Below are 60,948 nucleotides of genomic sequence, written 5' to 3' on the forward strand. Positions count from 1 at the left end.
TACCTCTGCTCCATTTGTCACATTTTTCAGATATATTCATTCCACTGCTCCGAAAACCATAGGACTATTTATTTTGCTTACAATGATAGAGAACAAGGATGTTGGATATGGGTCATTTACAAAAAACTTTTTTATTATTATTATTATTTTATTCAATTCAATTTTAACATTTTAGATTAACATTTGTATGTAAATAAATGTTTTCGAGAAAGAGTATATTTTATGTGCTCTAACTGGTATTTCTTTAAGTTTTTCTTAATTTTATTCACTTTTTAGCTTTTTGCAATTTACTTTACTCACCCTGTGTTCCAAAGCCATATGACTTCCTTTCTTCTTTGGAACACAAAAGAAGATATTAGTTGGAGTGACTCATTCACCACTACTTTCACTGTATGGAAAAAACTATGTGAAGTGTGTTCCACTGAAGAAAGTCATATGGGTTTGGAACGACGTGAGGGTGAGTACTGTAAATCATGACAGAATTAAAATTTTTAGGTGGACTATCCATTTAAATAGTCCTACATCGATAATTTTTTTTAAAGCACAAATATTCCATGTAGCTTCTCAATTAATATGAGGTCAAAAATTGCTCAATTATTATCAAAAGAAAATGTTTATTTAAAGTCGTTTTTAATGAAGTAGGCTATTACATGTCACACTGCTGTCACAGCTTGAATCCGACTACCTGTAGCTATTTCACTTGTTAATTTGTAATAACCTTCTAAGTGGTAATTGTGAGCACATAACTGTATCCATGTGGAAGGCAATTCTCTTCACATTTTCCAAATTTTTACTTGTATAAAATACTTCTGAATTGACAGTTGCATACAAAGCTGACAGTGAATCTTTTGAAAACTTTAATCACTTACTGTGTATTTTACAACCATAACCAGTGAGGAGGAAATTTGGCATATATAAGTATAGTATATTGATATACTGCTGAAAAGAAGTTTCTTAGACACCCATTAAAGCAGAATGCCATATATACCTGCCATATATGAGATTTAAAATAGAAAATGGAATAAAGCCCTTGTTGTTGCTCACTGCAGTTATGGCAATATGGCAATTTTCAGAGTTCTCTGAGCCAAAGTAAGCTGTGGGGAACCCAAGCTTGTGTGTTTTTTAAAGTATCATATAACAAAATGTTCAGAAGTGGAAATGATATGGTCTTATTTCCACTCTAATATGATTTTTTCTCCTCTTAATACTGAGTGAGGAAAAAGCCAAGTGTATCATGCATAAAATGTTATAAAATATATTTTTTCATCCTTGAAAAAGCTGCATGAACAAAAAGTGAAGATTAGCATCCCCTGAGTAGAATTTGAGGGGCTGTATCATAGAAAAATATTTCACACTAAAAGCCTTGCTGGTGCTAAGATGGCATCCTGCCTCCTCCCCTTTCCTCTGCACTTTGAAAACAGCTGAATGATGCATAAGATCCAGTCAAATATAACCTAAGAATAAATCCAATCACAATCCAGTTCTCTGAAAAACAGCAGTTGAACAGAGGAAACACTGAAGCCCAGTACCGCCCCTCCATCCTTTATCCAGCACTAAATAATGGATTGTGGGTAGGTAAACGTGGGCAAATTCCACAGTCTTTCAGGCGGCAGACAGAGAGGTCATTGCACATGCCCATCAGGGTTTAAATTGGAGAAAGATTTTCAGGATGCGCTCTGCCCTTTACATCCACCTCACTCTCTTTTCCCTCCTCCATGCCTGTGCAATTCATGGCGAAGAGTGAGGAGACATCAATATTATGGATTTACAGATCATACGACACTGATATTGATCAGTTCGCTTTGAATCATTCTATTCAGTTCTGTATGGGAAACATGTAATCAGTATGTCACTACAAACTGTGACATAATATGTGACCAAGTATAAGATTGTTTACATAAAGGTAAAGGACATTCAAAGGACATATAAAAGTTCAGGGACCGTTTAGTCTCCGCCTTAGACAACACATCCATTAACATGGCAAAAATGTCAAAAGCTGGCTGAAGTCAACAGTTCCAGTCTGATTGGCTGGCTTCAACACAACTTCCAGGTCAGGTTAAACAGATTATTTTTAGTCTGCTGGTGAACAAAAGCTAAATTTCTAAAGACTGCTTCATACACACTGATCGTGGATAGCTTACTTGGCAACATTTATCACAAAGACTAAATGTTTAAAGGATATACAGAGAATGTTGTTTCAGACACTTTGTAGCAAGTAACCAAGACATTCTTTAGCACATCAGTATATTTAAAAAACCTTTGAAGTCAAAATTGGAGTGTGGCTTTTAGTCTATGCCTGCTAGCTTTGAAGCCATCTGTGCTGGTATACTCCTAAAAAATAGACAAAATAAACTTTTAGCAGATATACTTCATAGCAGATTAGTCAGCCATAGATACTGATGACTCATCTTGCACTACACCAGTATTTTGTCCAAAGAAATGCTCTCTAGAATGAGAATGTCCCTTCATACCACCTGTCACCATCGAGCAAGTAGCAAATCATGGTTCTTGGCTGTGACAAAATAAATGCTAGCTATTTAAAAAAAAAGGGATGAACCCTAAGATATGTCCCGGAAAAATGATCTGAATCAATACGAAATACAACAACACAGGAAAGAAAACAGTGCTCATTAAGCAATTTCACATGGTCTTGACAAAGGTGACCAATTCAAAATGTTCACATAAAAGTAGAGGACACTGAAAGGACATTTAAAGCTGCAGGAAACTTTTAGTCTCAACTTTAGACAACACATCCATGAACATGGCAAGAGCTTGCTAAAAAATAAATCAACAGATAAAGTCTGATTGGCTGGCTTCAACACAGTTTCCAGGTCAGGGTGCACAGACTTTTATTAGTCTGCTGGTTAAAAAACATTTATGTTAAACTATCTATTGGTCATGGCTTATTTTTCAATTATTATTATTTACAATTGTATTTAGTATCTAATTGGTATTGGTATTTTTCCACGTGTTGTCGTAGAGTGATTTTTAAGTTACTGCAAAAGGAGCAAGTGAAAGAAGTTGGAGAGGGTAAAAGGTTTGGATTGGGTGAGATTTTTTTTTACCACTGTTATTTTGATTATATTTTCATTTTGTTTGAAGTGTAATTTGAATGTAGAAAATGTTTTGTGTTTCAGTAAATTATTTAATTTTTCAAAATCAAAATCAACCAGTAGAAGTGAAGTGCATGCCGATACTATCACTGTTAATACTAACCATGATTTGTGTCAGTAGATGAAAATTATGAATAATACTTACATTCTCTAGAATTTAATGGAAAATGCATCCAAATCCTGAGGAGGATCACATTTTCTGAGCATATTAAAGGAGCGTGTCACTGTCATATAAGTATTTCTATTCTTCTAATTTATTGCATACTGTCCATTTACACCACCAAATTCTTATGAAAGGGCTGCTGTCTTTTTATATCGATGGTGCTTGACAGGGAATGGGCTATATAATAGGATGCTGATGGTGCAATAACCGGAGATCAACCTCAGAATAAAATTGCACTTGACCCAGCCCAGTAGGGTGTTGCGTGTGAAATTTCGCCAAACCCATTTGCGTTTGCTTTCATGAAAATACCAAAACTTCATGGCCGTGCTCACTGACTTTGTACTTATGACTTAAAGCCAGTGTTGTATAAAGTATCCATTTGTCAGACTTGAGTAAAAGTAAAGATACCTTCATGGAAATTGACTCAAGTAAAAGTTTAAGTAGCTCATGAGAAAATGACTTAAGTAGAAGTATTAAAGTAACTGATTTTAAATGTACTTAAGTATCAAAAGTACAAGTAAATTGCATAAATTACGGAACAGTTCATTAAACCCATGGCAACTTATTTGATTGGTGGTGTTCATCATTTACTCACCCTCATGCCATCCCAGATGTGTATTCTGTGATTTTAGAAGTACATTTAAACTCTATAGGTCAATACAATGCAGGTGAATGGTGACCAGACATTTCAAGCTACAAAAAGCACATTAAGGGAGCATAATGTTATCCATACTACTACAGTGGTTAAATCCATGTCTTCTTAAGCGATTCAGTCGGTTTTGGGTGAGAACAAACCAAATTGTAGCTCATTTTCACTGTATATTTTGCCATTGCAATCTCTAGGCACGATCATGATTTCAAACTCGATTTCACTTTCTAGTGCTTGACGCGTGCGCAGAGCCCTAGGTGGCGCAATAGGAAGTGTAATCAAGCTTGAAATCCTGATCGCCAAGGAGACTGCTACTGTCAAAATTTGTAGTCGAAAAAGGAGTTATATTTTGGTCTATTTTCACTCAAAACCAATTGGATCCATTAAGAAGACGTTTATGAAACAACTGGAGTCTTATGGATTACTCTTATGTTGCATTTATGTGCTTTTTGGAGATTTAAAGGTCTGGCCACTATTCACTTACATTGAACTGACCTACATAACAGCAATATTCTTCTGAAAAACTTTTTTTGTTTATGTTCTGCAGGAAAATAAATGAAAGTCACACAAATCTAAGATCGAATGAGGGTGAGAAAATTATAAGAGAATTTTGATTTTTAAACGAACTATTCCTTTAATGGCACATTCAAGTCACATCAGAATGATCATATTTATCGGATGAGAGTAATTGAACACCACAGTCCATAAAAATTGGAACACTGAAGGAGAGAGTTGAGTCATATTAGTGACCAGAACAGAGACTTGTGGGGATGGGCTCTTTTCATTTGGACCAATAAACAACTTGACAACCACCTAGAACACCCTGGCAACTGCACAGCAATGTGCTAAAAACACAGAAAACAACTTAGCAACAGCACAGTAACAACCTGGCAACCACATACTGTAGCAATGCACCAAAACACACAGCAGAGATCACCTTGACAACTGCATAGCATGCCCTAGCAACCATCCAGAAAACCCTAGTAAGCACATACTGTAGCATAAATGTGCTCCAAAGCAAATATAACACTTTAGCAACTACCCGTAAACTAGTTTTGCTTAGGCAAAGACTATTCATCCATTTTCATAAAATATAAAAATAAATATTGTTGGACATTTTCATGAGTGCTGATAATTATTCATACACATCATACCTTGTCAAATGTGAACGCATGTGTTTGATTTTTATATGAACAGGTCTCTTAGAAAGGCGGGATACTGATCACACATAACTTCATTATTTCACAGCATTCATAATGTTTATGCCTAAACTTATCAAATTAATCAGTCAAAAAACTAATTTAAACTTACATGAGCAGTTTCTTGTCTTCCCCAAAGGAGACAGACGACGGAACACGAAATCTGGCGCATGCTTCGCTTGTGAATTTGATTCAGATTCATGATTCGCAAAACAAATCAATGAGACCACTTTTTGAATCTTTTTGTTTAGTTCAAAAGAATCAAAATTATAAGATCTGACTCAAATGATTCTTTAAACGAATCACACATCACTATGGCCAATCTGTGAGCATTTTTGCAGGTACAGCTGTTTTTTTTTATATTTTTCGGTGTTATATCGCAAAAGTAACAAAAGGGTCTGGAGAAATGTATCGGAGTAAAAGTATAAATTTTCTCTTCAAAATATCATGAAGTGAAAGTAAAAGTCCAAAGAAATATTTATACTTAAGTACAGTAACAAAGTATTTGTACTTCGTTACTATACACCTCTGCTTAAAGCATAGCACTATTATAGGGCCCCAAATGTTTAAAGAATATTAAAGAATTTAGTCTGAGACACTTAGTAGCAAGTAACAAAGATACTGTACTGTTGAGCACATTTTAAAAACATATTTAAAACCTCTTGAAGTCAAAATTGGAGTGTGGATTTTAGTCCATGTCCATTGGATCTGAAGCCATATGTGCTAGAATAGTCCTAAAAGTTAACAAAATTAACTTTTACCAGATATACTTTATAGCAGATTAGTCAACCATAAACAGTGATAACTCATCTTGCACTACACAGATTTTTGTCCAATCAAATGCTCTCTAGTATGAGAATGTCCCTCCATACCACCTGCCACCGACGAGCAAGTAGCAAATCATGGTTCTTGGCTGTGACATAAAATAAATGCTATTAGCTTTTTAAAAAGGGATGAGCCCTTAGATATGTCCTGGCCCAAGTTTTGTTGTCAATAGAGGTACATCAACACTGCTGTGAAAACTGACAAAACAGTTGGTCACTTAATGGTCATTCGGGTCGTCCTTGTCTAAGTGGCCAGTTCCTCTTCAGAATATGCTGCAATGTGGCCAGACTTTGTAGCACATTCTCAAAACTATTGATTACAGAAATAATGTTTTCATAACATGCCAATATGTCCCTATCATCTCATACATCTGAGAGGTACTGCATACTGGACTGGTTAATAGTGGTTTGAGGCGAATTAAATTTAAACTAGGGGAGATATTCGCTTCCAATGACATAAAGGGCTTAAAGAAAAGGCTTTACCACACACAAAAACATATGCTCAGACACCAGCTCTCTCACAGGATAAATCCTATCTACACAAAGGTTGTGTAGGAGCAAAGGAAAGACTCTCAGGTGGGCTCCTGAGATAAGTGGGATGTAGCCGGTCATTTGGAGCATGTTGGAGCTCAGTTGGCGAAGCATCTGCAAGCTCCCTCAGGAGACACCCACGGTATATTAATGTACCAGTTAAGCTGGAAAAGAGTTTGCTCTGTTTACTGCAGAATCAATGCCCTTACAGCTTAACCTGGTGAGAGATGCGGGGGTCATACTGAGAGGAGGAAATTATGAAACAAGAAAGAAAGAGAGGGAGGGAGAGAGAGAGAAACAAAGTGAAAAAACATTTATATTACATTAATCTCTTTAGATAACCATGTGAACAGGAAAGAAATGCTTTTTTTTTCTGAAAGGGATACATAGTTTCTGATGATGCATTAATGTGATTTCTTTAAAAGGTGCACTCTGCACATTAAAAGGTTTTACTCCTAAAGAAATGAATAGTGCTTTTGAAAAATATGTTTAAAAGAATGTAAAGATGAAGAATACAATAATATCAGTAGCTTAATAAAAGTAGTTGTATTTTACATGGAGCTGAGCTGCCTCGTGGTGACCAACATGTAAAGATCGCACGACCAGCCAAATACTACTTTTTGGTAACCCTCAACAAAGAATACAAAATTAGCTATTTTATGTCTATTACTTAAAAATGCACTTTGCAGCATGAAATGTATCTTAATTATTCAGTGGCTTGAAAATTGAATTTGAGTGGTGGAATGTTGTTTCTTTTTCATATTGTTTAAATAATATATGTGTCAAAAGGTTTTGTACACATCCAACATTCCCTATGATTAAAATGCTACCAATGGAAATGTTTTGTGTGTGTGTGTGTTTTATCCTTTAAACTGGATTGGCCCCAAGCATTAAATAATGTCAAAACAGTCTAGTGTAATAAGCCCCATATCTGCGGATGAAATATTTAATATGTTCCCCCTTGGGCATCTCATCTTTAATAAAAGAAAGCAGTTTTTGTGTCTGTATTTACATAAAGACAAAGAGAGAATATCTAATCTGTATCAGAATTACAATAAAGCAGAACTTAATTATTCCTCTCACATTGTAAGACTGCTTTTTGAACACTTGCTAGCTATGATTACAATTCAGTTGGAACTTATTACTGGAGAGCAATAATCCTGAAATCTTGAGCAAAAAGTTGATTGTGGAAAATGAGAAAAATATATGTAGGGCTTTACTGGTTGTTTAGATCAGTGTTACTATCAGAAATAATTATTACTTTTTTCTTTAGTTATTAATTAATATTTCAATTAATTAATTGAGTCTAACTCATTAAAACCTCATATGGGGCTCCAGTAAATGTAGTGTGCTACGTTTAGGAGCAAGTTTGGTTATTAGCAATAATTAATAATTATAATTATCAAAAAAATTTATCAGTATAATTTACGACTTGGAATGTGGGGGCTTGAGTTAGGTTTTTACGACTATGTTAGGCCTGCCTTTGGCTTCTATCTGAATACATGAGGCCCAACATATATTATGCATATAATTATGCATGGCATTTGCAATTCATCTATCTGGAATGGTAAAGGAATTAAAATGTATGATAATGTTGTATGTCTCATCTTATGTTTCAAAAATGTTTCATTCATTTAGTGGTACAGGATAAATACATATAGAGGTTGACATTTATTTATACACAAACAAACACGCAAATGCATACACATGTCCCCCTATGCATTGGAGCCCCAAAAAGTATTTGGACTAAATCAAACCATATAGCATTTATTTTATAGGAAGATAGCACACAAGCACACTTTTAAAGCAAAACATTTAACAAAAAAGATGGTTGTTAGGTTAAAATGTATTGTTTGAAATTAAGATAAAAGTATTTGGACACCTTTTCTGGAACTGACCCCTAAAAATTTACTTCACTTTTGGTTAAATGTCACTGCATAAATGGCTAAGAAATATGATGATAATTCTGAGAAAAGGTCCACTATGATTTGTTCGCAAATGCCATGGTTTGATATCCATATATTTTTATACAATAGTGGCCATTTTAAATACACACTCAGACAAAAAATATTCATGCTATTTATTGTGTAAACTCCAAACAGCCAAACAGCATGCTTTACTGTATCTCAGGCTATGCTGATGATCCGAAAAGCCACAAATCACCCTATTAATGTTTGCTGTCCTACACAGCCCAGCAGTGTCATAAACTGATTGTTTTCCCTGCATATCCAGCTGAAGAGAATTAGATTTGATCCCCTTTTCCCACTTTGAATGACTGAGTGTCTGATCCAGAATAAAGTGCCATAAAAGAGCTCAGCAATAAGGGAAACGGTTTTGTGTCCTTTCCAAACTCACAAACGTTAAACACCTTGACATCATCCCACAGTGGGAAGAAATGGGCTGTAAAATGGGAGTGTGACATCCAGACAGATGGTGTCAGAGTCCTGGCACAGGCTGGGGGAGAGGGGATATGGCCACATTTGGACTGGCACAGATAGATCGACTGGCAGAAACAGCACTATTGAGCATGTAGCAGTCAAGAAGAATTTATCACACTACCCACACTGTAAACCCAAATAAGTTAGCAGAACTCAAAACATTTGAGGTAATCAGCTACATCAAATTAAGTTAATAAATTCCAAATTTAAGTAAGTGGAACTGTCAGGTTTTGATTTTGTACTATTTATGTATGCTAATTGCTCTTTGCTTGAAAAATTGAGTAAGCTAAGTCATACATTTTGATGGCACTTAACTTTAAATTTTGAGTAAACCACCAGCTTCTTTTTTTTTTTTTTTTTTTTTTTTGCAACACAAATCAGTTATTTCCATCACCCAAGTAAGTCTAACTAGTGACTTGCTTAATAATGGATAAAGCAGTAAGTAAGATACACACTTGGTATCATCCTCAACCTAAGCTCAAGCTCCACTCTTCACCAAAATGGTAACCCCTAAAACTCCAATATAACAGAAACTCTTCTAAGTGGCAACATAACAAAACATTAAACACTAACAAGTTTCCCCCTTTGCATTCATGTTGCAAAAACACATAAAATAACACTTAATTTTAACATTTACTTTCCCTATCGAGTCCCATACAAAGCATGCTGGAAACATGAAATCCCCTGCCCAATTTGAAGTTACAAAACTAAAAAAAAAAATCAAGTTCATTAAACTCAAAACAATAAAACAGTTCAGGTTCTTAAAAAGGTGTCAGTTTCGTGAACTCAAAAGAAAGAGAAAGTTCTAAATACTCATCAAGATACTTTTTTTTTTAACTGATTTGAATGATACAATTTTTCCCTACTCAATACAATTAATTCCTTTGAGCACTGGGGTTTACAGTGCAGAGTTTCAGAAGACAAAACCTGCTCAAAACCAAATGTGTGTGTGTCCCATTTCTAGGGACATTTTGAGCTAGTCTTAATCCAAGCGTGACAGAAATATAAGGATTTGTGACGCAGTAACAAAGCTAACAGGATCTTCACAAAGTAAATGAGTGTCACTTTTGTCTCCGGAATGTCTGGGAAACGTCTCTACTGATTGCCAGGGATCACCACAAACACACTTACCAATGTGTGACAAGAAGAGCGGAGCCAGGTTTGATTATGCACGCCCAGCCCCCAATCGGGCTAATCAGCCAAGGAGAGGGATAAAGGCAGCCGGTTGCAGCAGTTCGAGAGGGAGAGCCACACGCAGCTGCCGTGTGTACATTTGTGTTTGTGTCTTTTTAAGTTTACATTATAATATTACTTTGACTGTTCAGCCGGTTCCCACCTCCTCCTTGCCCATTTTAAAATTTACATTGGTGCCGAAATCCGGGAAAGAGGAGGGATGTGCTGTCATGGAGTCTTCGCCACTGCCGTCTGCCCAAAGGAGCAGCCACTGAGTAACGGCCGCCCTCCGTGAGGGGACGAGGAGCTTGCTGCTGGCCACCTGCAGCGGTGGAGCCGCTGCCAGAGGCGGAGGGGCTCGCTACCAGCCGCCAGAACATGGAGGGGCATTCCTTTCGCCAGGGGTCAGAGGACTCGCTTCTGTCCGCCCGGGGAGGAGCGGCTGTCGTCTGCCAGAAGGTGGAGGAGTGGTCGAGGACCAGGCGACGGTGTGTCTGGGAACCGGCTGAACAGTTAAAGTAATATTTTAATGTAAACTTAAACAAAAAGACAAACAAAAATGCACATATGGCAGCTGTGTGTGGCTCTCTCTCTCGAACTGCCGCAACCGGCTGCCTTTATCCCTCTCCTCAGCTGATTAGCCCGATTGGGGGCCGGGCGTGTGTAGTCACACAACGCAGAAACTCTGTGATCACACAGCACTGGAGGCTTCAATCTCCAGAGGGTTATCACGAGGACACTTCCGATATGGGTTTTTTAATGGCCGATGCCGATATCCAGAGAGCAGGGTGGCCGATAGGCTGATACAATGCCGATAAATCAAACAATTCAATATAGTAAATAACAAACATAAAATTGCTAAAAAAAAAAAATAAACTCTTATTTAGCACTATAGTTACTCAATTTCACACAAAACTAAAAACATTATATTGTATTTTAAATGGTAAATAGCAGTTTCTTCAGATTTCTGTTTAATCATCACATTTTTGTAATCTATTTGCACATGAAGAAATTGTTCATATATTAGGAAGAAGAAAATAACAGTACACACAGTAGTCCAGCAACCATGGATGGCATGTCCACGTTAGCAATCGCATTTACTCAAAAAATATAGAATCAAACCAATTGTACATACAGTGCATGCATAGTGAATAAGACATTTACTTATAACACATGTGAAGCACTTTTAACTTGGGCTGCATCCAAAAATGGAGGCAGCTGACTTGCTACCTTGCTGCCTGATCAGTTAATGGCCTAACTAACAGCTGTTTTGAATTAATGGAATTCTTAAGGAAACTGGTCTCCAAACAGTTTGAAAAGCACCTTATTTTCATCATACCTCCGTATACAGCCTCCGGAGGCAGTATTTTCCTGGTTTTGGACGCAGCCTTTAAGTTGCACTCATGCACACGTGCGGATCCAGCATGAGCAACAATCTCCTGACAGTTTAAACAAACGAACCTCATGATTTGTGAATGAGAGGAACTTTTGATCCTGATCCTGAAGTTTTTGATTCTGGCTGATAGAATATGCGCTTCAGAGGAAGATATTAGATGAGCGCTCGACGGTAAGAAAACGCTGGATTTTCATGAGGTTCTTGAATAAAATCTTTTTAAACAAGATATCTGCATATTTGCAGATGGTATATAATATACGTTTTATTGATATTTGCCTTTTATCATTAGAAAAGTTACAGGGAACTGTTGAGGAGAGACTGTTAGAATACGTGCTTCAGAGGAAGATTTATGAGTGTTCCACAGGACGCTGGATCTGCTGAAGTTGTGTGAGTTTGGTTTATTACATCTGTTTATACGAGATATCTGCATATTTGCAGATGGTATATGATATTAGTTTTATTGATATTTGCCCTTTTATCATTAGACAAGACTAGTTAAAAGTCACAGAAATTGTTTAGGAGAGAGGGATAATGAAACAGGCAAGCACTTTAACATTATGAGCTCAAACGTGTCTGCCATGGCTCTGATATGCGGACTGTTTAAATGACACTGTGTTCCACACCAGTCTATTATTGTAGTAACACAATGGCACGTAACAACAAAACGGACCATGACTGGTCGTTTACATGTCTCAGATGCTTCACATGCAAACAGGTGATTCTCGGCACCCTCAAGAAAAAAACTGGCCAAACAGGAAAATTTATCGGCCGAAGCCGATAATTAAAGTCAGAATATTGGCCGATTTATCAGCCTCCGTGATATATCGGTCGTCCACTATTGAAGTATCCACAACATAATTTGCTGTGTAGCACAAATTCTTGGAACAACATCCTTGTTGGTCCTGGAATAACATTCCTATCAACCAATCACATTTTAGGGTTAGGTTTAATGTTAGAGTTAAGCTAAGTGGTTTAAATACCATTCCGATTTTAGCCCAGATTTGCAGTCAAGCCAAGCCGGTTCTCGTCTTAAAATTTTGACAGATTTCACAGAAACTCAGCAAGTATATGATGGGGACCAACGCCAATTTTTAACCCTCAGACTACGATTCCATCTAGTCAGAGGCTGATATTATAGAGAACTATATTTTTGACAACTATCCATGATTACAGAAAAATCTTGTAGTGTATGATGCTCCACGACCAAAATCTGTCATACAGTGAGCAGCCAATGGAAATTGAGCACATCTGAACCAAGACCACCTTCTAATGCGTTTGGTCCATGTCTTTCATGATTCGGAACACAGAGTAGCAGCAACAGTTAAAGCAACGCTCTGGAACATGTTTGTTTACAGTTTACATGTTACATGTTTGTTTCCACATGAGTTTCTGAGTTTGTTTTGATCAGATTGACTTGATAGTCAGGTATGTGTATGTGTTCCAAACACTTGAAAGGGCAGTTTTCAATAAAATCTCTGCCTATTTCTCACAGAACAAGCTGCTGGATGACAATCAGTCAGGCTTCAAAAGTGGACACTCCACCGAGACTGCCCTGCTGTCTGTCACTGAGTCGCTGAGACAGGCGAAAGCTGAATCGAGATCATCCGTCCTGATTCTGCTGGACCTTTCTGCAGCCTTTGACACAGTCAACCATCAGATCTTACTCTCTACCCTCTCCTTGCTGGGCATCACAGGAACTGTGCTTGACTGGTTTCATTGCTATCTCTCAGGTAGGTCCTTCAAGGTAGCCTAGAGAGGTGAGGTATCCAAGCCATATCAGCTACTTACTGGGGTACCTCAGGGATCAGTGCTTGGGCCATTTCTCTTCTCTATATACACAACATCACTGGGACCCATCATTCAGGCACATGGTTTCTCTTACCACTGCTACGCTGATGACACACAACTCTACTTGTCTTTCCAGCCCAACGACACCACAGTGACTGATCGAATTTCAGCCTGTCTGGCAGACATCTCGGTCTGGATGAAGGAACACCACCTGCAACTCAACCCAGCCTAGACTGAACTCCTTGTCTTTCCAGTCAACCCTACTGTTGAACACAACATCACTGTGCAGCTGGGTGCAACTACAGTAACGCCTTCCAAAACGGTCATAAATCTAGGGGTAACCATCGACAACAGACTAAATTTCACAGACCACATCTCAAAGACCGCAAGATCATGTAGATTTACACTCTACAATATCAGGAATATAAGACCCTTCCTCTCTGAACATGCAACACAACTGCTTGTCCAGTCACTTGTCATAACTAGACTGGACTACTGTAACGCTCTGATTGCAGGCCTCCCTTCATGTGCAATTAGACCCCTGCAAATGATCTGGAATGCAGCAGCACGTCTGGTCTTTAATGAACCAAAGAGAGCGCATGTTACACCACTCCTTGTCTCTCTCCACTGGCTGCCAGATGATGCACGTATCAAATTCAAGGCTCTGATGCTGGCATACAGAACAGTCACTGGGACTGCTCCAGCATACCTAAAATCATTTATGCAGAGCTACGCGCCCACTAGAAGCCTGCGGTCGGCTAAGGAACATCGTCTTGTTGTACCAACACAAAGAGGCACCAAAACACTTTCCCGGACTTTCAGCTTCATCATACCACGATGGTGGAATGACCTTCCCAACTCCATCCGTGAAGCTGACTCACTCTCTGTCTTCAAAAATGACTAAAAACACATCTTTTCCATGAGCACTTAACCAGTCATTTAAAAAAAAAAAAAAAAAAATTCTTGTTGCACTTTAATATGTTTTGAATACTATTCTGATGCTAGTGAAACTTTTTAATATGGCACTTTTCATACCACTGTCTCCTTAAGATGATTCGCTTTTGTTTTCCTCCTTTGTAAGTCGCTTTGGATAAAAGCGTCTGCCAAATGAATAAATGTAAATGTTATCTTCAGCCTTTTGGTGTGCGATGGGCAGTTTTATCTGTAATTTACAAAGTCGGTAGGTGTGTGATATCTAGCATTTTTAGAATCTGTTCAGATTTTAAAAGCTGTGTTGTGTAATCCAGCCTTTATTTGGCAAAATCATGGTGACCACAGAAGTCTAAAGCCCAAAGTATACATCGATTTTGACGCGAAAGCTCAGTGTCTGCGTACAGGCAAACGAGAGCCTGTCATAGTATACTCTATTTGACAGTGCGTGCGTACACAGGCAGTTGGCGCATGCACGCTACGGCTGAACGAGACACCGGACTACTTCTCTTAAAGCGTTTGACCTAGAAATATGTCTTTATAGTCCTTCAGTTATACTCGAGTTATACAATTACAGGTATCTCCAGACCTCCTCATACACGTGTTCTTGATGTGCACATACACTGTTGACGTTTTTACCTTTGCCTCCTGTTGTTTACCAGAGATTACATCATCTCCTAGCGCATGTTCAGGACAACAACGGGTTGGAGGGTCTGTGCCTTTAAAATGTTGATATTTTATGGTTAAATTGAATTATTTAATATGCTAAATAGTATGATCCTGTTCGAGACCATTTTTGGACAACAGTCTTTTCTCGATCAGCCTTCACACCGTGTTGTTTAGATGGCACCTGCACAACAGTAATTTGGTGCTCATGTAATCATTCAGCGGCTGAAGTCAGCCAGACAAAGGGCAGAGTGTAGGCCCACTGTGAGCAGAGAAATATAGCCCTCTACATCACATTAATTCTCCATGCCAGGTGGAGAGATCAGCAGAGAAGGGCTCCTCAATGGATGAGTGGGGTCCAGATTCCTCCAGGACTACAGTAATGTGTGCTTGAATCCAGATTAGAAGCATCATTGACTCAGCGTGCTTGGCTGTGGACCAGAGCTTTTACCACACAACCATAATGTACTGATGAAGAAAGATCCAGCTTTGATCACTCGCTCCACATTTTCCCATCTCTCTCTCTAGCCTCCTTTTTCTATTTCTGTTGCCCACTTTGACCCTTAATCTTTCCATTTTCATCTCACTCTTTATCTTTCCACCTCATTATATCTTTTTTTCTCTCCCTCTCTTTGAGCAGGGGAATGAAAGACAGGAGATGTGTTGGGTGCCAAACTCACAGAAGGAGAAGCAAATTGCTGTGGAGAGAGAGGCAGACAATGCTGCAGGAGGAATACAAGCACATTAGTTCAAAGCAGACAGTGTTTCACAAGCCCTGCTCCTCTACACTATATCACACAGGCCTACAGGCAAAGCAATGGTAGGAACCCAAACCACTGACAGGAGGTGCAGAATAGATCGGTCTGTCTCTGGTTCCTTCCTCCCTGGAGCACTGCAGCCTTCTGGGTAAAAGCAGACATGTGTGTCCAAACATTGGTGGTTTTGGTTGGCGTGCAGAAAACCAAAGACTCTATCATGACTTGTCATCCATGACCAGCCATCAAAACCAAGAGCGACGCTAATTTTCCCTTCAAAACCAGCACAATGCTCTTCGATAAGTTTGTATATACGAATGAAAGTGAAGCATATCCAGGTCATTTCGAAACGGCTCGAGGTCTATCTGAAATGCTGGTTTCTGGGCACTTGATCAGATTAGATTTTATTGGTAGGTGAGTTTAAGTGGTTGGTGAAAAAATCAGTGTACATGGAGAAAAAAAAAAGTTCGAATTTTCGCTCCCGGTGTGAAGAGGTTCAATAACAGGCATTACGGAACTTCAAAATAAAGGATTATTGTGGTAAAAAAAATTGAGATTTGTGAGAATATGTAGGATTGGGTATCAATCCAAATATGCCGATTCAATTCCAAATCACAATCAATTTTAAATAAATTCTGATTTGATTTTATTCGATTCCAAATTATTTGGCAATATATAAGTTTTAATGTCCATTTTGCTAACATATCAAAGCAATTTGACAATTCTCAATACCAATTTGGATATCACAACAAAATACTAACTAATTTGAGTAAACATTGTTTAAAATTCTCAAGTAATTACATAATATTAACAACATACTAGACTGTAGTCTATTAGGCTGCATGTACACATCAAGTATCCCAGTGAACTGTTCAACGGGGGGTGCCAAAAGCGAGTGAAATGGTGTCGTAATCAGATGAGGTTTTAAATGTGAATGTTTGATAGAGGTTTTAAAGTGCAAAACGCACCTCCCTAACCAAAAAAATTACTTACTCTAAACCAACACCTAAACCCACTGATAGTGTCTTAAAAGGAAATGCGATATATATATATATATATATAAAAAACACACATTTACTGAAGAAACAGCGTTAATTCGTGTCACTTCTATGACACTTTTGTCTCACACGTCAGCTTGTGTGCTTGGCTGGGCTCAAACCGCAGTCTTCCAAGTTCCAAGTCCAACAAAGGTGAGCTACCACACAAGCTAATCACATTGGAATAAGTGAGTAAATGTAGTTTTTCAAATGATGCGTTAGAGTAGAAGTACTTCGATATCATAGCATTGTGTGAGAAATAGAGTGAAAAATAACTGTTTACAAAGTCATAATCAGCCATTGTACTCGTGAATTCTGTGAAAGGGAATAAAACGCACAGCTGTTGTAGCACCCCAGCGTTGATTTCACCAGAAAACTGTGGCAAAACTTAGAACACGGTATGTAAAGTTTGCAAAAATGTACTTATGGTAATGTTCATTCCATGAGCCTAGGTTGGAAATGTTTATAGAAATCCACTTTTTGACCCATTGTTTACATTCACTTCAGACATAAATGACTGTGTGTACATTAATGGACCTTATTCACAAAGGCATCTGTAATTTCGGATGGGAATGGCAACGAGGCTGTGAGGGATAGACTCAATAGACTTATGGTCTCTTCAGTGAGTTTTACTGTTGTTTAAACATTTTTGAGTCTTTCTGCTGATGAAACACTGAATAAGACATCTTTACAAGAAATGTTAGTTGACAAAAAAAAAAAAGAAAAACTCCAGAAAACAAGAATTCAGGAAAATAAATGTAATGGAGCTTTATACAGCTTTTACAATGTATGTAATTTAAGAGACGGTAAGTCTATCCCTGAAAGCCTCATTTTCATTCAAAAATAAAATAAAGCGCTACTGAGAATAAGGTCTATACCTCACCAAGACTGAAATTTTCACAGAATTCTGAAGTGAAACAGCCAGATTTTAAAGAGTGAATGCTTTGCTGCTTGTGTGACACAGGATGTGGTGACTGTTTGATATGCCTTACTTCCCTTACAAGGTGACATGAGATTTTTAGAGAAAAAATAAGATAAATGCTGAATATTTTAGTGCAAAAAAGTACACTGTAAAAACTGTAAAAGACTGTAAAAATGCTAAAGTAAAAAAAAAGTTAATTGGTTAACAGGTAGTTACCTTAAAATATATGGTAACATTTTTTAATATATTTAAAAAGACAATACATGTAGTTTTACGGTAAAATATATATATATTTTATGTAAAAAGTATGATTTTCTGTATAATTAACAAAAAAAATGTATATTATGTTTAACAAGAGAGTACATGCACTTTTTACTGTAAATTATTGTTAAAATTATGGTAAAAAAACAATAATCAGGCTTTCCCAGAATTCCCTGTGTGACCTATTGCATTTCATTATATTTTATGGGAATAGTTATGTTTCTTCTTATTTTTAATATCACTTATCTACATTGGGGTGTTCTGTGTTATATTTGATGTAGTTTAGTTAATGTTAATTACATTATTTTAATTTCACATGTGTTACCCTGACGGCGTTTAGTGTTTGTGTGAGTTAACTGAGCACTGTCTCTACATATTTGGTCATTGCTCTAGGAAGGGCCTCTATTGACGACTTCATGTCATCATATGCCCTTTTGTAATTACTATGGTGATTAACATACCTTATAAAGTGAAAAGCAGATTTTTACAGTTTCAGAAGGTCAATATATCAAGTAATTATTTAATAATATAAACGACGGTAATGCACAGTATAATATACAGGCATCAAAATTACATCCCGTAAAGCCTGAAACGTGGTTATGTTATGATCATTTTACACTGCACAAATACACAACCATATGTACAAACAGGCCAAAGTGTGGAAAACTCACAAAATTTAACCTGACTGTAACCTTGAAATCTGTCGATCCTAAAAGCTACGTGCTCAGAAACAGTATTTCAATCTATTTGTGATATTATTTTCAATGGCCATGAAAGTATTATTACTGTAAGAATTAATCTTACGTTCCGATCAACTCATCACTTGCGGAAGACTTTAGACCTAAATATTGATTATTTTAATATTCCCCAAATCAATCGTTATTTCCCTTATTGAGTTAAATTCCTTGTATTAATGGTTGAAAAATGATGCAGGCATAAGCTTAAAGCCATAAGCTAACCATTATGCAAATTCCGAACATATAATTGATGGAGGAACACAATTCCAAAACTATATATATGGCAAGTCCCTGCATATAATGGTGGATTGAATGCTGGTAGATTCCGAAAACAAATTATTTATTTGTTTTATCCTACACAGTCTTGTATTTTTAAGGCTGAATGTATGTGTAATGTCTTTCAGGTGCCCTGTATGAAGTAAATGCCCTCAAGCTCTTTAAGCAGCATAAACTATTCATCCACTCGTCTCCCACACAGCTCTAATGACAGATTCTCCAATGGCTTGTCAGGTATCACACAAAACACATTTGTGGTTTGATTAAACTGGTATTATGACAAGCTCTGAAATTGTTAGATCTCTATTGAGAATAAAGTCCACAAATAGTGAAGAATCTTAAATATTTCTTGTTTATTTTATATCATTGTTTCTTAAAAATGTTTTCACAAACATAAAATTACAAATTCCAGGTTTAAATTAGATTTTCAACCCTAGATTTTCAATGTGGAGGTTTAAACCCCAATGTCTATCATGAAGGCTTTGTGCAAACAAACATATGCAGGAGCTTTCAGATAAGTTCAACAGCCAAGGTCAAAAAGGTTGTATGAGCTTTATTTTGCAACATCTTAAAACATCCAATCAATGTTCTGTGATATGAACTATATTTAAAGGGAATAAAAGTGCTAAATAATTACAAATTTATTGTTTAGGTAGGTCTATGAATTACTGCAACTCTGAAGGACAAAGTATACTTTGTGCATCCGTGTTGCTGATCACTCCTCGCACAGTATGCATGTAATGCTTCCTTCCAGTTAGGTAAGTCCCTGCACCTAAACTCTCTGGCAGAAGGAGCATCAGGTTCTTTTAGTTTTAGCCTCTCGACTAGCACCTTCTAATAATCCCGATTACAGAATTATTAATTCCCCAGACACATGCACATAAACCCAAATGTATAATAAACAATTATATGTATTTACATAAAATAAATTAACTAAAATAATAAACAGTCTAAATAAAAAAACATATATTTATCTTACCCTTTAAATGTAATAATACCAATTACACAATTCAAATATCCCTTTTTTTTCACAAATCCAAATAAAATGTCACTCAATTCACCCTTTGTTCAAAATCAAATAACCTTAAATACCCTTTTTTGGTATTTTAATCCTTTAGGCATTCCATACACTCACAGGAACATACACTTAACCAAAAATAACCTCTTTTGGCATCAGTATTAAATTTAAACCCTTACTTCCTCACTAAACTTAACCTTAATTCCTTTGAACTATATCATAAACATCAATAAAATTTACACACAGTGGGCCACACACACACTGTTGCAGGCCTGTGTCATAGCTAACGGGCGGAGTGGCCTTCAGAACTGTAAATTGGCCTCTTCACTCTTAGAGCAAACAGAAGCAAATCATGAGTACCTGAATCTCCTCGATGTCAGATAATCGAGCTCTCACTTGATTTCAGCTATCACACGGGCTCATAATCACGCACCGAAATGATTCATTCTCTCGGTCTCTTCTCATCGTCCGAATCCCTCGTAGCCAGAGGACCTTTGAGTATGTCTGGTGACTCAAAGAGCTATCTGGATTCTTCCACAGTGTCCAAATAAATCCCTCGATGACTAAAACACACTCGTTCTTAGTATACAGGCTCTCTCTGTGTCCATATGCAAACTCTCTGTATGATCGCTGTCAGTGAATGATCACACCCAAAATCTTCCAGATCTTTAATATCAAGTTCACTCAACAAAACAAAATGCTCTTCCGTGTTACCTCTTCTCAATATAACACAAAGATACACTTCTGAAACAAACAATACTGTAACTTGCATATTAATCATTTCTGTTTGCAACCATTTGTCTCTGTTCTTAACACATATATTCTCGTCTCTCTCCATAAATCATGCTCTCCCGAACAATCACCTTGCATCAGAGGCGGCGTACATGAACAATGAATTAGCCTATCACATTATGATGCACATACAAACTGATAGCTGCCACGTGTTCGCATCAGTACGTTTCACACAAACTATATACATTTTTTAGGTCTCCCACAATGAGCCTTCATGAGCTCTCGGTTCTTTTACCGTAAATATCTTATTTAACTGTATTTACCATAAAGTGCAACCTCAAAATACAATTTATATCACACAGTTATTAGTCACAGATATTTTCAATAGCAAACCCTCTTTATATTATACACATGATAATAAATCACTTTAACATGAGTGTACCTTCCTTTACTATTACTATTATTTTGAATGGCCATGGAAAATGAAGCAATGTGATAACAATTTTACCTGGTCGCAAAAGTAGTCCGTTAATTTACCTGATGAACTTTCACCTTTTGCTGACCCTTTATGCTTCACAGAGCTAATGTGTGCTCCTAAATCACTTACACCTTTATTAGCAACTGACACATAAGTGCCAGCTTTACATGTCATACATTCTGCTTCCCACGGATCTCGACCTGGACGAAAGCATGGGAATTTTTTGTGCAAATCTTCTTTAAATTTGCACTTTCGTTTGGGTATTGTTTCCACTCAGCTGTCATTTGCTGCTACTGTCAAGCAACTGTTTGATGCGGAACACGACAGCGCTTCGCGCGTTCGCGGAGAGATTGACAGGCAGGAATTTGGACAATAGTTGCTGCAAGCCTTTTATAATCGACCAATTGGTGTGCGAGAAGGCGGGACTTACAAAGAGGGGTTAAAGCGATGCAAATATGCGAGTGCACTCAATGAAGTATTTGACTAGATGCACATCATAATGCAACTAAAGCCGAATCCCGGACGCTTTTTTAAGGTCCGAAAAAGGGGACATGTCCGGGAAAAAGAGGACGTATGGTCACCCTAATTTTATTGTAGTGTGTGTAAAGAGCTCAAGGGGCTGCATCTGTAACTGATGGCAGGCTACTGGGGATGGAGAGGGGCGTGACCGAACCGCGACACGGGATTGTAGCTGTTTGTATCGCGATTTCGGTTGCGGTTCGCGTAGCGTTACAGCCCTACTAAAAGAGTATCACAAAGAAGTTGTAGTGGGCATGCGTTAAACATGTTATTTAGGGCTCTTTGACCTAATAAGGGTAGATTTGACCATAATGACACAGGGCAGAATATAATCTGAAAAGTAACACACAAATTCATAAGTGCAACACTCTGCAAAACTATTTTGTGTGACAGTTTAAAGGTATTAATAATGTATTCCACTGATGGCCATTCTGCTGTTTAAAACTGTTTATATACCATTGCATATACCTGGTATATGTAATAAAAAACTAGTCTGAAGAAATAAAGTGGATTCTTTGATGTCCTCTTTTTTTCAGGTTCAGTATTCAGTTTATATACAGTGCATTCAGAAAGTATTCAGACCCCTTCATTTTTTTCACATTTTGTTATGTTGCAGCCTTATGCTAAAATGCTTTAAATTATTATTTTTTTTCACATCAGTCTACACTCCACACCCCATAATGACAAAAACAGATTTTTCATAACTGCAAATTTATTAAAATGAAAAAAAAAAAAAAATGAAATCACACTGACATGACGATGAAATAACGACTGCTATGTTGATCGGAACTGCACCCAAGAATTTCACACACCATTGCACTTGTGTATATGGCTGTGTGACAGTAAAGTGATTTGATTTGATTTGATTTGACATAAGTATTCAGACCCTTTGATATGACACTTGAAATTTAGCTCAGGTGCATCCCATTTCTCTGGATAATTTTTTAGATGATTTTGAGTCCACCAAACTTAAAATATAAGTTTCAAAATGTCACTACAGCTTTCACCAAGATGATATCATGATTTTAAATGTTCATTTTCCCCTAATGCCTTGCATAGAACAGCTATTTACCATAAAACTAGTCACTTCACAGTGAAACTGCTCTTGATCTCCCAGAATGCAACATTTTTAACAGCAAACTACTGTATTTAAGAATCACAGTAGATTGCTGTAGGAATTTGGCCATAAATTGACAACAATTTTTTACAGTCAGTGCCGGCAGAATCATAAAATTCCTTAGGATACCCAACCCAGTGGAAGCCTCTCCTCAGTGCAAGACACATGAATGCCTGCTTGGAATTTACAGAAAAGCACCTAAAGGACTCTCAGACTGTGGGAAACAAGATTCTCTGATCTGTTTGGCCTCAATTCCAAGTGTCATGTCTGAAGGAAACCAGGCACCACTCATCACCTGCACAATACCATCCCAAAGGTGAAGCATGGTGGTGGTAGCATCATGCTGTGGGGGTTGTTTTCAGTGGCAGGAACTGGGGAACTGGTCAGGGTTGAAGGAACGCTGAACACAGCAAAATACAGAGATATCTTCAATGAAAACCTGGCCCAGAGCGCTCAGGACCTCAGACTGGGCCAAAGGTTCCCCTCCCAACAGGACAATGACCCTAAGCACACAGCCAAGACAGCACAAGAGTGGCTTAGGGACAACTTTGTGAATGTCCTTGAGTGGCCCAGCCAGAGCCCAGACTTGAACCCAATCGAACACCTCTGGAGAGACCTGAAATTTGCTGTCCACCAATGGTCCCCATATAACCAGACAGTACTTGACAGGATCTGCAGAGAAGAATCCCCAAATCCAGGTGTGCAAAGCTTGTCGCATCATACCCAAATAGACTTGAGGGTGTAATCGCTGCCAAAGGTGCTTCAACTAAGTACTGAGTTAAAGGTCTGAATACTTATGTCAATGTGACATTTCAATCTTTTTCTTTTTAATCATTTTGCAAAGTTATGAAAAATATGGTTTTGCTTTGTCATTATGGGGTATGGAGTGTAGCTTGATGTGGGGAAAAAATAATTTAAAGCATTTTAGCATAAGGCCGCAACATAACAAAATGTGAAAAAAAGGGGGTCTGAATACTTTCTAATTGCACTGCATGTATGGCAGAAGCAGGTGATGCTTAGCAGGGGACAATTCTCCCTCCCTCTCCCTCTATCTTTCTCTGTATCTGTCTGTGCCTGAGGGGTAAAAGATGACAGCACAGCCCATTTTTCCCGTTATAGTATGAAAGTCTACCTAAGCAAAAGCTCTTGGGAGCCCTTAATTTCCGAAGTAAGCAATCCCACACTCTTGCACACTGACACACACTAACACGCAGACACAAGCGAGCCCTTCATCTCAGGAGTTCGATGTCAAACTGAGTCTTTTATTGCTGTGCTAAATTTATATAAAGAGGCTGAGGGTGCTCTATGCAATGGGGATTTACAGGAGGTAAACAGACAAATGACAAATTCAGTTTTTGTTTCTTTTCGTTTGAGGAAGTGGCTAACACTTAGCACAGATAGTGCTAAATACTCGAAGGCTTGAAAGTGAAGTTGACTAATTAATTAGCTGTTTGCATCTAAGAAAACTTGCTGATAAACTTCCCTCTAGTGGGAACGAACGTCCTGTTACAAGTTGAAAATATCTGGCTTTCTGTTCTTTCAACACCTTGTTAAATAGAAGTGCTTGTCAGTGTGGTGTTGGTCTACTATATTTGGCCTCCTGCCTTTTTGATGGGATTATTCATATAATAATACACACAACTGCAGTTACTCTGCAGTCAGGCACTTACAATGGAAGTAAATGTGGCCAGTCTATAAACGCTAATTTCACACCATTTCAAAAGTATAGCCACAAGAAGTAAACATTTTATATTTTAACATGATTTTAGTGTGATAAAATCGCTTGCTGACCATATCTGTGTAAAGTTATATCCAATATTAAAAACTTTTTATCATGACAACAAATCCCTATAATTGTGGAATGGATATAGCTTAACTGTACACAGATCAAATTAAGCGATTTGATCACTAAAATCATGCTAACATGAATAATGTTTATGTATTGTTGCTATACTTCTTATAGTATGTGTATTTTAATGTTTATGAACTGGACATCTTCACTTCCATTGGAAGTACCTTATTGGAACTGCTTTTTTTTTTCATTAACAAGTGCGAGATTAAATTATTTTCATATTACCCCACATTATACCACAAATGCTGTTGATTATTGAATTCGGAACATTCCTTTAAGTACATGCAACATCAAATAGTGACAACAGCTCTGCCATCTTACCAGCCAAATCCTCCATTAAAGGGGCTGTTTTAATGTAAGTACACTCAAACACACTCACAAAGGGTCTGTTCCAAAACTTAGTGAGCTGCCTCGCTGTCTCCTGCCTAGAAAGGCAGCTGTCTTCTATGGCAGCTTCCTTACTGAAATGATGCCTCATAAAATGGCACTTAGGCGGCAGCTCCTCGAATCATTCAAATAGCGCTCCTCACGAGCAGTGCACGAGGCTTGACTCACAACTGATTTCAATACAGGTGATGTGAGAGAAACTACGCAATCTAGTGATGGGTCGTTCATGAAAGATTCATTCATTTTGAACAAATCTTTTATGTGACTCAGAAAAACGAGTAGTCTCAGAGAGTGATTCGTTCATTTTGTGTTAGCCGCATTGCGCAACCTCCATTCGTTTGTTACGTGAAAACCTCATAGGCGCTGTACAGGAAACAGAAATGATTAGTTCACCTTTCAACTCTTTTGGTCCGAGTCCTTCGTTCTTTTGTCACGTGACAGCTGTATACGCTATGCATTGCACACACAGGAAACAGAAATGATTAGTTCACCTCTCGAGTCTCGTGACAAAAGAACGAATGATTCGGACAAGAAGATACCAGAGGTGAACTAATAATTTCTGTTTCTCATAATTTGTCCTTGGCTGCATTTTCATTTTTTCCTTATTGGGTCTATAATCAAAGTTTGCGTAAGTAGACGTGTTGGGGGGGATTTGGCATTTGAAAATTTAACATTTTAATTTAATTATGCTCAAATGAACGAAATGACTTGATTAAAGATTCAAGTCATGCTGAACGAGACTCAAAGATCCAAGTCAGTAAAATGATCCGATCTTCCCATCACTAACGCAATCCTCTAATGAGCCTAAATACACATGACACACACACACTTTGGGTAAAATAATCGGTTTGTGTCATATTAATCTGTTATTTATCGATACTTTTCAGTACTGAATGGATTATAAGGATGTTTATCATCTAAATTTCTCTCGCTTCATCTGCCATCTTGGATTTTTTTTCATGTTGAGCTCATCATGGTGTATTCTGGGATCACCAGGATATATCCGATGCTACCTTAAAATTTGGCCAAATCAAGAAATCTTAAGAGGTAGCATAATTTTGGAACAGCCTTCGCTTTGGGAGTAGGCCTATGATGCCTTAAAATGCTACCTCCGGAGGATGCTCACTAGGTTTTGGAACAGACCCAAAAGCTCTGGCTTTCTAGAATGATTTGAATCTACGGGTTAGCCTTTGTTTTGGCCTGTGATTTGCATGTGCGGATAATCTAATTTCACTCCCTGTTCACATTCCCTAGAGTCTCTCTGCAAGGACTGGCTGACCTTCCTTTACCTACCATTTCTCAGCACTCACACACACACACAGTAACTGTTGTTGGTGACAGTGGGAGGAATAATAGGGACACAATGATTGCTCCTCAGAGCAATAGATTTAAAGAGGTGTTTCTGAGGGATATATTGAGCTCTCACCTTCCTCCAAGTCTGGTCAAGGGCATCTCAGATACAGTACATGTTACATTTTATATATTATATAGCACAAATACTGCAACAGCTGAAAAGTTTTACATGATCAACAAACAGACTGTTGAAAGGGATAGTTCACCCAAGAATTTCTTTAGTCATTTGTTTACTGTCATGTCATTCCAAACCCATTTTACTTTCTTTCTAAAAAGAATGAATGTAAGCCTCAATCATAATTTATATGTATTGTATGGAAAAAAGATGCACTGAAAATGTGAATAGACAAAGAGCTGCAGAGAAACAAGACTATGCTTTGCCTAATAGAAAAAAAAGGCTCATATGATTGATAAATCTCTCCCGGTAGCTCTGCCACATGTGATTACGGGGGAAAGTGTTTTCACATGGTAGTTTGTTTCAGAGTTTGTTTCAGACTTAAAGCCATTAAAGACGGCCATTAAAAATGTGAGATTGATTGTATGTGTTAAGGGGTTGAGTACGTGAGTGTGTACTTGTGCGTGTTATCAAGGCAGATGTGTTGGAATTGGTGTGTGTATTAAAGCCCACACTGCTCATCCAGTCCACAAAAGCTGTGGCCAAAATGAACTGCACTAATGCAATTATAGAGCAGCTATTGCATCCAGGTATACAAAGGTGCATAGGAGCATCTGAGAGTGTGTGTGTCTGTACTGGAGGATGCATAAATATACATAACGACGCAGGCTGTGGCCCAGTAGTGCTGAAATTGGATTAGTGTCAGCCTTGATAAGACAAAGGACAGTAAAGGGAATAGTGAGAAATTGAAGAAAAGAGAATTGGCTGTAGTAATTCTATTTCCAGATCAGGTGCTAAAGGTATGAAGGCACTGCTGTGGTGCTCAGCACAGTAAATGGAATATTCATGCACTGATTGGTTCTCGTTCTCTCTCTCCCTCTGTCTGTGTTTGTCTGTATTTCCTTCTTTGCACTCTTTATTCTTCTTGCATTGTGCTAGCTGTCATTCAGACACTGTAATCTTATTGTGTTCCTACCTATGGCTCAGAGCTGTAAGATCTGCTGTACAGCAGGCCAAAAGGGATGTGCTAGCCAACGTTGTAGTAATGGCTTTAGGTTGGGCTCAGGAGTAATGAGTTCCTTCTCTGTGTGTAAAGTCCTGTTCACACATGCAGTGACTTCCATCAACAAAGCAACAGGATCTTATTCATATTTAATGAGAGATTGTGGATTGTGAGGGGGATTACTACGCTTGGTGATCTATATGAGAGTGGAGTGTTGAGATCATTTGAAAATTTGGTTCAACATTTTAAGATTCCTAGATCTAAGTTCTTTAGGTATTTACAACTGCGCCACCTGTTCTGTACTATTTTTGGGAGTAGTATACACCCCCCTGAAGTGGCAGATACTCTGGAAGTGGTGATTACTGCTTTTGGAAAAGGTCATGAGGCATCAATGTATTACTCCCTGTTAATTCAGAGTCTGGGGGACGGAGTTTCATCTTCTCTCAAGATATTATGGGAGAAAGATTTAAATTTGGAATTGGAGGAGGGAGTGTGGGCTAGGATTCTAAAAAGCATCAAGTCTACATCTAGAGATGCAAGGGTCCGTCTGATGCAATTTAAGATTTTGCATAGATTCTACTGAACCCTCTCTAGATTGAAAAGTTTTGGTCTTAAAGACACACCCACCTGCTGGCGGTGCCAGTCAGAAGACAGGGACACAACACATGTTTTTTGGGGATGTGTTAAGATCCAAGAATTTTGGTTGAGGGTTCAGAGCTTTATGTGTGAGGTATTGGGCACTCAGTTTTCATTTTGCCCCAGACTCTGTATCCTGGGTGATGGGACAGCTGTTAACATTGGGGACAGGTTTTTGAAAAGTTGGGTCCGAGCCGGAGTCATAATTGGCAGAAAAGTCATCCTCAGGGGATGGAAGTCGGCTGGGGCACCCTCGTTTAGGGAGTGGTGCAGGGAGATGGGCGGGGTGGTGGCATTTGAGGAGATGATTATTAGAAGGCTGGGGAAATGGGATTTGTTTGTCAGGAAGTGGGGGGGTTATTTGGCTTATTTGGTGGGTCCTCGGAGAGGGGCTGTGGAGAGGGATTTGTAGTTTAGTTGGGTATGTGTATTATTGATGTTGTTTGAATGTATATCTTATTTATTTATTTTTTATTTTTATTTTCTAGTTGTTGGTGAAACACAGCAGTGCGTGTTTGTGTCGGGTGGGGGGTTGGGATTTTCGAGGAGAGGGGTTTAATGTGAATAATTGATTCTGTTTTTTATGTTGTGTTAGTATGTTTTATGATTGGAATCAATAAAAAATTGTTAATAACAAAATAAAAACTATGTATCCTGCTGCTTACTACCAGCTTATTTATACATGGTCATCCCGTAATAACCCACAGTTAGCGGTCAGTTTATATAAGTTCCCAATTTGGTAGGTCCCTTATTTATACTTATTCACACATGATAGTGATTTAATTTATCTTGCGATGACTGCGCTACCCGAACCAGTTAGCATCACTGTCATGTATATCCATCCATTCAACATTCTACTTCTCCCTTCTTTTTGCGATGCGAAGAGGACACTCTGTTGGTACTTTCTGCTACACCATTGGCTAGTAGGCATCGTTACGCATGTGAATCAGTAGCATGGCGTGATGATATACATTACCCACAGTGTCAGCTATGATGCAGCATTCATGACTTAATTGACAGGGAATGATAAGGTTACGACTGTAACCATGGTTTCCTGAAATGAGGGAATGAATGCTGAGTAAACTGGCCGTGCTAATGAATCTTCGCTACAAAGGTGGAGGATCGCTTGTACCCTTCAGTCGAATATTCTGAAGAAACAGCGCTATGCACTGCCTTTATATATGCCCGCTACGTGTGCGAGGGAGGCGGAGCACAAAGCACTATCAGCCAGTTAAATTGGTGAGATTTTCTAGAGTTTCAGAGATTGGCTACGTCTGCGGGGATAACCCACTAGTGCTATGATGCAGCATTCATTCCCTCATTCCATGGATACAGTTGTAACCTTATAGTTTTTATTTTCTAATAATTTTTTGTCTGCTGCTTCCCAGTGTCATTTACTCCTCATGCACTCTTTCATTTGCTGTTGCACATTGCCGGTCTCTTGCTGGTCGGGAAGAGTGCACACACCTGAAGGCTTACTAGACAAATGTTAAGCAGGTAAGACATCTACTCGCAGAGCAAACTGATGGAACAGCGTATATGCAATGCTTGATAGATTTTTTAAATAATAATCCCGCTATCTGTGCCGCTTTATCACCTGTGGTGAGGGAAGGAGAAGCTGACATCTGCACTCTCACAGAAGCAGATATCTCATGTAATCAACCTGGAGCACCAACCTGTAGTTATAGTTAAAATAAAAAAAACGAAAAGGCCTCGGATAGATTTATTCTATTTAAAGATGTAATACTAATTAAATAAAAATGATTAACAATGCTTTAAACATATAAAAGTTTTTTGTGTGTAAAGAGGTCAGTGTTTATCACTTTTTATGATGACAATGCTGCCATGCAAAGGCTGTAAATACATTGTACACCAACAAAACATTTACTTGATTTGTGTGTGTATTTTGTAGATACTGCAATTTTATTATAGTTGAGCGAGACCTGAACTTACAGTCTTCGAAAATGTTGGTCAAAATGTAAAGTTACTGTGATTTTTCTTTGCACAGCAGAATTAAGAAAAATTCAGATGTATAAGGAATCGTATTGAAATCGGATCGTGACTGCCAGAATCGTAATCAGATCGAACCGTGAGGTGCTCATGAAGTGTTGTGTAGTACAATCAGAGTAAAAATTACAACTCCCAAATGCATCTACACTTCACAATAGTTATGTTTCATATTGCGATTGGCTGCTTTTCATCCCTTCAGTCAACTGAGCAAGCGCGAAATAGTTGTGTGAGTTGTTTTAGTTAGCTTGAATTAAATGAAAAGCATCACATTTTACTTTAAAGATACAAGTTTACAAAGCCTGGCCAACTGAAATATGCAGCATCTGATTGTTGTACATAGTGTGCCAGGAACATTAATTGTGTTCACCAATGCAGATGTCAGTTTAGAGTTCTTAAACACATTTAAGAGGACTACACTTCAAAGACTGAACATTGTGTTTTTATATATTTATGTTCACAAGGTGAAACAGGTTAACGTGAACTGCTGTTTTTTTTTTGTTGTTTTTTTTTCATTACCATTACCATCTATAAAAAACAAAACAAAAATTGAGCTCCTAAACTGTGCTCCTAATTTTTTTTAATTAAACAATCTAAGTGTAGAGCCTGGCCCCATTCCATGTAGTAACACCAACTCATCCAATACAATATGTGCAGACAAACTCCATCCTCCACTGCTTCGTTGTGTAAAATGTATATATGATCCTGTCGTTCAGTCTTTCACGCAATTTGAGATCTTCCGATATATTTTATTCCACCTTTGGCATATCATGAAAGATTCTCTTCACTTTTCGCATTAACCACAAGACTTGACAAAGTGTAAACGTGTTACTGAAAGGCAAGCTGATTGGCTTGAATGGTTACTTCTGATAATGATTGGTTATGAATGCTACTGGGTGGGGCTACAAATGTGATAAGGTAAAATAGGTGTTGAAAGGTGTGTTAGTGTTGGGGCTTCGTTTAGGAGTGGGTTTGGTAATTATCAAAGATAATTATTAATTATTAAAATCAATAGAACATTGATTACAATCAACATTAGCTTATTAATCCTTCAAATCAACAATCATCAAAGATAACTATCAATTATCAAAATCAATAGAATATTAATAAGAATTAATATTGCCAGGGCACCACCCTGGAATCAGGGACTAATAACCAGACAGTATAGCAGTCTCAATATAGGATTGTTCTCTTAGGAAAGTCGACGTCCGGAGAACATCGACATTCAAAAAGGGAACAACGAAGGCTTGAATCTGAGCACTGACATTCCCTGCCAACCCTTGGCACAGGTGCATGCAGAACAATACCAAAACACTTCTCTTTAAAGTATAACAAATTTTACTGATGCAGTAATATCAATTAATAATCAATACAATGCAGGCGACTTCCGACTTCCAACTACAAACTAAACAGTAACATGATTAGATATGGTAACAGAAAAGCCTATAATACATGAGAGGAGGGTAGATGTGTGTGTGTGTGTGTGTGTGTGTGTGTAAGGAGAGAAGGAGTGCACAAAATGGCGGGCATGGCTCTCGTGGAGAGTGCGTCACGCAAGTTTTCCGGCCAGAGAATGTGGCCGCAAATGTGGGCGGAGAGACTGGTTAATGGCGTCTGCCCGTTTAACATGTGTCTCCACTGGTACGATAACTTAGGGACAAGCTGGGCTCTATCGCCAAGTTACCTGTTCGCCAAATGTGTGTGGGTATGTTTGTGAGGGGTTTTGTGTGTGCGCGGTTAGTACGAGAGAGAGAGAACAGGGTGACGGCACCGAAGCCGGTTTAGCGATCGTGGGAGAGATGGCAACCGTTAGTTTTATCACTCAGAGATGTGGTGAACACCTCATAATCCATCCGCCGTTGTCGTTGGTTCTTTAATGGATAAACTCAGTGTGCCAGTCTCATCAACGATGGCGGAAATGCACAAACAGCCCAACATGGTTGGAAGACAACACAGCAAATCTCATTAGTGGTAACAGTAAGTTACAGTACTACCTTGAGTATTATTAGCAGCAATGAATGGATTCGGTGGTCCATAGACTGTACAAGCAATAACCTTGATACACAAGAATAAAACACTATAGTAATCTATCTCTGCCCAGACATAAACCTCTTACTTGAGCATGTGAGGATGCGGGTAGAATGTGTGTTCGTCCGTCATTTGACTCCGACTCGGTTCCTCAAAGCTCGGATGATGACGGGAGGCTGTTTCCTCGCTCTGTCGGCAGGCAGTACAGCGGCTGATTCTCGGTTGAAGAAGGAAGAGAAATGTTCTTTCATCACTTCTGCAGATCCGTTAGCGTGCTCGGTGGAACACGGAGAATCTCAGTTCATCCAGTGAGATGGAGATTGTATGGCCAAAGTTCAGGTACGTACATTACTTCCTTGGGCAGCAAGGCAACACCTGGTAACAGCAGGGCTGCAACTAGATGCGGCAAATACTGTCGCTGGAAGCGAAGCTTTGGAGGAATCTCCAGGGTTTGAAACTCTTGATGACATCATGGTTGAGGGACGCGTTCTGTTGTGCATTTCATCCAATAGGAGCTGAGAGTTCGATCCTTCAGAATTTCACACCTAGGTGTAAAGTGAGCAAGGCTTGATGGGATCTGTAGACTGTTTGGACGCCCTTTGTTTGATTTTGGCGCCGTTTCCTGTTTTATCAGGCTTTGAGTGTTCCTACAGGCCTCAGTCAGGCTTTATGACTGTGTGTAGGCCTGCCTTTGTCTCCTATCTAAGCACATGAGGCCCAACAGTTAGACTTGAACTGCATCTCGATTTGCCGATCCGTGAGATTTGCCGGTGTTCTGGAATTTACGGTTTCTGAGATTTTCGGTTGCACTGGGTGGAGCATACATGAATATTCATGAGTTTCCTGTATCATGTTAAAGCGACACTGAAAATATAAGTGCCTATTCCCTGGATTACAATTCATCTAAACTATGTTTTCGGAAAGGTAATTGCGTTAAATGATGTTAGGCTTATACTATAACGGTTCATCTTTTCACAACAATTTATAGATTGTGATGTGTGTGGGTTATTTTTTTTTTTTTTTTTTTTTTTTTTTCCAGAATGATTACAGCCATTGATTTGCTTCTGGTATCATAAGGATACTGCTCCAAGTAAATATATTAACCAACAACCATAAGTATTTTTGTTATATTCTTCTGTTTTCCCTTGTGACGCTTTAAATCTGTCATTGGATATTTTGTCACAAATGTATTTGTGGTGGCATAATAAAGTTTCTGTAGTGATTATTCTGTGCTATTCCTAAATCTCTTGCTCATTTGGTAAATAACTTTAAACAGGCCTAAATTCAAAAGACAATGCAAGAATGTGAACCATTTGTTCTATGACCATCTGCTTTGTTGACTTGGATTTAAAAAAAACACACAAACACAATTGAATTCAAAATTATGGAAAGGTCATCACACTCTCGTGGTCCAGGAGCGCCACCTCTGGCTCAACTAGCATCACAAAGCAGGATTAAGCAGCTAGCTAGATAAGTTTAAACTTAGTTTAAGTGAACTTTGAATTTGCGGTACCAGTAAAGTGGATAGGCTTTCATCGGGGATCCTCGCCATAGTGACATACGCTAATCGGCTAACCTTCTCCGGGGCAGGTTATGTTCCCGATCAGAGAACTCATCCAGATTTTGGACCAATCAGCTGTGAGCAAAGGGACAGTCACTCCTTCCAGTATCTCTCACTCCAATTTAAAGTGCATTAAAATTTACAATTTAAGCTATTTATGATCATTATTTATTGTAAGAAATAGATTTTGGAAGTCTTGCATTTGTTTAAAGACACTTTAATTTATTCCCCAATCATTTTCCCTGTAACGATGCTGGCACTGGCAATGACGAAGCCTTGAAGATGAAGAACCCAAGTGCAGTTTATTTACAAACGTGATAACCAATAACCCTAACTACAAACATGAAACATATGACATTTATGACACTGGGAAAAAAAAAGGTAATGCTGCAATTTAAATTATGAGCTAATTAAAGTGTTTTTTTGACCTTGGATGCATGTAAATCTATTATATGAGACCTATAAAACAAAATTAGGCACGTTTAAAAAACATAATAGGTGCTCTTTAATTGAAATACGGGGAGCAGGCACTTATATTTTCAGTGTCAACACGAAACAGGAAACTCATTAATATGCATGTATGCTCCACCCAGTGCAATCAAAAATCTCAGAAACCGAAAATTTCAGAAGACTGATTGCAGTCGATGGAGGAGTTGAAAAGAGAGCCGTCAAGCCGGACACTTTGTGCTCCCAGTCGCATGCTGAACCCACACCAGTCACAGAAGATCGCACAACGTTTGCCTTCTTTATTGCAGACGAAGTGGAATTCAGATAGACAGATATTCAGATTTTACATAAAATAACCAGAAACATTGTTCATTTGAAAAGGTTATGTGCTGCTTAATACAGTGCTGTGTGTACAAGAAGAAAGTAAAATAAAAGCCTGTATTATTTTAATACCAATAAAGGAGTCAGTATTTTTTATCATTTTTATTTATTTTGTTTATGAATAAACAGAATATTACTATGACAAACATAATATAACATGATATAAACATGATGTACTGTTATAAAAGCACTAAGTTGTGAGTTTTCGCCGAACTGGAGGTGTCAGAATAAACACCTTGGTAATGGCAAACTACCATACTACTCTTATTTCTGCCATAGACTGACATAGCAGAAGTAGTAAGAGTACTATGTGAAGTGTGCAATTGCGAACGCAGCCCATGAAACACACATCACTGTTGTCACATTGTGAGTCTGGCCAATCGTGAATAAGCTGTGTCGTCATTAGGGCTCATGCAGCTCCTCTGGTGAAACTGGAGAATCGCTCTCACGGTACTTTGATGACATATGTCATGGTGACGCGGCGGTGGCGCTGTTTCAAGTCGGACAAAATTTCTAACCGACATGCGCTGCTTAAAGTCTGGTGCCGATCAGTCTGCGCAATGTTACATGATGTTGTTACATGATGTGTTGTTGTGGAAGCAGTCAGACGCAAATGTCTACCACAGTGTAACATCACAATGTGGAGGAAGTAGAGAATGAGTCATTTTGGCAACTTGGTTTCAACAAATGCTCTTTTTGCAGTGAGGAGAAAGTTTTGAGTTCTGAAACTTACAGTATATTTTTATAGTACAATGACCTCTTATATGTCAAAAGATCAAGGAAAATGTGTTCCCTCATGTCATGACCCCTTTTAAATAAGGGAAAATATGAGTGATAGCCAACACATAAAAATACAGTATAAACCAAGACCTAATGCTTCTAAATCTAAGACAATGGTGCATTACATTCTATTAAAATAGAGTGAACAGGGCAATGACTTGATAATAACCAATAAAAAAAATTAAAAAAATTTTTTTTAAATAATATAACTATTTTGAACTACTTGATGCTTTTATTCAGTTGAATGAATCAATTATTAGATTACTGACTCATAACACATAAAGATGCTAATTTGTCGCCACCTGCTGGCGTAAATATGTAATCAATATATTGGAACTCCTTGGTGAGCGAACCTTTTTGGTAGACAGATTCAAAAAGACTTGAGTCATTGGGATGAATCAAAATCTCCACCAATATAAAACACCATAATCTTGTGCCTCCATAGTCTAAAGGTTGAAAAGCCCTGTTAGTCCAAAGGGGGATTTCAGAGCTCAATCCCAGTCCTGCACTCAAGCCCCTCCGTTATGGACAGCACGGCAAATCTGTTTACCTTAATGCGCTCCAGGACTATATGAACCTGTGAACTTGTGAATTAGTAATTGCACGCACCTTGATACTAAACAGCACAAGATAAGAGCAAGTCTTGTCATGATATATACAAAATCAATGCCAAGGTCACACTGACCTCTTCAATTCAACATTGTATTATTAATCATTTCATTAAGAGCACATTAAGATGAGAAGTCTGTACCTTATTGGGCTTGCAGTTTGTAGAGCCGAGGAGGGCGGGGCCGGGCTGGAATGAGACACACCCGGTCCCCAATCAGCCTGATGGGGCGCGCGAGGGATAAAGGCGGCCGGGGATGACAGTTCGAGAGAGAGAGAATTGCAGACAGCTGTACTGTGTGTTTTTAGTTGTGTGTGTTGGTTAATAAATTGTTATTTAAGTTGTCAAGCTGGTTCTCGCCTCCTCCTTTCCACTGAACCCCCTTACACTGGTGCCGAAACCCGGGAAGGAGGAGGGATTCCTGTCGCAGAGTCCTCGACACTGCCGTCCACCCAGGGGAGCGCCGCTGCTGTCCGACAGGGGACGGAGTAGCCCGACCACCCGGACGTGGGGAACGGCCGCCGTCCGCGAGGCGAGTGGGGACGGGACTCCCCGACCGCCTGGAGCGAGGGAGCCGCTGCCGGGGGTGGAGGAGTGCCCTGTCGTCCCCCGGGAACGTGGAGGGGTCGAGAGAAGACCGCCGTCCGCGGGGGGAGGAGGGAAGCGACTCCCCGACCGCCTGGAGTGGTAGGGCCGCTGCCAGGGGCGGAGGAGAGTCCCCACGGGACGCCGGGAACGCGGAGGGGTGTTCTGTCTGCTGGGGGTCGGAGGTCTGACTCCGGTCCGCCCGGGGAGGAGCGGCTGCAGTCCGCCTGAGAGGGTGGAGTAGTGATCGAGGACCACGCGACGGCGCATCAGAGAACCGGTGAGTTTCTTTTTCTCTCTCTCCTCTCTCTCTCTCTGTCGCTCCATGTTGGCCTTTCCCTCGCCATTTTGTGTTTTTTTTTTTTTTTTTTCCTCCTGTCTCCTCCCAGGTCGAGGAAGGCGGGGAGTACCCGCCGGCAGTCGGGGCATAAGGCACGCCCCCCCCCGGAGAGGAAGGGTGGGGGGGGGGATGTATGTCATGCCGGGGGCTCCCAGGCCTGAGGCAACGCCGGGAGGAGTGTAGAGCCGAGGAGGGTGGGGCCGGGCTGGAATGAGACACACCCGGTCCCCAATCAGCCTGATGGGGCGCGCGAGGGATAAAGGCGGCCGGGGATGACAGTTCGAGAGAGAGAGAATTGCAGACAGCTGTACTGTGTGTTTTTAGTTGTGTGTGTTGGTTAATAAATTGTTATTTAAGTTGTCAAGCTGGTTCTCGCTTCCTCCTTTCCACTGAACCCCCTTACACAGTTTTATTCCTAAACAAGAAAAATATTCTAATACTCATGCTCATACTTATAATCATATACTCATCATCATTTGAAGATCAATCCATGAATATGAAACAGGCATTTGGCTTCAGATCCAGAAGTGAAGTGATGTGTTAACTGCTGGTGTGGTTAGACATGAACCCTTGTGACCAGAGATAAAACTATCCCATTGATAAGAATGTTTAGGGATCTGTGTGTATTGTGAACTGAGAGAAAAAGGGAGAGGGGAAATGGGAAACAGACACAGATAGCTATTCAGGATTCAGCTATGGGGCATAATGGCTTCTGGTGTGTCTGCCAAGAGATTTCCATTTTCACAACGTATGAATTATCTACATAGCGTTTGTATGGTCACGTTCCTATAAAATAAGCTGCAGACTCAATCCTATCTCTCCCTACAGGGACCACACAAATGATTTGCCAAATAGTGAGTTCATTTTTGAAAATGTGGCAATATTTCAGTGAACTCATTCTAATGGTAAATATGCACACTCATTGAATTAACATTTATGAGTGAATATATATTAGATATGATGGGGATATTTGCATTCTTCCCTCCCCTATGTTATCGGCCCTGAAGGAGTCTGGACTTATTATGCATGAAATCCATCAGTGCCAGGCCACAGAATGTGCTGCCATGTACAGGCATTAGTAATAGTATTTACTGTAATGTAAACACAAATCATCCATCATTCGGCACTGGAATACACACACATCCAGCCAGACGCATATAGGCCTAGCACATATAGGTCATACAGTCAAGCATGGAGGTGGGTCAGTCCTGTTATGGGGGTGTTTTGCGGCTTCAGGAAATGGCTATCCTGACTATGTGACTGACTCCATGGATTCTTTCAGGTATCAGGCCATTTTGGCATGAAAAATGCGATGCCTAAATTGAAGCTCGGTGATCACTGGACTTTCCAGCAAGACAATAATACAATAGTACCAAGGATACATCCAAATTGTCCAAAATCTTGTTCAGGGATAGGTCGTGGAATGTCCTTAAATGGCCCTTTCAGTCCATCATTAAAATCCCATTGCAAACCTTTGCTGGGATTTCAAGGAAGCAGTGGCAGCACAGAAACCAAAGAATGTCAATGAGCTGGAAGATTTTGCTGATGAGAAATGGGTAAAAATTCTACTAGATGTGTCTGAAGCCTGAGAACACTTACCTGAAACATTTATTTGCTGTTATTAAGGATAAAGGATGCTCCACAAATGATTGACTTTGAGGGTTGAATATTTTGGCATGACATTTTGTGGAGAGAATTAGTTATTTTTTATTTTTAAATTTGGGTAAATTGAACTCTTTGTTCTCAAAATCACTCAAATGTGTATTAAAAACTTACATTGACTGTTTACTGAGATTTTAATTGATGTGTTTTCATTCACATCACCAGAATGTATTGCTGGTCAGGGGGGATTGAATAATTTTGATTGCAACTGTACCTACTAAGTAGTACATTTTCATGTCCTCATCATATATCAATTTGTATACTGGATAAACTATTAAACTGGACATTTTTAAAGATGGAAATCAGATTAGTTAATGGTTAGTTCACCCAAAAATGAAAATTCTCTCATCATTTACTCACCCTCATGACATCCAATATGTGTATGATTTTCTTTCATCTGCTGAACACAAATGAAGATTTTTTAGAAGATTTCTCAGCTTTGTAGGTTCATACAATGTAAGTGAATGGGAGCCAAAACGTTGAAGCTCCAAAATCCACATAAGGGCAACATAAAAGTACTCCAGATGACTCTGGTGGTTAAATACATATCTTCAGAAGCAATATGATAGGTGTGGGTGAGAAATAGATCAATATTTAAGTCTTTTTTTTATCATAAATTCTCCTCCCTGCTTAGTCAATCTCCACTTTACTTATTCTTTCACATTCTTCTTGTGTTTTTGGTGATTCACATTCTTTGTGCATATCGCCCCCTATTGGGCAGGGAGGAGAATTTATGATAAAAAAATTACTTTAAAATGTATGGACCTACAGAGCTAAAATGTTCTTCTAAAAATTTTAATTTCTGTTTTGCAGAAGAAAGAAAGTCATACACATCTGGAATACCAGGAGGGTGAGTAAATTGAGAGAATTTTCATTTTTGGGTGAACTATCACTTTAGTTTTCATCTATTTGAATAATTATAACATTATTAACTTAAAGTAGGCATCTTCATGTAAGCTAACTCTCAATCCCTTACTGATTAATAGCTAACTGTAGCTTTTTATTTACATCCTGTTAGGTATCATGTTAGTTTTCTTGTCATTATTTAAATAAATGAATGGAGGGCCCTGTATACTCTTTTATATAAGTACTTTCTTATATTACAAAACAAGCACAATCATTTCTTTAAAAGTCAATTTTTTTCTAAAGATACTGCATAATACGAATGACCCATAAAACGTTGAAGTTCACAGCACCAGTTGTATGCTAGCCTGGATAAGACTGTCCTTTTTTAGGAAGATTCATGCAAATCAAAATGTATCTTTATTCCTCTGTCTTTCTCAAGAGCCTCAACTTTATTACTAATGAAAAAACAAATCAATAACATTTCTTATTTAATTTTTAACCCATCAAAAAAAAAAATGTTTTTCAGAGCAACAGCTTTGGAACCATGAGCATGCTGTCCTCCCACACACATTCACATATGCACCACATTTCTCCCCACACACACATACAGCATCAGTCTCCTCTGAGAGCTCCTGATTTGCCTCACAAATAGACTGACATGGGATTTTGGAAAGATGGAGCACAAAGATGAAATGCTAATGCAAACAAATGATTGGGCTATTTGTTATGCATAATCCTCAGAGGCTAAAGTAAAGCACCTCACTAGATCAAAACTAGATGAATGTTCAGAAGTTTCTCTAAAGCAGTAAATATTATACATGTGCACATAATTTATCACAGCTATTGCCACCTACTGTAACTACAGTACAAAATTCTTAAACCAGCCTAAGCTGGTTTGCTTAGCTGGTTTTAGAGGGGTCTTCAGGCACTCCTCAACTGGTTAGGCTATATGACCATATTTTCTAATAGAAAATAGAGAGGGTTTGTAAGAGAGAGAAAGGATGATAGGTGATGAGAGGGTTTTATTGGGTGACTCTGGAAACAAAGACATGCTAATTATAGCCCTTGCTTTGAGAGAGCAACAGGAACACAATTCACGCTTCTCAGGTTTGTTCCACAAAGACCACTAATTGCACAGTCAAGTGCTCACAGCTCCTGATAGGATGCTGCTCATATGTCAACACGTACACAAATACACGCAGGCACATATGCACACAGACTATGCAGGATCAATATGATGTAAGATGTTTCATTGTGTTCCAATGCAATAATAATAATAAGTCGTTTTAAAGTAAAGGCCAAAACTAGAGCTGTATTGCTGCCATTCCCGTCGACTAAAAATTCTATTGACGATGTGCCAACAGTGTCCCCTAGCGTATGCATAGGGTAATGCACATAGAGAAAACGTGAAAATTATTTGCGGAAACGTGTCGCATTGGAGAGTTTGTATTTTGGGAAGATAAGACAATGAATAGTTTGTAAGAAGTTTTCAGTAAGGTCTATATTTACCTTAAAATCATTTAAAAACAATGAATGATTAATGTTTGGTTTTGATGGGCCTATTGTTGGTATCCAGTTCAATTGTGACATCTCTGTGTGCAGTCCACAATAGTCGACATTAACATACAGGTGCATCTCAATAAATTAGAATGTCGTGGAAAAGTTCATTTATTTCAGTAATTCAACTCAAATTGTGAAACTCGTGTATTAAATAAATTCAATGCACACAGACTGAAGTAGTTTAAGTCTTTGGTTCTTTTAATTGTGATGATTTTGGCTCACATTTAACAAAAACCCACCAATTCACTATCTCAAAAAATTAGAATATGGTGACATGCCAATCAGCTAATCAACTCAAAACACCTGCAAAGGTTTCCTGAGCCTTCAAAATGGTCTCTCAGTTTGGTTCACTAGGCTACACAATCATGGGGAAGACTGCTGATCTGACAGTTGTCCAGAAGACAATCATTGACACCCTTCACAAGGAGGGTAAGCCACAAACATTCATTGCCAAAGAAGCTGGCTGTTCACAGATTGCTGTCCAAGCATGTTAACAAAAAGTTGAGTGGAAGGAAAAAGTGTGGAAGAAAAAGATGCACAACCAACCGAGAGAACCACAGCTTTATGAGGATTGTCAAGCAAAATCAATTCAAGAATTTGGGTGAACTTCACAAGGAATGGACTGAGGCTGGGGTCAAGGCATCAAGAGCCAACACACACAGACGTGTCAAGGAATTTGGCTACAGTTGTCGTATTCCTCTTGTTAAGCCACTCCTGAACCACAGACAACGTCAGAGGCGTCTTACCTGGTCTAAGGAGAAGAAGAACTGGACTGTTGCCCAGTGGTCCAAAGTCCTCTTTTCAGATGAGAGCAAGTTTTGTATTTCATTTGGAAACCAAGGTCCTAGAGTCTGGAGGAAGGGTGGAGAAGCTCATAGCCCAAGTTGCTTGAAGTCCAGTGTTAAGTTTCCACAGTCTGTGATGATTTGGGGTGCAATGTCATCTGCTGGTGTTGGTCCATTGTGTTTTTTGAAAACCAAAGTCACTGCACCCGTTTACCAAGACATTTTGGAGCACTTCATGCTTCCTTCTGCTGACCAGCTTTTTAAAGATGCTGATTTCATTTTCCAGCAGGATTTGGCACCTGCCCACACTGCCAAAAGCACCAAAAGTTGGTTAAATGACCATGGTGTTGGTGTGCTTGACTGGCCAGCAAACTCACCAGACCTGAACCCCATAGAGAATCTATGGGGTATTGTCAAGAGGAAAATGAGAAACAAGAGACCAAAAAAATGCAGATGAGCTGAAGGCCACTGTCAAAGAAACCTGGGCTTCCATACCACCTCAGCAGTGCCACAAACTGATCACCTCCATGCCATGCCGAATTGAGGCAGTAATTAAAGCAAAAGGAGCCCCTACCAAGTATTGAGTACATATACAGTAAATGAACATACTTTCCAGAAGGCCAACAATTCACTAAAAATGTTTTTTTTAATTGGTCTTATGATGTATTCTAATTTTTTGAGATAGTGAATTGGTGGGTTTTTGTTCAATGTGAGCCAAAATCATCACAATTAAAAGAACCAAAGACTTAAACTACTTCAGTCTGTGTGCATTGAATTTATTTAATACACGAGTTTCACAATTTGAGTTGAATTACTGAAATAAATGAACTTTTCCATGACATTCTAATTTATTGAGATGCACCTGTACATACAAATACATGAATAGGCCTACATAAAACGCGTGTAATTCCTGTGGATATATAGTGATAGGTTCAGCTTTTCCTTGAAAGCACCTTTTTTCATTCAATGCCATAAGAAGAGTTAGATCATTAACGTTGCCAGACAAAATACTTTTACATAAATTGCAGGTCCTTTAAAACTTTATATGTTTTCAGTGCTTTTTTGTTTTTGTTTGTTTGTTTCCTTGAAAGCATCCTTCATCATAGACAGATTAGTTTCGATTGACGTCATTTTGATGTCCTTTTTCTCTTATCCAGTTGAAGTCAAGGTTTCAGAGACTTCAGATAACCCCCTTTCAGTCATAAGCAATGTCTTATTTCACATGTACATATGCCAAAGGTTAAAGGAATAGTTCAACCAAAAATGAAAATTCTCTCATCATTTACTCACCCTCATGCCATCCCAGATGTCTTTCTTTATTCTGCTGAACACACACACACAAAAGATTTTGTAAAGAATATCTCTGCTCTGTAGGTCCATATAATGCAATTAAATGGCTGCCAGAACTTTGGAGCTACAAAAAGCACATAAAGGCAGCATAAAAGTAATCCATATGACTCTAGTAGTTAAATCCATGTCTTCAGAAGCGATATAGTAGGTGTGGGTGAGAAACAGATCAATATTTAAGTCCTTTTATACTATGAATCTCCACTTTCACCTTTACTTTCATGTTCTTTTTGGGGGGGGGGGGTTCACATTCTTTGTGCATATTGCCACCTACTGGTCGGGGCTGGTCAAAGGTGGAGATTTCTAGTCAAAAAGGACTTAAATATTGATCTGTTTCTCACCCACACCTATTATATCGCTTCTTAAGACATGGATTTAATAACTGCTGTAATATGGATTACATTTATGCTGCATTTATGTGCTTTTTGGACCTTCAAAGTTCTGGACACCATTCACTTGCATTGAATGGACTAACAGAATAGAGATATTCTTCTAAAAATCTTCATTTGTGTTCTGCAGAAGAAAGAAAGTCATACACATCTGGGATGGCATGAGGGTGAGTAAATGAGAGAATTTTCATTTATGGGTGAACTATTCCTTAGTTAGTTAGTCTACAGTAATTTTAATTAGCTTAATTTAAGAACAGCAAATGTCAATGGGCAGACCCCACCATGATATTAAAACAAATGTTTGTTTGTGTCTAAAAATGAAAGATGGAGAAAGAGTCTTTAATAGGTCATTGTATGGCTACATATGTTTACTGTATGTGTTGAATGTTCTGGTGTCAGAGGTCTTATTAGCACCTGCCACAAACACACCTCTGCTTTCCTATTTTAGCCCATGTGGCCATTGTCCTGACAGAGAAGAGCAAGAAGTGCTTCAAGTGCCAGGAACAGGTGTTCAGAGAGAGAGAGAAAGAGAGAGAGAGAGAGAGAGAGAGAGAGAGAGAGAGAGAGAGAGAGTTGTGCTTTGCCAAACTCGAACAAATCTACACATTACTCAGGACTGAGGGTCTGCAGGTAAGCCACATATACTGTTCCTTTATATCATATTTTGATCTATAAGATTAGTTACATTTAGATGGAACAGTTAGCAATGGTGATGATTATAGTATTGGTAATAATAAATGTAATGTGAACATAGATATGATAGAGGAAATAAAAGATACAGGGATTACAGAGGATGTTGCACTTTAAACAGCTTTTTTCACAATGGAGATGGTTAATCAAATTAGCATTTTACCCTAACAGACAAAATAATATCCATGCATATGTAACTCAGGAGGCTTTTTTTGTTTGTATCTCAGCCTCTTGTAGATCACACAAAACTTTCAGAAACAACATCTTTTGTGAACATAAAATATTGGACAAATGTATTATTTATGTTTGCATCTTTGTTAAGGAGGCCTCTATAAATCTGTGCTTGTTTATGCACCTTTTCAATTTGTGGATTATACTGATTTATGCTGCCCAACTAAAAACCTCTTGATGTCAATAAAGCATCTGTGATTAAGCTCTCCTCTCTATACTGCCCTCTGCAGACTGAATAGTTTTCTGGGGCAGTGAAGTGGAGGTTCCAAATCCCCTGAAGATGTATGGCCTGTATTTGGAAGCAGTGAATGACTACATAAATGAATCATATGGAGAGGACGTATGGAGGCTAATTGAGGCCAGAGCCGAAATCCCTCACCTCAAATTTGTTCGCCATCAGATGTACAAGTAAGTCCATTATTTTTCCAAAATGGCAAGCTCCCTAATTAGAGTTAGCTGCTGGAAAAATGAATAGCCATGAAGGGCTATATATTGCATCTGGCTATACACACCCTCATGTTGTAACTTTACAATGCTGGTGTTATTCCAGTGATAATCTGATTCTAAGGCTGGCGAAGGCAGCTGGGGAAGTTTTAGGAAAAACTCATGATGAGCTGATGTATGCTTTCGGGGTCTATATGGTCAAGCGGATAGGAAACTACGGCTATGAGAGGATCCTAAAGGTGATTTTCAAGCATGGTTGACAAGGCTGGTATTTTGTTTGTGATAGATACTAACATAGAGACAGTTACCACATAACGTTTTCATGGCCCTTTTTTATCAACATGAAGATTTTGGGTTAAAATTAATTTGAATGTAAAAGAAAAGTGTATATGTTAAGTGCCATGACTGGTCACTATTTCTCTTATTATTATTATTTTACCATTTTAACCTTTAAACACCTTTTTGCCTTCACTAGGTCTTTTTAAATGGTCCTGCAGTGTGATAAAAAAAAAAAAGTAAACTACAAATATTCCATAAAGGGATAGTTTACATAAAAATGAAAATTCTGTCATAATTTAATCACCATCATGTTGTTTCAACCCTGTATGGCTTTCTGTTTTCCAAAGGACACTAAAGGGGGTCTTAGGCAGAATGTTAGCCTCAGTCACCACAGATTTAAAGTGAACGGTGACTGAGACTAAAATACTGCCTAACATCTTCTGTGTTCCACGGAGGAAAGAAAGTAATTCGGGTTTGGAATAACATGATGTAAGTAAATTACAACAGATTTTTTTTTTTTTTTAAAGAACTATTTATTTAATATGAGGTTATTAAAGCTTCATGCATAATAACGATAAAAGAATTTGCAGAATGCTGTTTTTTAAATGGTTTTAGATGGAATTTAGCATGCCGCAGTGCAGGAAATGGCAACTTCCCAAAAGTATTTGATGTCAACTGCTCATAGTTAAACATGAATAGGATTATTTTTGGTCTTTCAGCCATGGATAATTGTATTATTATATAATTATTTTACATATATCATCAAAAGTGCAGTTTTTCCATACTGCTCTAATATCTGTGTCTCAGGTACTGGGGCGCAATGTTCGAGACTTCATCAATGAGCTGGATAACCTGCACGAGTATTTCCGTTTCTCCTTCCCAAAAGTCCAGCCACCCAGTTTCTGTGTGGAGGAGGAATGTGAGACCAGCCTTACTCTGCACTACCGATCAACCAGGAAGGGCTTCACACAGTTCGTCAAAGGTAACAGCTGAACAATTAATCACCTCCATAGACTTCCTTGTTGAATTAGTTTTGATATTTGTTTGATTGGTTGTGTAATTTGTTTGATAGTGACCTCTGCACTTGTACTTGCTGATATTGTTTGCATATTTAAATAATACAGAAATGTGTAAGTGAAAACTTATCTCAAAGTAAAGTCCTGATAAGAGATGTGGCAAGAATATGTTTGTTTAAATCTTATATATGGCAGCTGATCAGTCCACAGTGTTCACAGACTGTTTAAAATTCAAACCGTGTCTCTTGTGCCCGCTCTGTAGGACAGCTCTCTCAGGTGGGCCGACAGTTTTACAACACAGACATTGAGGTGGAGATTCTGTCCAAAGAGGAAACAGAGAAAATGACATATGTGGTAGGAGTCCAAACAGACAAGACATTTACCTTCCTCTGTATACACACACAGCTTAGTTGTTCTTTATTCCCACCTTTGTTATCACCTGTAGGTGTACAAGATGAATTTTGACAATGCTGCATTTAAGCACCGTATGCCCCAGCAGAAAACAGCTCCAGGCTATGAGAAACTGCCCATGAAGCGAGGAATCTTCTTTGACATGTTCCCCTTCAGCGTGATCTTCCGCAGGGATATGACCATGTATCGAATTGGAGATGGTTTGAAAGAAGTGTTTTCTGATCTGCAGGGCAAAAAGGTCAATGAGGAGTTTACACTGGTGCGGCCCATGCTGGAATTCAGCTGGGATAATGTGAGTGAAGGGGGGGGGGTGAATGGGAGGGAGTTTAGATCCTGGTTTGAAGGGCAAGGCAACATAATCTAACAACCAACAGTTTAAAGATGGGATTATTTAAAGAAATGTAAATGCTCCAGCAAGTAAAGAACATGGAGATTTCTTTAAATACTCTGATTGTTTGCACCACTAGCATCACCAAATGTATTAACAAAAATAATGGTTCACTAGAAATAGTGAGAGAAATGACAGAAATAAGAAGATCAGTATGGTAGCATACTGTTTCAAACAGATGGTCCCACCCTAAACACATGCCATTGGTTGAGCCAATGTTTTTAGGATTGTTGGGATGCTAAAAACAAACAGATTTCAGAATAAAATATTACTCTTTCTGCTATAACTTTATACAGCAGAGGCCTGTACCATGAAGGTCGCTGAACGAAGTCAGGGTTTCAGTTTGACAAATTCAGTCCAATCAGGCTTAATTGGTACCATGATGCAGCTCATCAACTTTCTCTGTCAGCTCAGGCTACAATCCTAACTTTAAAATTAGATTACGCGCTTCTGCACATGAATGAGTGACATTTGCAGCCCACAACCAATCGTGTGAGAGAACGTGATTCACTTCTCGTGAGAGACTCAGCGGGATTTACGTCTCTCCTGAAAGCTGATGATTATGAAAATAAGAATTAAAATGTATTTAAACTGTGCACAAGACATTGTTTAAAATATATATATATATATCAAATTAAAATACATTTACACTGCTCAAGAGTTCAGCATGAAATCATGAAGACTTAAAACACATGATTTACACCTTACAAGGGATAACTTTAAAATGAAGCAATTAAAGACACTTACACAAGAAACAGCAGCTGCTACCAGAGCTCAAGAGGACTGCTGCAAACAAATTCTTAATGTGATAAAATAAAAATAATATATATATATATACACTATATGGCCAAAATTTTGTGGACACCCCCTTCTAATTAACGAATTTGGTTACTCCATTAAATGCAGTAAAGAAAAATCTTAATGTTTCTTTATGTAATGGCTTGGGCTTTGTGTGCTTCCAAATTTGTGGCAACTGTTTGGGGATAGCCCTTTTCTGTTCCAGCATGACAATGCCCCTGTGAACAAAGCGAGGTCCAAGAAATGGTTTACTGTGTCTGGCGTGGAAGAAATTGACTGGCCTGCACAAAGCCCAGACCTGAACCCCACTGATCACTTTTGGTGTGAACTGGAACAGCAACTGTAAGTCAGGCCCCATCGACCAACTTCAGTTCCTGACCTCACTGATAGCCTTGTGTCTGAATGAGAGCAAATCCCTGCAGCCATGTTACTACATACGGTATAGTGGAAAGCCTTCCCAAAAGAGTGGAAGCTGTTATTACAGCAAAGGGGGAAATTGATGCCTAAGGTTTTGAAATCAAATGTTCATCAAGCACATATGGTGTCCACAAACTTTTGGCCATATAGTTTGTATATAAACAGCTAGTATATCGTGAATATATATAAAGTGAATTCATATAGGCCCACAAAAGGAACACACAGGCTTAATCATTTTAAAAGCTTAAATTTAAAATATAAAAGCTTGTATATTTATTTTAATTGAAAACTTTATATATCATTCAAAACTATTACAACTAAATATAGGCTACTATTGATTACAAAACGAAGAGACTATAAAGATGAATACTCTCCCTAACTTTTTCAAAATCTACCAGTTAGTATATCAAAAAGTGTTTTTTGACAATGGAATAAGCTACTTTGTAAATATATATGGGATAATAGGAAACCTATAATTAGTCTGAAAATTCTTAAGTTGTCAAAAAGGCTTGGAGGACTAGAATTCTCAAATTTAAGTTATAATGCTGCCCAAATTCAACCTATATTGATTTGGATGAATGAAGAATCTGAAGTGAAATGGAGGAAGGAAATTTATCAAATGGGGGAACCTATTAGTATATCCCTGTTAAAGCAACACATTTAAATTAATAGATCATATTTGTATTAATAATACTTTTAGAATTTGGTTAGAAAAAAGAAATAGTAAAATTAAGAGTTCATTTACAAGAAATTGCAAAAGATCCTGATTTCATGCCAAATAGATTATAGAATACATTTAAGTTTTGGGCAGACAGAGGTCTGAAAAGATATCACCAACTGTTCACTGATAAGGAATGGATACCTTTTCAAACATAGCAAAAAAGTATGAGCTTCCAAATTCACAATTTTTTAATTATTTACAGGTAAGATATTTATTAACAGAAGTTAAAGTAAAAGAAATAAAAAAGAAAATGCATCCACTATTATATAATTGATGCATACAATACAACTAATACAATAAAAATGTTAGGAATTTTAAAGTGCACTTGAAAGAAATATACAGGACACTCTGAATAAAATTATATGTAGGTGGGAGGATGAATTAAAAATAAAAATTAGTCAGCAAGACTGGGAAGAAATATCAAATAATATATTCCATACTACTCAATCCAGTGTTTGGAGGGAATATGCTTGGAAGATACAAATGAGATTTTTATAACGCCTGTTATTCAAAGTAAATACAATGGCATGGTAAAAGGGGATTGTTGGAGAAATTGGAGGAAAAAAAGGTTAATCACAGTCAAATTCTATATGAGTGTTCTAAATTGACAAATTTTTGGAATTAGACTAATATTTAAGTTAATTTAATATTTAACTGCACAATAGAAATACATCCAAAAAAATTATTTTGGGTAAAATGCCATTGTCCTTAAGAAACAAAACTGAACAATATATATATATATATATATATATATATATATATATATATATATATATATACACACACACACACACGCACACACACACATACAGAATAGCAGCTTTGAAATGGATTACAAAAAATTAGCTTAAACCCGAACCCCCATAATTTCAAAGATGGAGAAAAATGATTTTGGAAATACCAAATGGAGAAAGAAGCATTTAAAATTAATAAAAGTCTGGAGTGTGAACATAAATGGGATTTGCTTAATATTATAAATTAATTTAGATTGTTTCCTTCAGATTCTTGAATTTTAAACAAAATTAGTTAAAATACGAGGTATAATGTCCTATCTCATTTAATATTTAAAAAAGAGGTGATGCCTTAACTTTCCAGTTTATTTGAAATAAAATATAACATGTAAATTAACGAATTATATATTTATAGAATATGTTGTGAATGGTTATTTGATAATTATTCAAAATAGCATCGTGTTTTTTTTCTTTCTTGATATACAAGTTGTATATTGTCTTTAGTTAAAAACTAAAGCATAAATAAAGGCTACTATTGATTAAAAAGTGAGCACTTGGAATACTGTATGCAAAAAATTGGTATGCGTATTTGTTCTTTTTATAAAATATGTATTTTGTGTACTGCTTATTGCTTATAGTATTGTAACTTAAAGTAAAATACTATATGTTGGCATTCACCCCCTTCCATAGCAATCTTGAGCTTTTCAAATTTTTAAAACTATTATTTTTTGCAGGTATCATATTAATCCATCTTACTGGCTGTTTTATAGATAGCCTAATATATTGTTAAAATAGTTCCATCCATTGAAGCGTTTCTTTTCTCGTTTTCCTTTTTTTTTTTCCTTTAATATTGAAGAACATAAACTGGCTAAATCATCTGACTATCATTTTACGCACATTGTTCTTTGCAATAAACGAACACTACAACATGGTGCTGATTGGTTTATATTGATTTGTTGCGTCCTCTTGTGGACGTAGGAGACAGTAGGTTAGCCATGTATCGCAAGTTGCTATGGCGATGAACACCGCTAAAAGCCAACCAACTTTCGTGGTGCATAAAACCTGAGGTTGAGGCAAACTTTAAAAAAAAAAAAAAAAAAAAAACCCTTACCTGGCTAGCCACCGAAACCAACTTCATGGTACAGGCCACAGAAATAGTAAGAGTAGTTTAATAGAATGCCATTCCAAATTAATCCAGTATTTAGACAGTGCTATAAAGCCACACTGTTAAATTACCAGGGGAATCTGTCAGGGTGCGGAGAGGGCGGCTAGGACTCAAGCACAGAGTTAAACAGAATGGGATTTATTTACAACAACACCCATAGGAGAAAAACATCACAGTCCAGGGCAGAATACCAACTGGCTGAGCTGAAGAGCCTCGAGGTCCAGGCTCAACACAGGGATCACCAGGGAACTGCAGGAATACAAACAGACAAGACCACAACAGGGAAATATCCACAACAAACTAGAACAGGACAGAAAACACAATGAGGTTAAATAGGGAAGGAAATGAGGAGGGTAACAAGGGAAGGCAGGTGAGGCAAATGAACTAATAACAAGGTAACAAGGGGGGTGGGGTATCACTCACAACTGAACTGACATGAGTGCACATGACAATGAGAAAACACAAAGCCAAGTGCACTCACTCTACAAATGACAAGACACAAGAACACATGGCAGTGAAAACCAAACAAAGCCAAGTGTTCACACAACATGACACAAAACATGAGTGTCAGAATTCAGCCACAAAAAGACAAAAACAAACCAACAGAAGTGGCTGAACCCTGACAGAATAAACATGTGAATGAATGACTTACAATTGACGGGATATTAAGCTGGAGAAAGTAATTTTACATTGAAAAATTACACCTATCATCCTTGCATATTTCCAGCATTTCTGTCCTAAGCAAAGGCATTATGTTTGTGTATGTTTTTTTAGATCTACACCCATCTCAACAATGTGTTTGAGCTACTATCTAAGGCTGTGGTTGAAAGCAAACAGAAGGTCAACATCCCCAAACTCAGCAAAGAAGAACCAGAGGAGAAAGAGGAGAGTGAGAAACCCAAAAAGGAAGAGAGAGGTACAGTGCTTAGATTAGCGAATGTCAAAACTACACCGACCAATCAAAACTTCAGATCTGCATTCAGCAGATTTACATTTACACATTTGGTTGATACCTTTATCCAAAGACAATTACAGTGCATTCAAACTATGAATTTTATCCATACATGCATTCCCTGGGAATCAAACTCATGACTTTGGCATTGCTCATGCTATGTTCTACTAGTTGAATTATACAGGAAATCACATACAGTATGTGACAATACGTTCGCGGTTAATCCCGATAATGTCTTAAAAACGTCTCATCCTGATTCCTGTCACTGTGCCTCTGCTGTCCTCTCAGACATTAAGGTGATGGAGGAAATGAAGGGGACGGATCAGGAATACTGCAGCGCTCTGACTCAGTACAACAGCTCTGCTAATTCTGGAGGAGAAGACATTGAGCTGCTGGCTTTTCAGACTGTCACTGGTTAGACATCCTGTCATTACACAAAAGTGCTGGCTTCAATGACCTTCGCATCTCTCTAGACATTATTTTATGCTTATGCCTGTCTGATATAAAGCACTTAGAATATATTCAAGAGCACTTTTCTTGCATAAAACTGATCTGAGTTAAAAATTCAAAATTCTCTCAAATGAATGAGACCACAATCATTGTTTAAAGTGTTTTGTTACTGGTGCCAAAGCAATTGAACCTAAAGTACTTCCAGGTCATCCATATCAGTAAGGCAAGCAATTCAAATCCTCTGTAACTGCAGTTAAAAAATAAATTTCCTCTCTCTTGTTCAGGTAAGTGCAGTGAAACCATATTTGAAGACATGCGAGAGCCCCCTAAAAAGCCTCTTCACCTAAAGGGCCAGATGAAGTACGTCCCTCAGTGGGACTCGCTAATCTTCCTTGGAACTCCCATGTAAGCTCTAACAATCTTTCCCATTTTTTCAACTCTGTAGTCTGAGCTAATGGAAAATATAGTTGTTTAGTTTTTGTGACATAAAACTGACAATCAAAATGTTTGTGCTAAGTTATTTCAAAGGGTAAATAACGTACACTTTTGTGGCATTTTATATTTTTCCCTGAGGTCCAATTATTCATCAAAGTTCCATGCACCAAAAAAAATATCCACTCTCTATCCATCTCATAGAATTAAACAGGCTCTTTTTGCTACTGTTAATGACCTCTGTTATGACAGGCCAGTCTTCACATCCTGACATAGTGGTTTCTTTAGGCCAAGTTGTTGAAGACTAAATAGGCATTTATGTGCAGATGTGGGTGTTGATACTGTATGTTATTGTGTTTATTGTGTTTATGATTTCTTAATTATGTATAATTTGCAGCATAGTTTTCGTAAATGGCGTGGACTGAGGAGGGACTGTTGTAAAAGTTGCCTATATAGTGCATCGAACTCTTTCATTTCAAGAGTGCAAGGAAAATCCTGTTTTCAGTGAAATCACCCCTTTAAAATGAGTAGTTATAAATCTGGAATTGTCAGATCGTCCTGTAAATTTTAGTTCTCTCTATTAGTTGTCAAGAGAAAGCTACTTATGCAAAAAAGATTATGGCTGTAAACCAAGCAACAGTATCAAGTTGAAGTCTTCTCATTAAAAACAATTGTTTTCTTTGTACAGTATTGAGACAGTAGAGGACATGATAAAAATGGGTGTTTACGTCAATGATTTAAACCTGCACGACTCGAGCAGAGAGCTCATCCTGGCCGGAACACAGCAATCAGCCGAACTGCAACTGGCACTTGACCAGGTATGAACACAGAAGGGTGTTTTCTGTTTTCTTAATCAGTAATCCTCATTTTCCAGGAAAAAAATTCTTTACATCCTTTAAAAAAGATACACTTTTTTTTTTTACAAGGGAAACTATTGAAGTTAATAATTAAAAAAAAAAAAATGTAAAATGTAATTTAAAATGTATTTAAATTTATTTTTTTGCGTGGTTAATCCTCAAAACAAGAAAAGCTGTCTGGGTAAGAACAATAGATATATATTCAAGATATATTGTCTGAAAACAAGTCTTATTATCCTGTAAAACAAAACATATATACAGATAAAGAAAATGATTTTTGCAGTGTATAAAGCCAATTGATAACAATTTACAGAGTCTCTGACAATGTATCAATAGAATTGCCAGGCAAGTGACAGGCTGATCTCTGGCTGTGCCACCTACAGGAGCAGCAGAAGTATGCACAGCTGCAGGAGATCATTAAAAAGTTGGATGAGGAGAAGAAAAGAGGAGACTCCCTGCTGTACGCCATGATACCCAAAGCAGTGGCAGACAGACTACGCAAGGGAATTACAGCCCTGGAGACATGTCAGGTACAGACACATGCAAACACAGACACTCACAAATACACAGGCCAGTGTCAACCATGCATATACTAACACACAGGCACACAACAAACACACACCTGCCCGTCCATGCATATACAAAACAAGTACACTCTCATTTAAGAACACACATGACAGTCATACACTCATACATGGCACAAATCAACTACAATGAACAACATATCTAAAATACCTTTAACATTCTGTAGACTGGCCATGGTGATTTGACCATTTTAATAATCAAAGACCATGGTCAAAAAATCTGAAGAGGAATAAATAAATATGAAAAACCCAGAGGTGTTTTTTTCTCAATTGCAATTTATTTATTTATTTATTTATTTATTGCATTTTTTGCTGAAATCAAGCCAAAGCTGGTTAGCTGGTTTAACATGGTCAAACTGGTCTCCCAGCCTGGCTATGCTGGTCTTCAGCTGGTCTCCCAGCCTACATAGCAGACAAGTGAACAAAATACCTCTAAACCCATTAACCCAGACCAGCCTGACCAGGAACAATCCATCTAAGGCTGGTTTAATCTGAAATATTTAACTGTTCTTGAGCTTTTCTTGATCTTGGCTCTGCTGTCATCTTTCTCCAGGTGTTCCCAGATGTGACCATCCTGTTCAGCGATGTGGTGAAGTTTAACGAGATCTGTATCCACATCACCCCCATGCAGGTGGTGGACATGCTGAATGAGATCTATATAGTTTTTGACACACTCAGCGAGAAGCACAATGTTTATAAGGTAACAAAATTAACTCTTACAGAAGCAACTTGTCCACTGACAGAACAGATACAGAGGGGTTTAAAAGTTTGAATCCACATTGAAAATATGGGATTTGAAATCTAATATAAGCCTGGAAATAAGGATTTTAAGATTTTGAAAAAAATAAAAAATAAATTATGATGTAAAATGAATAAGAAATGTTTAAGATTCTGCATTATTATTTTTAGGTCACTAATTAAATAAGCAAATTTGTAACATCGAACATGTACAAAAGGTCAGATTTGAAGCACACAGAATGATCTTTGGAACATTCACAAATTATGCTGGGATAAAATAGATCATAAGATTTTGCAAAAACTTGTGGAGTCCATACCAGCTTGAGTGCATGCTTTCATTAAAAAAAAAAAGAGAAAAAAAAAGGGGGACATATCAGATGCTGAGAAATTCTGTTCATATTAATTTTTAAATTCAACATTTCACTCAAATTGTCATGCTGATACAATTTGTAATGAAAATAAAACTGTATTCAAATGCAAAATTGAAGCATTTTCACATGCTAATATACAAGTTAATTGCCCTTCAAAAGAGTCCATAGCTTTCTCTTTACTATTAAATATTAACAATAAAGCTTTGTTTTGTGAACCTGCAGCCAATGTCCTTTTTTCCTCAGGTGGAGACCATCAGGGATGCCTACATGGTCGTGGCAGGTGTGCCAAATAAGACCACGTTCCATGCCCACCACATCTGTGACATGGCTCTAGATATGTTGAGTTCCATCGATCACCTGAAAGACCCTTCCACCGGGGACAATATCCAGATTCGCGTGGGTGGGTGCACCCAGACTCACACAGCATCATATAATAACTGCATCTTTTTCATCTGACTTTCTATGTACCTGTATTGCTTTAAAACTTATATCCATGTCACACACTTGAAGAACCCGATTATTTTTCAAACACCAGTATTTTCACATATTAGGCTATTTATGCTCCAGCTTAATGCTTTTGGATGCTACAGATTCCTGAGTGAAACCGTTTTTCATACAGGTATTCACTCTGGGATGGTGGTTGCAGGGGTGGTGGGTTTGAAGATGCCCAGGTATTGTCTGTTTGGGGACACGGTAAACACTGCTTCTAGAATGGAGTCAAATGGTGTGGTGAGCCACTTTCTTGTGTTGTGCTAAGACTAGAAGTTTACAGTCTTTCATAATCATACAAAACTGTAAATAAAAGTGAAGAGAAAGTATACATTTTAAATAACATTTTAATGGAAATACAGTTAATTAAAAAGCTAATTACTCTCTCTCTCTCTCTCTCTCTCTCTCTCATTATGCATGTTTAGGGCATGCAAATCCACATTAGTCAGACCACCAAAGACCATCTCGAGCATGAGCCATACAACATTGAGGAACGAGGAAAGATTTTTGTTAAGGTGCTACTATGCCTATACATTACATTATCATTGTCACCATTACCATTTTCATTGTCAACATCAACAAAGTTGCAAACTTTCAAAACATCAAAAGTGTCCTTCAGGTTCTGCTTTATATGACAGTAATGTGTCCTGGTGTGAAAATGACTTTCTGAACTGAGTCACAGTTAGCAGCACAGTTTAATCCAGAAATTGTATTAACCTTTGTCTGGAAACCTGCCCAAAACAGGTTACAGGTTAAATGCCTCATAATGGAAACAAGTAATGTCTTAAAGTTGTGTGAAATAAACCACCATTTTCTCTCCTGATTAAGGGTAAAGGTTATATGAAGACATACTGGCTGAAGGGAAAGAAGGATCTCTCCTTTAAGACTCCAGCAGAGCTCAGATACAGCACTGAGCAGAAAGATTCTGAGGATAGAAGCTCAAATGGGTGAGGTGAATGGGAAAATACATAAAATCATAATATTTATGTGATCTAAGCATTGATTATTTTACATTTATGCATTTGGCAGATGCTTTTATCCAAAGCGACTTACAGTGCTTTCAAGTTATATACTTTTATGTTTTAAGTATGTTCACTGGGAACTGAACATGTGAGCTTGGTATTTCTAGCGCCATGCTTTACTAGTTGAGTATCAGGAACAGGATTATATGACTAAACATTACATGCTTTTTGGTTTTAAATGATCTGCAACCATGAATGAAGCATTTTGATGCCTGAAACCCAGTAGCGGTTCTAGCTTGTATGGCGCCCTGGGCGAAACCCGCTTCAACACACATCCAAAGTTGTTGACCGGGGGGGTCTGTGTGGGAGCCTCATGCCGCTCCCCCGCAAGATGCCGCCCTGGGCAACTGCCCATGTCACCCATGCCTAAATCCACCACTGCTGAAACCTAATAATGATATGACTTACCTAAAATTTTAGAGGATCGCCTTGTTTTTCCTTCTTCCAAAATAAACCTGACAAAAAAGGCATACCAGTTTTCCTTCACTTCTCTTGTTTGTCTATTGTTGTCTTGTCTTCCCTATGTTTCTGTGTACTTCAATCTTCAATGTATGTCTTTTCTTCAGTTCCACTTGCACCAACAGCAAACATTCCCCTTCTAACCTGAACATCCCCAATGATGAGGAGCAGGCTGAAGGCAAGCCAACTCCCACTGACTTGCCCCCTGACACTCTGCCACCATTAGAGGGCGCTCCAGACTCAGGCACATTAACCAATGAGTCCCAGGACCAAGAAAAGGCTAAAAAGACAAAGAATAACAAAGGAGGGAAGGCCAAGAATTCTTTGGGTAATGCACAGGAGAGCACTCCCCCCGCTGGTGGTCAGGAGAACACAGCTCTGGAGTTGAACAACAAAAAGCATAGTTTAAGAAGCCAATACTCACGATTACCAGCCAATCTCCCCATGAGAAGCACAGCCTGCAATCTGCTGTGAGAATCCAGAAAAGATTGCTGTGATTGTATATCACAGAACAACTGGCAACAAAGACTTCACATTTTTCCAGCTTGTTTCACAGACAGATGATTTGTTAAATCAGATCAGTTCTAGATTGTTCAGACAACTTCATTCGTGGCAGCAATTCTGGGATTCTAGGTGAGTGAATCTGAATGAAGAATCTAGCTGTGGAACATATACCTAATAGTTTTCCATGCAGACTTCCATTTCAGATCTGCCAAAAAAAAAAAAAAAAAAAAGTGGCTTAGTTGGAGAGCTAAATTGCATGATATTTTTGGATCACAATTAGATATTTCAGCCTGAAAGTAAATAAATCTGAAAGAGAAAGAAAGATTAATGTTGGAAATCCATTTGATTAAGTCCTCTTATTTGTGTACAGAGCAGGGCATGAAATCTGATAATTTAATCAAAGTTGTGAGTGGCCACACTAATACATTCAGATTATAAATAAAGCAACTCAAAATAAATTCCATTAAAATCTAAGTCTGTTCAAAAATGTTGCTGTTGCGAGAGAGGAGGTTCCATCTTTTAGGCTTGGTATCAGACTAGTAACACAGCAAGTTCAGTTTGGACCTCAGGCTGCCACTTCCTCTTAGAAAAAAATGTAATAATGGTCTCTGAATGTTTTAATAGTTCATTAATACATGTGAAATGTTACATTAATCTGTATTTACAATTTGAGCACATTTGCATGTACAGTTAAAACATATCCAGATTTATATTAAAGTTTTACTGTACACATGATACAAGTGTTGAATTCATGTGTTCATTCAATTGCTGTGACAACAGATATATGGATGTGAATGTTGTACCTCTTTTATGTTTAAGGTGCACTCAGTAATTTTTTATGTCTGTTGTTTTGGACTTACACTGACACCTAGGGGCCTGCGTGTAGCATCATTCAAAATCATTTGTGTTCAGTTTCATTATAGAAATTCACTTTTCACAGTTTCACAGCTTTTATTACTTTAATCCATAAGTGAAAATGTCCAATATCAAGCTGGTTACTGAGATAAAGCAAGTTGTATTTGGTTGATCATGTGATTCTTACATGGCAGCTCCCCATGAGGGAACCCTCATCATGTAGAATAAAACAGATTTTACAACGTTACTGATATCTCATGTGAGTGATAATGATTTTATGCATACATTTCAAAATTACAATTCATTTCTTTAGGAGTAAAGCTTTTTTAATGAGGAAAAAATTACTGAGTGCACTTTAAAAATGTGATTGTTTACATGTGTTGACTGTTTGATGAGCACTGCAAAATTGTCGTGAAACACATACTTTGCTCAGTTACAAGCAAACACATCAGATAAACTCATATGACCTAAATAAAACATGTGAACACATGCACACCCAAAGACATACCTACCGCTACATTTAGAAAAGCCTACACACATACAGTATGTGCACATGCACACGCTCACCTATGTAAACACACAGAGATGAAAGATAAACCAGGAAGCAGACACAAGTATGACATACTTAACATTTGAACTTATTCAGTGTAATTCTAAATCATTAATTAAATTAATCATTTCAAAGTCTGCTAAGAGACAAAATAGGTTCAAATTCATTATTAGCAATGAAGAACACAAATGTAATATTATGTGAAAAAGTAACAAATCTGGAAAAAAGAAAAAAAAAATAGTGTATGTATAGACTTCCTCTCTGGCTAAAACTAATTTCAGTTATTTTTACTCAGCTAAGTATCTAACATGATTTCCATTTTTCTGTCTATTTCTGTAAAACATCACGCACACACACAACATGTCAGATATCATTCAGCGATAAAGAGGAAGCCATCAGGAAACCATTTAACCGACACTTCCTGTCTGTTACCTTGGAGACAAGCTTAATTCTTACTTTGCCTGAACACACTTAGCTTTGCAGATAACACAGATATTTTTTCAACAGTTAGCTGTCTGTCTCAGAATATGTAAAAATGTACACAAGTGGATAAGAAAACTTTATTCACTTCAGAAGTATGTAAATTCTGCTGAAGGGAGGAACCAAAACCACAGCTTGTTATAAGAGCCAAGCATAGATAGATTCCATTTATAGTCCTTATGCTTTAGTGCTTAAGCCCATATGGTTTCCATTCAGATAGTTGGCAGATAAGCAGCAACCTTTAGGATGGACAATGGGCTCCCATTACTAATGCACAAACATTAGCTCTCAGGATAACTTTCTATAACATAGCACCAATTCGTTGTACAGCAATTGAAAATTTTTGTAACTAAACAATACAGTATAAGTTTACACTAGAGATGGGCATATAAACGGCTCTTACCACTCAGGTCTCCATCAGTGACCACACTTCACCCATCTTGTGTATTTAGTAATATAATAGTCTACTTAAAGGTGCACTCAGTAATTTTTCCCCATTAAAAAAGTTTTACTCCTAAAGAAATGAATTGTAATTTTGAAACATATGTATAAAATCATAATCACTCACATGAGATGAGGACTCTAGACATATCAGTAACCTTATGAAAGCTGTTTTATTCTACATGGGTCAGGGGCGCCCTCATGGGGGCTGCCATTTTAGAATCACATGACCAATTGAATACTACTTGTTTAATCTCAGTAACCGTCTTGTTATTGGACACTTTCAATCTTGGATTAAATTAATCATGGCTGATTGTGAAGAGTGAATTACTAAAATGGCATCTGTAACATAAAAGTATTGATTTTGAATGATGCTGCATCCACACCAGTAGGTGTCACTGTAAGTCCAAGACGACATGAACAAAAAGTTAAAGAAAAGGAAAGTCTTTATTACAGACAATCAAATAAGGATAAAAATATCTTCAAACTAGCATTTTCAATTATAAAACAAAACCAACATAGTGTTAATTCTCAGACTTGTTTATTATTATTATTATTATTATTATTTATTAATTTTCTTATTATAAACCAAGACCAAGAATTCTGATTATAACTCATCCTAGAATTTTTAGGCTATATCCACCAAACTTGGCACAGTCATTGTTGCTATTATGTATTTTATAACGGATTGGACAGTTTTTCCAAAGCAACTTTGAAATAAATTCGCTAAAAAAACTTAGACTTGCTAAAAAGACTTTGATTCAAACTCTGTCAAAAATGTAAATGTAATCACATCTACAGTTGAAGTCAGAAGTTTACATACACTTAGGTTGAAGTTATTAAAACTCATTTTTTAACCACTCCACAGATTTAATATTAGCAAACTATAGTTTTGGCAAGTCGTTTATCTACTTTGTGCATTACATCCGTAATTTTTCCAACAATTGTTTACAGACAGATTGTTTCACTTTTAATTGACTATATCACAATTCCAGTGTGTCCGAAGTTTACATACACTAAGTTAACTGTGCCTTTAAGCAGCTTGGAAAATTCCTTTAGACAATTAGCCAATTAGCTTCT

General features: G+C 37.9%; 1 protein-coding gene across 1 annotated transcript; it reads left to right on the forward strand.

The window, feature by feature from the left end:
- Positions 1–44,594: 44,594 nt before the first annotated feature.
- On the forward strand, positions 44,595–57,742 carry LOC127453405 (soluble guanylate cyclase 88E-like). The gene is made up of 15 exons (XM_051719725.1): positions 44,595–44,722; positions 44,865–44,997; positions 45,845–46,019; positions 46,316–46,407; positions 46,499–46,756; positions 51,459–51,600; positions 51,925–52,050; positions 52,371–52,491; positions 53,207–53,336; positions 53,759–53,905; positions 54,513–54,659; positions 55,312–55,468; positions 55,688–55,761; positions 55,983–56,072; positions 56,386–57,742. Exons 1-15 carry the CDS (start codon positions 44,595–44,597, stop codon positions 56,506–56,508), a joined length of 2,043 nt encoding a protein of 680 aa, XP_051575685.1. The 3' UTR covers positions 56,509–57,742.
- Positions 57,743–60,948: the final 3,206 nt, after the last annotated feature.

This window comes from Myxocyprinus asiaticus, chromosome 15 (genome assembly GCF_019703515.2).
Source record: "Myxocyprinus asiaticus isolate MX2 ecotype Aquarium Trade chromosome 15, UBuf_Myxa_2, whole genome shotgun sequence".
In the NCBI taxonomy this organism is placed as follows: domain Eukaryota; kingdom Metazoa; phylum Chordata; class Actinopteri; order Cypriniformes; family Catostomidae; genus Myxocyprinus; species Myxocyprinus asiaticus.

What these genes read in the sequence shown, in the direction of transcription:
- LOC127453405 (XM_051719725.1), top strand. Translation starts at nt 44,595, where the DNA reads ATGTATGGCCTGTATTTGGAAGCAGTGAATGACTACATAAATGAATCA. An exon ending in GGCTTTTCAGACTGTCACTG is followed by an intron (nt 52,051 to 52,370) that starts GTTAGACATCCT and finishes TCTCTTGTTCAG; the next exon opens with GTAAGTGCAGTGAAACCATA. An exon ending in AGAAGCACAATGTTTATAAG is followed by an intron (nt 54,660 to 55,311) that starts GTAACAAAATTA and finishes TTTTTTCCTCAG; the next exon opens with GTGGAGACCATCAGGGATGC.